The 67,933-nt window shown below is 55.8% G+C and overlaps 5 protein-coding genes across 11 annotated transcripts; 3 read left to right on the forward strand and 2 right to left on the reverse strand.

Annotated features, from left to right (window-relative positions):
• Nucleotides 1-1,068: 1,068 nt before the first annotated feature.
• PAOX (polyamine oxidase) lies at nt 1,069-11,119 on the forward strand. 5 transcript variants are annotated; one of them, XM_046027583.1, is made up of 9 exons: nt 1,069-1,427; nt 1,779-2,265; nt 2,959-3,158; nt 4,819-5,071; nt 7,913-8,028; nt 8,401-8,558; nt 8,839-9,019; nt 9,357-9,390; nt 10,698-11,119. In XM_046027583.1, the coding sequence occupies exons 1-9, from the start codon at nt 1,244-1,246 to the stop codon at nt 10,897-10,899; spliced, it is 1,815 nt and encodes a 604-aa protein (XP_045883539.1). In that variant the 5' UTR covers nt 1,069-1,243; the 3' UTR covers nt 10,900-11,119. The 5 variants fall into 5 exon arrangements, with proteins under 5 accessions (XP_045883539.1, XP_045883541.1, XP_045883540.1 ...); XM_046027585.1 differs by having other exon boundaries at nt 9,357-9,433; nt 9,701-10,828; XM_046027584.1 differs by having other exon boundaries at nt 1,070-1,427; nt 7,916-8,028.
• A 2,132-nt stretch (nt 11,120-13,251) lies between these two features.
• Nucleotides 13,252-27,551, forward strand: MTG1 (mitochondrial ribosome associated GTPase 1). Of its 3 annotated transcripts, none has more exons than XM_046026744.1 (11): nt 13,252-13,410; nt 14,735-14,799; nt 16,994-17,104; nt 19,270-19,350; nt 19,836-19,892; nt 20,225-20,315; nt 21,636-21,697; nt 22,176-22,272; nt 22,517-22,598; nt 26,400-26,512; nt 26,896-27,551. In XM_046026744.1, the coding sequence occupies exons 1-11, from the start codon at nt 13,299-13,301 to the stop codon at nt 27,027-27,029; spliced, it is 1,005 nt and encodes a 334-aa protein (XP_045882700.1). In that variant the 5' UTR covers nt 13,252-13,298; the 3' UTR covers nt 27,030-27,551. The 3 variants fall into 3 exon arrangements, 2 of the variants coding, with proteins under 2 accessions (XP_045882700.1, XP_045882702.1); XM_046026746.1 differs by having other exon boundaries at nt 16,994-17,098; XR_006821217.1 differs by lacking the exons at nt 26,400-26,512; nt 26,896-27,551 and having other exon boundaries at nt 20,225-20,614; nt 22,517-22,561.
• Nucleotides 27,552-27,700: 149 nt separating this feature from the next.
• SPRN (shadow of prion protein) lies at nt 27,701-31,537 on the reverse strand. Its single transcript, XM_046026747.1, has 2 exons — nt 31,400-31,537; nt 27,701-30,425 (listed from the first exon to the last, which is right to left on the reverse strand). Exon 2 carries the CDS (start codon nt 30,408-30,410, stop codon nt 29,967-29,969), a length of 444 nt encoding a protein of 147 aa, XP_045882703.1. The 5' UTR covers nt 30,411-30,425; nt 31,400-31,537; the 3' UTR covers nt 27,701-29,966.
• Nucleotides 31,538-34,494: 2,957 nt separating this feature from the next.
• Nucleotides 34,495-35,413, reverse strand: LOC123954999 (olfactory receptor 6-like). Its single transcript, XM_046026542.1, is given in 2 exon segments — nt 34,495-34,677; nt 34,679-35,413. Coding segments are annotated over 2 exon segments (918 nt in total).
• A 29,321-nt stretch (nt 35,414-64,734) lies between these two features.
• Nucleotides 64,735-65,670, forward strand: LOC123954984 (olfactory receptor 287-like). The gene has a single exon (XM_046026499.1). The coding sequence runs from the start codon at nt 64,735-64,737 to the stop codon at nt 65,668-65,670; it is 936 nt and encodes a 311-aa protein (XP_045882455.1).
• Nucleotides 65,671-67,933: the final 2,263 nt, after the last annotated feature.

The following is a 67,933-nucleotide window of genomic DNA, read 5'->3' on the forward strand; positions in this document are numbered from 1 at the left end:
AGCCTGAAGGAGAGGTGTCTAACCTAGAGTTCTATGCTTAGGCAAACTACAAATCAAGTGCGAGGGCGAAACCAAGACATTTTGAGGTTTGCAGTATCGTTAAAAAAGTGATCTCCCAGACACCTCTTCTCAGCTTCACCCAAACAGGTGAGTGAATTAAGAAACAAGAATAGATGGCCCAGGAGGGCCAGCACAGGGGGCCAGCAGGGAATGCTCTGGAACATGGAGAGGAGAAAACCCAGACAGAAAGACCATCTGCCCAGTCTGGAGCTGACTCGGGAGTGGTAGCTGAAGGCGGCAGAACCTCGCGTGGCGGCCGCCCTCACTGGCCGGAACCCGGGGCCACAGAAAGTCCGCGGAAGCCTCCCGGCCGGTGAGGACAGCAGGATCCAGCGCAGGACCAAGAAGGAATGACGCGCCCTAACACCGTGTTACAGGAAAGCCCGTGGGCAGAGGCAGAAGCTTTCTAACCCGCACAAGACGCAGAGAACAGAGCTTCCTGAGTTAGGGCAGTTCTCCAGGAAGGCCTGCGCGCTCCAGTATGCACTAAAGGTCTCCGGCAGTGGTGGCCGGGAAGGGGGACGTGCGAGGAAGTTCCTCACTTTCTCTCTCGAGCTTCGTCCCTCCCGTGTATGAACACCTGTGACCACACACTCAGAACAGCCCCACTTCGGACGCCCACCCCGACCCCACAGCCCCCCTCGGACTTTGAGCCAGAGGCTCCCGGGGTCCCAGGGCGAAGGCGCTCGAGGCGCTTTTCTGCGGCAGGAGAGAGGCGCCTCCTCCGTCTTCTGGTCGCCTTTCCCCCGTGTCCTTCGGAAGGAGAACCAGCCGCCCGGCCGGCCGGCGCCATCCTCCCCCCGTGCGGACACATCCGCAGGCCCGCGCCCCGCGCACAGACACACTCCACGAGCCGGCGCGGGGCCTGCGTCCCGGGGAAGCCCCAAACCAGCCCCTGGGGTCACGTGGTGCGGCTGCCGCCCGGGCCGGGCCCCACCCGCGCGCCTCGCTCCACCTTCGCGCCCCGCCCCGCGCCGTCGCCCCGCCCCGCCCGCTGCTGCCCCCGCTCGCCCCGCGCCCCCCGTCCCGTCGCCGGCCTCGGGGTGCCCGGACCCGGTCCCGCCCGTCCCCATCGCTGCGCCTCCAGCCCCGGCCGCGCCCCACCGCCCGCCCCTGCCGGGTACCCTCGGCGCTCTCCGCGCTTCGGGGCGGCGGGGGCGCACGGGGCTGCCGGGCCGGCGCGATGCAGTCGAGCGGAGGCGGCGCGGAGGGCTCGGGCCGCGGCCCGCGGGTGCTGGTGGTGGGCGGCGGCATCGCGGGGCTGGGCGCCGCGCAGAGGCTCTGCCGCCACCCGGCCTTCCCGCGGCTGCGGGTCCTGGAGGCCACTGCCCGCGCCGGCGGCCGCATCCGCTCGGAGCGCCGCTTCGGTAACGGCCTCTCCCGGAACCCCTTCCCCGAGCCCGTTTCCGGAGCCCAACGGGGGCGGCCCGGGCTCTGCCGCCCCCCGCCCTCTGCACCCGGCCTCCGGGTCCCCCCCAGGCACCCCTTCTGTCCCCGTGGCGGCTCTCTAAATGTCCTCTGAAGGCGGCCGCAGGCCAAATGTTCCCTTTCAACTAGGTCTGAGCAGGCCCTAGGACTGTAGTCTTCAGGGACCCTGTGTCCTCCGTCGGGCTTCAGAGCATGTTTGGGGAGGGCGGGGCTGGTGCGGTCCAGGAGAAGGGCTCAGGGTGGGCGTTTGTGGGGAGAGAACCTCCAAGTCTCATCTGTGCCCCTGCCAGGTGGTGTGGTAGAGCTGGGTGCCCACTGGATCCACGGGCCCTCACAGGGCAACCCGGTCTTTCAGCTGGCTGCCAAGTACCAGCTGCTGACGGAAAAGGCCTTGTCAGAGGAGAACCAGCTGATGGAAACGGGGGGTCATGTGGGCCTGCCCTCCGTGTCCTACGCCAGCTCTGGGGTAAGTGTGAGCCGTGAGCTGGTGGCGGAGATGGCGAGTCTGTTCTACAGTCTCATAGACCAGACTCGGGGGTTCCTACACGCGGCCGCCGCCCCCGTGCCCAGTGTTGGGGAGTACCTCAAGAAGGAGATCCGTCAGCGCGCAGCCGGCTGGACAGAGGACGAGGAGACCAGGAAGCTGAAGCTGGCCGTCCTCAACAGCTTCTTCAGCGTGGAGTGCTGTGTGAGCGGGACCCACAGCATGGACCTGGTGGCCCTCGTGCCCTTCGGGGAGTACACCGTGCTGCCAGGGCTGGACTGCACCTTTCCCGGGTACGTACGTGCCCTGCCCACGGAGTCAGCCCTCCGTGCGCCGCCTCCAGGCACCCCAGGTCCCCTCTGAGCCTGCCCCCTGTATGGACCCTGGTCCCTCTCCATGCACCCTGGGACCCTTTCCATTTAGCTCAGGTGGAGCTTTGGGAAGTAGGGAAGGGTGAGAGGCTCAGGAGGCCATTTGTCTTCCTTGTTTTAGAGAGATTGCCTGTTGGTTTCTCTAGTTTTGCTCACTTGGGAAAAATAATTATCTTCAAGAGAAGGGGATTAGAAGAAGGCCGTACCTCTCACCACGCTTTCTTCCTCCCGTGTTTATGAGGCCTCTCGTGTGCCAAGTGCTGCATAAGGCTCCAGCCTCTGTGAGGGACAGATGGCCCACCCCTGTGGCGGGGGGCTGTCCCCCACCGAGCGCTCAAGAGGCCGTCACAGGACTGTCCCGCTGGGTTCTCCGGCATCACCCCAACTCTCCCGGCAGGGGAGGGCATTTGTGATCAGAAGTAGGGTTCCAGGCGGGTGGGGATGGGCCTTGTCCTCCCAAAATTACCTCCATTCGCTCATGCTCACCAGACCCCTTGTTAGCCTGGGCAGTGGTGTCCGTGTTCCCGAGGAGACGCTGCCCTCCTCCCACTTCCCTACAGGGCCTCCTCCGATGGCAGCTCCCTCTGAATATGCCCACACCTCTGTGTCTCCTAGGGGCTACCAGGAGCTCACAAGCCGCATAATGTCCTCCTTGCCAGAGGACGCAATTGTTTTTAAGAAGCCTGTGAAGACCATTCACTGGAATGGGTCCTTCCAGGAAGCCCTGTCTCCTGGGGAGACGTTTCCAGTGTTGGCGGAGTGCGAGGACGGAGCCTGCTTCCCTGCGCATCACGTCATCGTCACTGTGCCCTTAGGTAAAGCCGTTTTCCCTGTCAGGGTTCCCTTTGGTGCCCCAGCCCCGGGGTCCCGGCAGCAGGCTCTGGAGGGCCGGGTCAGGTGGTAGCTCCCGTTTCCAGTCTAGTTTCCAACAGGGTTATTCTCTTGTGTTTGCCGCCGTTGCATGCTTGGCATTGAGTTTCCCAATGAGAGAGCATGTGTCTTGCTCCTCCCAAGACGTTCAGGGGAAGGCTGGGACGGCCTCCAGGTCACCCAGTTGGACTTTCCTGGAGACAGAAGTGGGTGTCCGCGCTCAGCTTCCGTCCTGGGTAATCAAGGAATGGCTCAAGCATATGGTTCTGCTTGATTCCAGATCTGACACCCGAGACGGAAGCTCTTTTGGCAACTTGACAAAAGGTGGAGGCTGCTGAGCCGAGCGGTACCCGCGCCGTCTCACGTACCCTGCAGGCAGCTGGGGACGTGCGTGTCCCTGTCCTCGGACAGAGGCGGACAGAATGACAACAGTTAGTTGTGCGGGTTCACAGAGCTGGCAGGGCCCGAGCTGAGGGAAGATGTGGGTTCCCGGGGTCCCTTCGGGACGGGATGCGGGCTGTGGCTAGCGCAGCGTCCAGCTCCTCTCTCCCACACCTGCACCCACACTGGACGGACTGCACCGTCCTCTGCTGCTCTGTGTGCCGCCCCCTGCTTTCTCGGTTCATACGACTCCTGTCCGTGCGCCCCGGTCGGCACGCAGAGCCCGTCTGTTCCCCCCGCCTCCCCGCGCCGGCGTCTGTTCACGCGCAGTCACAGTGCTGGCTGTGGAGCCCCTGCTCTCACAGTGGGGGCCCGCTGTGTCTGCTGGTGTCGCTCACTGGGAGCGGGGACACCGGTCACGCTGTTCTTTATAGGCGCATAGTATTTCCTTGTACGTGAGGGTCATTGCTGAATATTCCTTAGCTGGTGGAAATTCAGCCCATTTTCACTTTTTTTGTTTCACAAAGCATTTTCCATCTGCACAAAAACACTCGTGTGAATGTATCTGTGGCGTAAATCACGGTGGTGGGAGCTGCCGGGTTGAGGGTCTGGGAAAATGGGACTGTGGAGGGGGGCATGGGACCCCTCTGTGGGCCCTTGCAGCCTCTGGGGGTCTGTTTCCTCCTGGGCTGTTTGTCCTTTACTTACTGGCTTGCAAGTTATCTGTGTTGTAAGGAGACTGGCTTGTGCTGCAAGCAGTCCATCTTGTCTGACTCTGGCCCAGGATTAAGTGTTTTTGGCGTGCAGGTTATTTTTCCCGTGGGTTCTGCAGAGAGCCCGTGTGTCGTGGTGCTTCTCCACACTATCCTGGAGCAGCGGGGTCTGCAGACAGTGAGAGACAGATGGGTTTTGAAGTGAGACAGTGTCCTACAGAGCAGTTTGGGCGGGGCATGACAACTGTCCCTGCCTGAGCAGGTGGCCATGGGGCCTTCTCTGTCCCTCCACTGCTGTGTTGATCACTGAGGCCGAGTCCTAGTGGCCAGAGCCAGCCCGATTTCTGGGAGCCCAGCTGAGCTGGGGCTGGTGTGGGTCTCGAGCAGACATGGGCTCTGGATGCCTCCTTTCGTTGACTCCTCTGATGGGCGTCCGGGTGGGTTCCTGTGGCTCTCAGTTCCAGTTTGTGAGATTTGTGTGGTGTAAGATGAGTCCACTTGTGAATTCCAGGTTTTCTTAAAGAACATCTGGACACCTTCTTTGAACCACCACTGCCCACTGAGAAGGCAGAAGCGATCAGGAAAATGGGCTTTGGGACCAACAATAAAATCTTCCTGGAGTTCGAGGAGCCCTTCTGGGAGCCAGACTGCCAGTTCATCCAGGTGGTGTGGGAGGACACGTCACCCCTGGAGGACGTCGCGTCTGAGCTGCGGCACGTCTGGTTCAAGAAGCTCATTGGCTTTTTGGTCCTGCCTTCCTTTGAGTATGTATGCTGCTTGCGTTTCTCTGAGGACACGTCAGGGGTGAGCCATGAGGAGCGGGTTCGTCGGCCTTAGTTTGGTTGTTGAATCACTGGGAGGCATTTCCGGAGGATGTCTGGGTGGGATTCCAAGGGCACTGGGACAGACACTGGGGCTCCAACCACTGCAGGCTGGACGGAAGCCTCTTACAGGCAGCCTGTTGGCGTGTCTTAGGTGCTAGAATAGCTTGTGGCGGGGAGGGCGCGTTCAATCAGGAAGAAGGTGTTTACTGAAATTGCCAGAAAGCTGGGGTGTGTAGGTTACAGAAGGAATTTGAAACATGGAAGGGTCTGTAACCGGGAGACAGTATTTCAACCTGATGCAGTAATTGAGGAAACACGCTTGTGTTTCCTTGTAACTCAGGAATCAAAGACCCATCCGTGGCTAAGGTGGATGGCTATGACGCATGGATCAAGCAGTCTACGTGGGCTTGGTGCCGACTCAGAAAACAAGACCACGAATCATTTAGGGACAGAGGGACAATTTTTCCCACAAGAGCCAAAGACGTAGCCAGTGTGTGGTGTCGATTGGCAGATGTGAGTCCAAGTTTCCACACAGAGACGTGGCAGGATTGGGGACCATATTCTGGGCCTGGAGGACAAAACACAGGCATGCCTTCCAGCAAAGCTCATCCCAACAGCCAAAGGAGCTGGGTACATGGGGTCCTCCCACCTAGGAGGGGACCCACATGTGTCCTTTGCACTGAAGATAAAACGGACATCCAGGGGCTTGGAAAGGTACCCAGGGCTGCGGATACGTAGTAGAGCCGTGGCTGGTGTGCTGGGCCAGCTGCCCCGTGCCTGGCTCTGTGGCCTGTGCTCAGGCCACTGGTGGAGATGACGGTCCTCAGGACGCTCTGTGGTCCAGGATGGTGGCTCTCACACTTTGTGGTCTCTGGACCCCGTTTCATACTCTTTAAAAATATTGAGGGCTCCAAGGAGCGTCCGTTATGTGGGTTGTGTCTGTACATTTACCACACTAGAAATGAAAACTGTTAAATTTTTGAAATTTTTAAAAAATATTTTATTTATTTATTTATTTATTTGAGACACACACAGAGAGAGTGGACACACAGCAAAGGGAGGAGCAGACTCCCTGCTGAGCAGGGAGCCCCACTCCGGGCTGCATCCCAGGACCCAGGGTCGAAGGCAGATGCTTAACGACTGAGCCACCCAGGCACCCCAAATGTTTATTCTTTTTTTTTTTTTTAAAGATTTTATTTATTTATTTGACAGAGAGGGATCACAAGTAGACTGAGAGGCAGGCAGAGAGAGAGAGAGGGAAGCAGGCTCCCTGCTGAGCAGAGAGCCCGATGCGGGACTCGATCCCAGGACCCTGAGATCATGACCTGAGCCGAAGGCAGCGGCTTAACCCACTGAGCCACCCCGGCGCCCCTGAATGTTTATTCTTTAAACTGAGTAAATCTATACCATGTTAGCATAGATAGCATCTCTTTTGAGAGGGGGAGGGGCAGAGGATGAGAGAGAATCCCAAGCAGACTTCACGCTCCGTGCAGAGCCTGGCCTGGGGCCCGGTCTCAAGACCCTGAGATCACGACCGGAACTGAAATCCAGAGTTGGTCGCCTGACTGAGCCATCCAGGGCCCCATTATACGTTTAAATGAAATCACATTAACATTTATTAAAGAAAAATAACTGTATTTCTAAAACAAAGTTTAGCGAGGAGAGTAGCGATGCTTTGCCTTTTTTCCTCATCTCTTTACCATCCGGCGTGATCGCGGACAGCTTGGCTCTCAGTGCTGTCAGATGGCGGTGGGGCCGTGTCCACTGGAAGCGGATGAAACATCTCGACGCCGACACGCAGTCTGGAGAAGGGGTTGTGCTCAGTATTCAGATGGTTGCGGGTGTTCTGTGAAACGGCACCGAAACTGAAGACGCAGCCGCTCCTCCTGGGTTCGGCGCCGTGTGGAGTCTGGAAGCTCGTCGCGGACGTCTGTGCTCCGAACTCTGTTGCCCGGCCTGCACACTGAATGGGTCTTGCACCCTCCCTAGCTTGGGCATTCCAGACACGGATCTGTTTCATGTACGACCTCAGAGAATTACGTTTACTAATATCACCACGGATCTCAGGAAAGTCTCCCGGGATCGGGAACCTATCGAGCCTTTGGTGGCAGATACAGGTTTTCCAAAATTGTGATTTTTGCTTGAGCGCTGAAATTCTTCATTGCAGTAAATGCCTGCAGTTGTTTAACTCGTGATGGACACACTGCTCGTTTTCGGGAGCCTGCCTGCCACACACCCAAGCCTGAATACCGGCCGCGTTCTCTCAAGTAGAAACGGTGTTTGTGAAAGGAGCTACACAGTGGGCAACGCCAGCCACTGCCCAGGGCTGTCCTGCAGACGGTGCCACGCCAGCGTGCAGAAGTGCTTTGTGCCGGATCTCGTTTGGTCACGCAGAATGTGAGAGGCGTGCAGTCAGGACTCGAGGTTTAATACAGTTAATGGCGTGCGCTGCTTCATCTAGGACATTCTCAACTGAATTTGGTGTTTTCGTTCATTTATTTATTTTTCATGGGGTGTGTGTCGCGCAAGAACACCATGTGCTGGTCCCAATTCTGCGAAGGGACAGTCATTCACGCCCGTGGGCCTTGCACGCCAGTGTGGATGCTGACAGGGTAGAAACAGCAAACACTGTCTCAGCGTTGTGGAAAGGGTTGTGGCCTCACAGTCCCTGGGGGCTGGAACCCCGGAGGGTGGGCTGTGGGCCGCACCTGCTGTCGGGGTACCGCAGGGGCTGGGCACGGGCAAGCCGGCTGCAAGTCGTCTCAGCGTGTGTCTCCCCAGCAGGTCTGTCCACGTCCTCTGCGGCTTCATCGCTGGGCTGGAGTCTGAGTTCATGGAGACGCTGTCCGATGAGGACGTGCTTCTGTCTCTGACCCAAGTGCTTCGCCAGGTGACAGGTACGGAGCGTGTGGGGCGGGGCACTGCGGGGGCTCCTCGCTGGCCATCCCTGGACAGGAGCCCAGCTTTGCAAGAACCGAGCTTGGTGCTCTGACCCTCCAGGGACAGTCCTCCTGCTGTGAGTGGGGTCACTCGGTTCTTATGTCTGAGGAACTGAAACGGCTTTGCAAACACTTTCTACTGCCTTTTTTTGTTTCTGGGTGTCCTGAGTTAAGCAAAACGCTAAGACAGGGAGAGCTTCTGAGGAATACACTCGTGGGGAGGTTTTCTTCCTGGGTGGTTTCCTTCGGGTTAAACCACGGGGTCTTAAAGGGAAGCTGGACTGGGACCAGGGGCAGTGGGGCCACACTGACGGGCGTCTCTGGGCACAGGAAACGCCCAGCTCCCTGCGCCCAGAAGAGTGCTGCGCTCCCGCTGGCACAGCGCCCCGTACACCAGGGGCTCCTACAGCTATGTGGCCGTGGGCAGCACCGGGGACGACATCGACCTGCTGGCGCAGCCCCTGCCCACGGACAGCGCCGAGGCACAGGTGAGGCGGGCGTGTGCAGTGCTGGGACCCCTGCACGGGTCCCTGTGCTTCTGAAATCAGGAGCCGTGAAGCAGGCGTTATTTTATCAGAATTTTGCATGCACGTAGCCTAAAGCATCAGAAAGCCCTGCAGCGCCGGTACGAATAACAAACTTACAAACCAGGCAGCTGCCAAGGGCCCCCAGCATCCCCTTCCCAGGCCCTCGGAGCCAAGGCTCAGCTCCAAACAGGCCGCATCTCTAAGTCTCACACGGATCTGCCTCCTTTTACAAAACACTCAGTCGTGGAGAACTTCGGGCATGTGCGTGGCCGGCCAGACCCTTCGGGCCGCGCCTGCGGCTTCAACGCTCTGCAGTGGCCGCCGTGGCCCATCCCCCACACTTTGGGATGACGACATCGTTTTACTGCAGACACCCCGGACTGGGTCTAAAGACAAAGGACGCCCTCGGAAGATGTGTAACGGTAGCGAAGTTGTCCCAGTTAAAAACGATAATTCCTCTGCACGACCCAAAACTCAGGGCTCCGTTTCCCAAGTGCCTTATGATCTCTTCACATCGGCTTTTCCATAATGTTGCTCCTTGGATCTTCAGTTCTTGGTGTCCCTGACTGCCTCTTGCGATGGCAGACAGGGTTTCAGCTCTCTTGCCCTCGTCTGCCCACCCAGCACTGAGCTCTGCCCCGCCCCCCACATGGCGCCTGCTCTCGGGAAGACACTGTTGGGTGTTTCCGTCCCCTGCTTTGCTCCAGGCCCCACGCACCGCTGGCCTGAAGGACACTGTGGTTCTTTTCCTGCCTGCAGATGCGGGTGTGCGACCGTGCGAGACCTTGTGCGCGTGAGTCTCTGGGCGGGTGTGTGGAGGAGTGACTCACGTGCAAGTGAGTGTCACCAGGGAGGGCGTGTGCAGGGCTCGAGTTCTGTGCCCGTCTGTGCCCGACTCTGCGACTTCTTCCGTCCTCTCCCGCCTCCTCCCCGCACGCCCACGTCTGCTTCAGCTCCTGACGCACAGCCCTCGCCTGTCCCGCGCCCCGTGTCCCCCCCGCCCCGTGCGCTTACTTCCTGGAGCATTTGTTCAGGAGCTCCGGATGCGGGGGCGGGGGCGGCGGGTTTCTAGAGTTTGTGGAGATGTCCCTCTTCTCCTGTAGACTGCACGTTCCGGTCCTGCCGGCATGGAACAAACCACGCCAAAACCCAGTGGTGGGAACAGCCACTTCGTCACGCTGACAGGCTCTGTCGGTGGGCACATGGGACCATCGGTTTCTGTCCATGATGTCTGGGGACTCGGTGGGGAAGGCTTGACCTGTGCCGGGGTCACTCGGGGCTGGGGTGGGGGTCGTCTGAGGCTGCTCGTCTTGCACGGCTGCCTTGGGCTGGGACAGTGACGGGAGCCCCTGCCTGTGGCTTCTGAGTGGCTCGGCCTTCCTGACGGCGTGGCGGCTGTTGCCCACGTGGTGGCCCAGACGCTCCCGTGGAGGAGGCAGCTGCGTCGCCCCCCGTGGCCAGGCAGGATGTCAGGAAGTGCCACAGCCCCCTGCACAGTGGTCACCAGCCTGCCCAGATTCAAGGTCAGGACACACACCCTGCCTCTCTACGGGAGGCGTGTCCAGGAACTCGTAACCCCATTAGAGCCGCACGTGGGGCGTGAACCCTAGATGGAGGGGCACGTCCCTCAGCGTTCTGAACACGTTCTTCAGTGCTGCTCTCGGAGAGTCGGAAGCCACTCAGCGTCCTTCCTGTCTTACCTCTTATGAAGCCTGGAATCATCTCAGCTCCCTGTTCTTCTCTGCTGCTTCCGTCTTTGTGGGATTTTGTGGTTTGGATGGGGGACGGGTCCTCATTTTTTTTTTTTTAATCTTTTTCCCTCCTAACTTCCATCTCTCTGGGTTTTCACTCTGTGTTTTGGGTGAAGTCCTTAACATCGCACCCCAAACCGTCCGTTGGGTTTCCATTTTGCAATTTCTCTTGATGGCGGGAGTGGTTGCTGTCCGTGTTCCTGCCCATGCTTCCTGACCGGCTCAGAGCTCAGTGGGATCATGAACAATAAAGCCACACACTTGCCATCAGCTCTGCAGCCACAGTGAGAGGCGTGTGTCTGCGGCCTGATGCCCGGCACCCTGCGCTAACCCCGGCTTTTCTTTGCAGCTCCAGATACTGTTTGCAGGGGAAGCCACACATCGCACATTTTACTCCACTACGCACGGGGCTCTGCTGTCTGGCTGGAGGGAGGCCGACCGGCTCATCGCTCTGCGGGACCCACAGGCACAGCTGCCCGGGTCCTGGCTCTGAGTCCTGCTTCTCCCCTTCTGAGCCCAGCTCTGCCTGTCCAGTGGCAGGGGCAGGCTGACACCATCCCTTCCTCTGACAGACAGCGTCTGCCCTGGCTTGAGATTTGGGGATGTTCATGACAGCCTGCCTTTTTTGGTGACTGGAGGAAGCTCTCATCTTGCATGTCCCTGAGTCTGGCCAGGGTCTAGCTAGAGCTGAGTGTGAAGTCTTCTTGGAGAAATGAGACACGGGAGGACACCACTGCCGTTGGGCAGGCACATAAAGTCTGTTAACGCCTCCGCGTCGCCTCGTTCTTGCAGCTCAGGCCTGCGGCGCCCGTCACACCTGTCTTCACCAGGCCCCAGGCCTGGGCCATTGCGGGGCAAGGTGCCCCCTCCCTTGAGTTCCCTGGACATTGGGTGCCGTGGTTGCCTCTTGTCCCTGGCGCCTTCAGACATTCCCGAGCTCTCACTGCCGGTCCCAGGACCACGCTGACAGATACTTAGTGGACACCAGCTGTGCGGGGCTGGGGGAGGGCCAGAGAGTGTGGACACAGGAGTACACAGGGCACCCCATCCTGACCTGGGGCCAGAGGTTTTCCAGAGTGCAGAGGGGTGGGATGGTGGGGGAGTCGGGGCGAGTGGGGGGCATGTCAGTGCAGTGGGCAGTGTTGGGGTGAGTGGTAGGGATGCCCGGGTGCTCGGCTCAGCGGACCCCATCTTACCTTGCTGCATTCTCAGCGTGTCCCAGGAATGGGTCAACGCGCTGCCACTTCCCAGTTGAGGAGGGGACAGAATGTCTGGAGGTCAAGGTCAGCCTCAAGGCTGCCCCCGCAGAGCTTGCTCTTCCCAGGACAGGCCCAGGGCAGCCGGTGCTGTGGCCAGTGGCACTTGGGAGGAAGGTGCGGGAGCTGCCGGCGGTGGGGCTTCTGGCCTTGCACCCGCCTGAAGCCAGTGGCTCCTGCCTCCCTCCTGCCTCAGGCTGCAGCCTGTGATGGAGTCTGGCGGCCCGAAGGACCCCGGCTGCAGGACGAGCAAACGTGCATGTGTGTTTGGGGGAAGGGTCTTGGGGCCACGCCTGCCGGGGCTCTTCTCCAGCCCCAAGTTGGCCCCAGCATGCCCTGCACGGACCCATCTCGTTCTTCCCCTCCCCTCCAAGGGGTCTTCCCTGCTGCTGTCCCGGAGTTCTGCATGCGTGTCCACTGCTCGGTCACTTGAGGGTTTTGTGTGGGACACCTGCCAGTCAGCCGTGAGAAATCCGGAATTCGACAGGATTTTGTTTCAGGTTTGTGGTCCCAGGGCTCTGAGAGATGCCGCTTCCCTCAGCGATCTGTGTTGTTGATCTCCAAGGTTTCCTCAAGCTGCGTGCCTCGGGGAGACATTTCTTGTACCCCAAGTGACAACGGTGAGCAGGGCACCTGCTGTCCCCTTGGTAGGAGGGCTGCTCTGTGAGGCGGGGCCAGGGGCTGCGTCCTCATCCTCATTCTCATCTGGTGCCTGACGCCTCCCCTGAGTCCTCATCTCGGTCAGGGAGCCGCCTGGGAGGGCTTACCTCCCGCAGTCCCGGGAATGTTTAGCGCGGAGACGGTCACAGTAGTGACATTTTTGTGCTGAGAATTCAAGCTGTTTGGGATTTTAGCAGCTTGTTCCAGAAATTCCATGAGAGTAACACTCTGGTGCTCACCGTGTGCTGAGCAGTTGCTGGGACTCGGAGCTAAAGCTGGAACCTGTCGCTACCCAGAGTACGGGGACCGCAGGAACCGGGGCCCCGGGGGTGGACAAGGGAGCAGAACCATTGCCAGCGTCCCGAAGGCTCTGTTTAAAACGTGGCATGTTTGAAAATGAAAAGGGGGATATTACATATATGGGCTACATTTGAAGTATTTGAACATTTTAACCAATTTGTAAGAAGGGGCTGCTGAGTTGTGTTGCGTCGGGAACACACTCGAGGAGGAACTAGACATTTTAAAGTTAACGTTAATATATCAATTCCTTAAAAAGAAAAAAAATTCCATGGGGCTCCTGGGTGGCTCAGTGGGTTAAGCATCTGCCTTCGGCTCAGGTCATGGTCTCAGGGTCCTGGGATCGAGCCCCGCATGGGGCTCTCTGCTCAGTGGGGAGCCTGCTTCCTCCTCTCTCTGCCTGCCTCTCTGCCTACTTGTGATCTCTGTCTGTCAAATAAATAAATAAAATCTTAAAAAAAAAAGTTCCATGAACGCAGGACCCTTGGGAAATCACCCGCCTGCGCAAGGTCCCAGGTCGCTGGTAGCCCCGCCCTGGGCCCCACGAGGCTCCGCCCCCGGCCCACCGCGGCTCCGCCCCCGGGCTCCGCGCGCTGCCGATGGCCTCGTAGTGCGCACGCGCCAGCCGCCGGCGGCCCCTGAAGTGCCGGAACTGCCGGGCCGGGTCGTGGGCCGCGCGGAGAGGTCCGTCGCCGGAGCGGTCCCCCTGCGCCGCGCCGTGCTGGGGACGCGCCGCCATGCGGGTGGCGTTGCGCGCGCTCTGCGGGGCCGCCGGGGCCGCCTGGCGAGAGAGCTTCCCCCTGGGCGGCCGGGACGTGGCGCGCTGGTTCCCGGGGCACATGGCCAAGGGTGAGGCGGGCGCGGCGCGGGGTCGCGCTCGTCGGGTCCCGAGGGCGGCTCCGGCCCACGCGGTGCGAAGTGCTGCTCCAGGGCGCGCCCGGGCCGGCCCGCCCCTGCCCCGTGCGCGTGCTTCCCGGCCGGGGCGGTGGGGTCCCTGCAGCGGCGCCGCGGTGCGGCCCGGAGGCCCAGCGAGTCCGGAGACCGACGCCCGCGGAGAGGAGCCGCCGGGAGCCCTCGGGCGCGGCCGACGTGCTGCTGCCCTCAGCGAGCGCTGGTCCGCGGCGACTCGGGGCGCGTCCGGCAGATGCAGTCTTGTCTGGGGGTTGTGGTGGCGTGTCCCCGTGACCGCCGGGTGTCCCCCGTGACCGCCGGGTGTCCCCCGTGACCGCCGGGTGTCCCCCGTGACCGCCGCGTGTCCCCGTGACCGCCGGGTGTCCCCCGTGACCGCCGCGTGTCCCCGTGACCGCCGCGTGTCCCCCGTGACCGCCGCGTGTCCCCGTGACCGCCGCGTGTCCCCGTGACCGCCGCGTGTCCCCGTGACCGCCGGGTGTCCCCCGTGACCGCCGGGTGTCCCCCGTGACCGCCGCGTGTCCCCCGTGACCGCCGCGTGTCCCCGTGACCGCCGGGTGTCTCCCGTGACCGCCGGGTGTCCCCCGTGACCGCCGCGTGTCCCCGTGACCGCCGGGTGTCCCCGTGACCGCCGGGTGTCCCCGTGACCGCCGGGTGTCCCCGTGACCGCCGGGTGTCCCCCGTGACCGCCGCGTGTCCCCGTGACCGCCGCGTGTCCCCCGTGACCGCCGGGTGTCCCCGTGACCGCCGGGTGTCCCCCGTGACCGCCGCGTGTCCCCGTGACCGCCGGGTGTCCCCCGTGACCGCCGGGTGTCCCCGTGACCGCCGGGTGTCCCCGTGACCGCCGGGTGTCTCCCGTGACCGCCGCGTGTCCCCGTGACCGCCGCGTGTCCCCGTGACCGCCGGGTGTCTCCCGTGACCGCCGCGTGTCCCCCGTGACCGCCGGGTGTCCCCGTGACCGCCGGGTGTCCCCCGTGACCGCCGCGTGTCCCCGTGACCGCCGCGTGTCCCCCGTGACCGCCGGGTGTCCCCCGTGACCGCCGCGTGTCCCCCGTGACCGCCGGGTGTCCTCGTGACCGCCGGGTGTCCCCGTGACCGCTGTTTATGGCCGTTTTTAAAGATTTTGTTTGTTTGCAAGCGGGAGCGTGAGAGGGAGGAGGTCGGGGAGAAGCAGACGCCGTGGCGCCGGGGCCTCCATCCTGCGACCCCGCGATCGCGACCTGAGCCCAAGGCCGTGGCTGCAGCGCACCTGTTCTGTTTGCAGGGCTGCGGAGGATGCAGAGAAGCCTGAAGTCGGTGGACTGTGTCATCGAGGTCCATGACGCCCGCATATCCTTCGCGGCTGTGGTGCTGGGACGTGGGGAAAGGAACGTGTGTTGGGTCTTTGTCCCTGTTTCTGGCTCAGAGCGCTTAAAGCCCTGTGCGTCCCCGGTGATGCGACGGACAGAGGGGTCTGTCGCGGGGTGACTTCGGGAGACCCGCCAAGTCGGGATTGCAGGCCGACTCCGCACTGAGTGGTGAGCCCGATACGGGGCTTGGTCGCCACCTGAGCTGAAATCGAGAGTTGGGTGCGTGAGCGGCGGAGCCCCGCGGGCGGCCGTGTAGGAATGTGGCCATGTGCCTGTTCCCGCGCCACCAGCACGAGCCAGGAGTCTCGTAGTAGGGTTTTCGCTGAGTTGCGTGAGCCACTCTGCAAACTGACTGAGTCCAAGGAGGGGCCGTGGGTCCGAGCACAGGCGATGGCCTGGCCTGTGACAGGCACCTCGGGGCATGTGTGGGACCGAGCCCTTAGCCGGTGGGATCTGACGCTGTCTCCACGCAGACAGCGCGATTGAGTGGAAGTATCGGACGGGCAGCTGTGCCACAGAGCTGCCTTTGTTGTGAGCCCCCTTGCTCCCAGCTCTCCCGGAACCGGGTGCGGCACCCTGGGGGAAGAGGAGGCCCTTCGTCCTGGGTCGCGTGGTGCTCGGACGGCAGGAGGCATTCCTGGTGTTGCCCGGCCTGCGTCTGCCTCCTCTTCCGGTCTCTGCCCTGGTCTGCTGTACCGGGCTGGTGCCCTCGCCTCTCAGTTACTGGCACTGGAAGCTCTCGTTGCACGTTAGGGTTTCTCCAGCAGCCTTTGAAAGTCCTGGTCTGGACCCCTTTCCAGACCCGTCAACCAGCACCTCTGGCGCGCGGTCCAGGCCCGTGTCTTTTGACACTGCGTGGGTGCATAGGGCAGCATCTTTGCTCGCACCTCTGCCTGGCACCCCCAGACCGTCCCGTCCAGTCCCGCGGTGCGTTCTCTAGGGGAGTGTGCACACTTCCCGTGAGCGTGCCGGCCGGTGGGGTTTTCCTCTGGGCCCGAGCGTGCGCTGGAAGATGCGGTGACCTTGTTCAGTCACGAATGTACTTTTCAGACCTTGTTTTTCTCGTACTTGAGTGTGTTTGGGTTCTCTTTACGTGCTGAAGGTGTTGCTGCGAGAGTTGTTACCAGCTCAGGGATGTCAGATGAGGGACTGTTTTCACCGTTTCAGCTCTGGAACTTTTGTAATGAGATGTCAGGTGTATTTACTGTAGGCTAAACACGTCGGTTCACAGGCTGCCTGTGCTGGGCAGAAGCGCTGGCAGTCAGGTTTGATTAGCGAAACAACGAAGCTACAGTTGTTAGGTGCAGTGAGTGGACGTCTGTCCTTTTGGTTGCTAGACCACTGTCTTTCTCCCAGGACATGGCAAGGAGCCCTCGGCTGCGTTAGGGACCCTGGGATGGAGTCTGGGCTCTTGGTATTGCTTAACCCTTGAGCGAAGAGTGAGATTTGTGGAAAGTCCTTTTGTGTGGGTGAGGGCGCAGCCCTGAAGAGGTGTCCAGACCCAGGGTGTGCTGGGGGCCGTGGGGATCTCACACCTGGACTCAGGAGGAGACGGAGCAGCGGTAGCGGCTGAGTGTTCAGAGGGTAACTAGGGGCCGTCCTTCTGCCCGTGTTAGGGTCCCATGAGGTGGGACCTGTCCTGATTCCCTAAGGGTCCCTGGCTGAGGGCGGGAGGGCCTGACAGCTGGCGCGGAGGCAGAACCTTCAGGGGTGGTTTCCACGGGGGCCCCTCATCTCCTTGGCAGTCCCCAGAGGGAGGCAGCGGTGCAAGGTAGAGTGGCTGGGGCGTTACTGGCTGCACCGTAGGGCGGTCACGTCATTCATTTTGGACTTCTGCTCCCTGGCAGCTGAACAAAGCCAGTTAGGAAGCCTTCCACCGAGCTTCACCTCTGTTTGTGCCCCGTCATTCCTGTTCGGGAAGGCACGCGGGAGCCGCTGTCCCGCACGTCTGCGGAGGGAACGTGGCGGCGACGAGGGGTCCTTCTCCCCAGCTGGCGGGGAGTGTGAGGAGTGTGGGGCTGGGCTGGCTGGCACGGCTGAGGCCGGGCTTCCTGCCCTGTCAGTCCCTTCCACAGACTTCCTCCCGAAGATGGCGTCCGGCTGGGGAACGGGGTGGATGAGATAAATTAATGTGCTGGGAAAGCGCTGACGGGAATTTTCCTTAATTTTACCACATTCCACTTTCAGGCCGCAATCCTCTGTTTCAGGAAACTCTTGGGCTTAAGCCGCACGTGCTGGTCCTCAACAAAATGGACTTGGCGGATCTGAAGGAGCGGCAGGTGAAGGTGCCCGTCCGGACGCGGTCCGAGTCTGGGGTGGCAGACGCACGGGGTTGGTTCACCCAGACGGGCGTGCTTCGGCAAACAGCACTTTGTTTGCGGAGGTGTTCCCACGCGATTTCTCAGAACGACAAGCCTCCTCTGTGTTTATGGTCCAAAGGACCAAGGTGCACCTCTCCCATGGGATGTGGCCAGGCTGTGGGGCTCGAGTCCCGCCGCCCCCCCCCCCCCCCCGGGTGGCCTCTGGCCCGTCTGGCAGGGAGCACTTGACACGTGGCTCCTGTGGCAGCCGCGACGGTCACAGTTTCCATCATTTTGAGGAGCCACGTTTCGGTGGCTGTGTGAGGCCAGTGGCCACAGGCTCAGGCCACAGGTACTGACCTGGAGGTCTCCCGTGACGGCCGCACTTGGCCCCAGTGCCCACACCAGCCGGCCAGCCCCGCATAGCCACTGAGCTGGAAACTAGAAGGGTGGGGAGGCCCAGAGGAACTTCTTCAAAGCGGGCAGGATCGGGGACAGGAGGCACCAGGTGACCGAGGGCAGGGCTTTCCCATGGTTGCGGAAGTTCGAGAAACATGGAGGTCTGGGCATGTTGCTCTCACGCACTCTCCTCTGCTCTTCTTGCCCAAAGGGCTGGCGCCAAGCCCTGTGGGTCGCAGCCCAGCTGCTGTCAGGGTGTCCGTGGTGCAGCTCGCTCGTTGTTTCCAGAATGTTGTCTAGGTTCTTTTCTTGTTTTTAAAAAGCATTGTTTCTTTTTTCTTTCCTTTCGTTTACTTATTTGAGAGAGACAGAGATCACAAGCGGGGTTGGGGGTGGAGAAGCAGAGGGAGAAGCAGGTTTCCCATCGAGGAGGGAGCCGATGTGGGACGTGATCCCAGGACCCTGAGATCATGACCTGAGCCAAAACCAAGAGTCAGACGCTCAACAGACCGAGACCCCCAGGTGCCTCTTGGTTCAGGTTTCCTCGTTGACCGTGGCATGTTTGGATTACGTAAGCCCCAGCCACAAGCCTCTGTCTCAAGGTTTCCAGGGAGACATCCAACACGGAAGCCACCGGAGGTCTGTTCATTGAGAACCCAAGCAGCAGCGACCCCTCACCCAGGTGCGGGTACCTGGGGTCATGTCAAGCCCCCCGCTGCACAGATCGGGCAGCTCAGGCCCTCCAGGAGCCGGTGTCTGTGGCTCTCAGAGCACGTACACATGGAGCCGTTTAACCACAGGCTTTGCTTTTGTTGGTTGAGATTTGAGTCTTAATCAGGGATTGCTTCTGCCCGTAAATGCTCATTTTTGTAGAGTGCGGGGCACTGATGTGACCTGCCGTAGGACCACAGCGGGGTCTGCCTGGGCTGGGAGCTGTTCTTAGGTGCCGCTCTGGCAGAGGTCCTGGAGAGGAGGGTGGAGCCCCGAGCGGACGCCCCTCGTGTCTCCCTCGAGTGCTGGCTCAGCGCACTGTTGTGAATTTATGTGCTTCAAAGCGTGGCTTCAGATGTGTCTGCTGTGGCCTGTGTCTTAACCTGCGTCATCCAGCAAATAACTGAAATAGAACCCGAACTAGTGAGTGACCGTTTGTTCATTTGGACGCCAGCATGTGTCTAGGTCGGTAGCGGGTCCGACATCATCCTACTGGTTTGAAAACGGTTCCTACAGTGCTCTTGCTCAGTGCCGAGACCGGTAACTTCCCATTAGCCTTAGGTTACCTTTGGGCTTTTAGGACATCAGATATGTTCTGTGATTGGATTTGGGTCACGCCTCAGTTTACGGGGGGCTGGGCAGAACACTCAGGTGTAACAGGCTCACTAGTGGAGGCCAGACTGTTTACTGCTGGAAGGGGCCCCTTGCACACGAAGGTCCTGAGTCCCGAGAGGCAGGTGATGTCTGTGCTGAACTCTCGTCCCTGCCGGAGCCAGGAATACAAGGGCCCCTGACTGGGACACCTCCCTCCCGTCCTCCCAGGGGCTCCTAACCCTCCCCCTCCCAGGGGCTCCCGCGCCTGCACCGCCTGCCACCTCACCCCGTAGCCTGACTTTTCTCCAGATCCTGTCGCGGTGGCTCCAAGCCAGGGAACAGCCTGCCTGGGGCGGGGTGGGGGTCAGTCTCAGACCCTTGGATTTTAGCGTGGTGAACCACCCATGTTTGCACTTGGTATGTAAAATGGAAATACTCTCTTTCAGAAAATTGTACAGCACTTAGAAGGAGAAGGCCTAAAGCATGTTGTTTTCACCAACTGTGTAAAGGATGAGAATATCACGCAGGTGGGTGCCCCTCTGTTTCACACTCCGGTGCTTTCGCTTACATGCATCTGAGAAATCCCACAGGTTTTCTTGTGCTCTTATAAGAAGCAGTTTCAAGACAGTTCGGGGTTTGCTGGGGGCCCGGGGGCACACTCCTCTCTGGGCGAGAGCAGGTGGGCTCTGGGCAGCCCTTGGCGGTCTGAGGGGTATAGTGTGGCTGTTGTGTGCGCTTGGGGCCGTAGCTCCCACGGGCTTCTGGAGGGTCTGGGCCTCGTGTCTGCGGCCGCATTTGGAGGATCATGTCACTGGCTGACAGGCAGCTCGGCTGGAGTGGCTGCAGTCAGAGCCCTCTGGGGGCTGACGCCACCCCCCTCCCCCCGCCCGCCCCGGCCCCAGCACACGCTAAATCTTCATGTGGACGGCCCTGCTTCCCTGGTGCTGGACCTGGGCGGACGCCACCCCTGAAGTCCAGAAAAAGCCAATGTCTGGGTGTTTGTGCTTTGCAGATCATACCGCTGGTCAGAGGACTGGTTGAGGGCAGCTACCGCTACCATCGAGGAGAGGTTGGTTGTGGGGCCCGGGGCCGGCCGTGGCCTGGTGCCTCCTGCTGGGGCGTCAAGGCTCAGTGGCTGAGCAGTCCTTGTGCTGGGCCACGACCCCTTGGGGTTCTCTCTCTGCTGCTGCAGGTGCCTGGGGGGGGGCAGGGGCAGCTGCCCTGTGTGTCCTTTTTTTTGCAGCAGGAAGGGTGCGGTGGCCCTGCTGAGGCGGGTGGGGTCCACCCCGGTCTTCCTTCCCCTGAACACAAACCTGGGCTTGTGGGGCCCCCAGCATGGGCCACAGGAGGCCGTGGGCGGTCTGGGTGGACCCCTGACCCCCTGCTCTTGTGCCTCGGCAGAACCTGGACTACTGTGCCATGGTGATTGGGATCCCCAACGTGGGCAAGTCCTCACTCATCAACGCACTCCGGAGACAGCACCTCGGGAAAGGTCCTGCCTCTGCCGCCGCGGGCCCTTCATCCCCCCGGCGAGCAGTTGTCTCAGTCCCCACAGCACGCAGCAGAGCCGCATGGCCCTCAGTTGTCTCTGCCCTGAAAGGACCCAGTGAAGTGTCCGGTGGGAGGTTAAGTGGTGACACAGAGTCGTCCTGCCTCCCATTTTATACGGAACGTGTTTCCTTTCCTGAACGCGAAATGTTGGTGTTTGACGCGGGGATGACTTTTCTACACCGGTGGTCTCGTCCTCACCGAGGTCTCAGGCCGCCACTGCACACAGGCGGGAGACATTCGGTGAGGGCCCCCTCTCCGCTGGAAATCCGCCTCTTCCCGGCTCGGAAATGGCCTCCGGGAGCTCCCGGGCGCCTCCTGACTGTGCTTGCCGGTGTCAGGGCTGTGCAGACGCGCCCGTTGTGCTCGCCGCGCTTCCGTTGCGCTCAGGGTTTTCAGGGTTAGTGCCGGGACCACGCTGGCCTTGTTCTCCAGACCTGTGACGAGCCCGCTGCCTGTGCGCGGACCCCAGCCCAATGTAGCTGAACCGTTAGTTTGCAGGTGGTGTTTTCGGTGCTCCTTGCAGACTCGCCAAACCGTCTGTTCTTTTAAGTGTATTTTCTAAAATTATGGCTTTTAAAAAAACTGTGGCATTAAGTATATTCAGTGCTGTCCTCCATCCCCTATTCCAGACTTTTCCATTGTCTCCAGCTGGAAGTCTTTAAACAAACCCTGACCAGCACTGGGCCCCAGTAATGTGCTTTCTGTCTGGACCTCACATGTGTGCAGTCCGCGGTAGTGGTCAGCGTGACGTCCTCCATCCGGCCCTGCGGCTGCTGCAGGGCTCCCTTCTTTGCAAGGCTGAGTAATACTCTGTTGGGTTTCTGGACCACAGTTTGCTTTTGCACGCACGACGGGCAGACACATGGATCTCTCTACTCGAGCTGACTGGGCCCCTTGGACAGGAACTCAGCTCACGGGCCTGTCGCGGGCAGCGCTGTGGGGACGGACTTGCAGGGTGCAGGGTTGGCGTCGGGCATGGGGCAGGTCCTGGAGGCTGCAGCTGGCGTGCGGACACGAGAGCTCTGTTGGGACCTTCACGGTCAGGTGCTCGCCTGCTGCCCCTGGGCAGGTCTTGGAGCACCTTCTAGGTGTTGGAAAGAAGTTTCCGTGGAAGAGTCACCGCTGTGAGCTGGTCTGGAGTTGACTCGAGCCCAAGCCCCTGTGGGCCTTCATAGGGTTCCCTGTGTATCATTTCTGACCCTGTAGCCTGTGTGCCAGGCTGTGTGTGTGGCCACCTCTGATGCCCGTTTCCACCCTGCAGGAAAAGCTACCAGGGTTGGCGGCGAGCCCGGGATCACCAGAGCTGTGATGTCCAGAATTCAGGTAGGGCGCTCGGCTGCCGGGTCTCGAGGGCCGCGCACACGCCTGTTGCTTCCCGAGGGCCGTGGGGCGGCCTGCCCGTCTGCTGCACTCTGCTCCTGCCGAGCACGCGCCATGCACCACACACTGAGGGCCCTTCCCTCAAACCCGGGGGAGGGTGCGCTCTCACCCCTGTTTCATGGAGGAGGGAGCTGAGGCACCTTCCCAAGGTCACACCGTGGCCTGTTGTCCCAGGCTCAGCTCAACCTGTCCACACATGCCCTTCACGCCCTGGGAGGAGAACCTGGTGCCCGGATTTATCCTCCGAACTCAGTGGGAACCGATGGTGTGGGGAAGCCGAGAGCTTCCTGGAAAGGACGAACCCTTTGGGACGGGGCCCCAGAACCTCCTCAGAGCCTCAGAACCTAGCAGCCAGGCGCTGGGGCCACTCAGCAGAGCCCCTGGAGGGGGCGGCTGGCCCGACCGCCCTCTGTGTCTGCAGGTGTGTGACCGGCCACTGATGTTCGTGCTGGACACTCCCGGGGTGCTGTCCCCTCGGATTGAGAGTGTGGAGATGGGCCTGAAGCTGGCCCTGTGCGGTGAGTCAGGCCCCCTTAGGGCCCCCCCCCACCCCCGCCGCTGGGCCTGACGGGTTGTGCCTGCTCCAAGCGGGCCGGCTGACGGGGGCCAGCCCCTGCTCTCACCCCGCAGACCGTGGCCCGGAGAGCTTACTGCCAGGGCAGGGCTGCCAGGAGCCGCAGCGGCTCGGGCTGAGCGGGGAGGGGCACTTGCGTGCCGGTGCCGGGCGGGCCTGCGGGGCTCAGCCTGGCTTCCTGCTTCCAGGAACCGTGCTGGACCACCTGGTGGGGGAGGAGACGCTGGCCGACTACCTTCTTTACACCCTCAACAGGCACCGGCTCTTTGGGTGAGTGCAGGGTCGGGGGCTGGGCGGGCTGTCCTCGCGTCCTGGACAGACATCGTTACGGAGAAGAGCAGCGTCCGCGTGTTCTTAGACGGATCCGCGCGTTCTGTGCAGTGGGCAGTGTGACACGTTTGACTCTTACACGGTCAAGAAAACCCCCAGTTTCTCACGCTGTTTGGGGATGGCTCCTCCCTACGCTCCCTGCTCTGTTTTATAGCCGGTCTCCTGACCCCGCATGCTGGTGGCCATCTGCCTTCTGTCCTGTCCTCGAACGTGCTAGGAATGGAGTCCCACGGTGGTTCCCTGCGCTCGACAAGATCGCTCCCAGACTGCTCCGTGTCGCGCCGCACCGTGTTCCGTGGTGCAGACCGATGCACCCGTTTGTTCTCGCCAGGGAGCGTGCGGGGAGCTGGGAGTTCCCTGGACGTCTTGTGTCGCGTTGAGGACCTCAGTCCCCCGGACGCTCGTCAGTTTTACTGATTTCTACCAAGAGGTTTCGGTCACGTTGTCTTTCTGTCTTTTAGTTCATTCATTATGTTCGGTCGTTCCTATTTCCTTCCTTCTGCTTTGCTTCTGATCCGCCACCCGGGGCCGAGAGAAGGGACTGAAGTCTCTGCCTGCGGCTGGTTTGTCTGTCTGTCCTTGCGGTTCTGTGTGTCCGCTTCACGCACTCCCAAGCTGTGCTGGGGGTGCAGGGCACAGTCTGCAGGTCCTGGTGGCTCATCGCTCCAAAGGGCCGTCTTGGTCCCCGCAGTTCTCTCTGCTTGGACGTCTGCCTCGTCTGGCAGGGACCAGTTCTTCGTGTTAGCGCGGTAATAACCCTTTTCTCTTCTCCTTTCACTTTGTCTGAATTGTGTCTTTATGTTAAAAATGTGTTTCTCACAGGCTGCATACAGTGAGGTCTTGTTTCTTATCCAATCTGGCCATTTCTGTTTTTTATTTTAGGTCTTTGCACGATTTACATGTAATGTGATTATTGTTGTTAGGTTGAATTTGTCATCTCATGGGGCACCCGGGTGGCTCAGTTGTTAAGCATCTGGTTTGGGCTCAGGTCATGATCCCGGGGTCCTGGGATTGAGCCCTGCATGGGGCTCCCTGCTCGGCGGGAGGCCTGCTTCCTCCTCTCCCTCTGCTGCTGCTCCCCCTGCTTTGCTCTCTTTCACACTCTCTCAAATAAATAAAACCCCCCTTTTTTTTAAAGATTTTTTTTATTTATGACAGAGACAGCGAGAGAGGGAACACAAACAGGGGCAGAGGGAGGGGGGAAGCAGGCTCCCACCCAGCAGGGAGCCCGATACAGGGCTCGATCTCAGAATCCTGGGATCATGACCTGAGACGAAGGCAGACGCCTGATGACTGAGCCACCCAAGTGCCCCTCACATAAATAAAATCTTAAAAAAACCAAATTTGTTGTCTTGCTATTTGTTCCGTCTGTCCCTCGTTCCCTTTCCTCTTGCTCGGCATCCGTCTGCCTCTCTCCCTCCCTCTGTCCCTCTCTTTGGCCTTTCTTGGATGAACTGGATGTTACGATGTCCCTCTGTCCTCTCGGTCAGCCTGTTGTCTGTGACTCCTAGAGGGGTTGCCTGGGTGTTGGAGGAGCAGCTCTGAGTGATACCAGGGCGTGTCTCGCGTGCAGGCTCCGTACGCACGTCTCCGTTCCTGCTGGATCTGTGGGCGTTGGCTGCTCCGTGTCTTACTGGGATGCGTCTTGTAACCCTGAGCTGTGCTGTTTGGTTTTTGCAGAGACTTCAAGCGTAAGAAACAGACCTTAGCTGTTGATCCGTGGCTTGGTGTTTCGTGGGTGCCGCGCGCTCCCTGGCATAGGTCCGGGCTCCATGTGCCGTCCTCCGGCCTCCGGCCGAGGGTTTCCCGTCATGCCTCTTGCAGCGTGGGCTGCTGCTGAGCGGTCAGATTCTGGTTCTTCAGAGACGTCTTTCTTCCACATTCGTTTTGGAAAGACACTTGCACTGAGCGTGAAAGGCTCGATGGACAGCTGTTTCCAGGACCGGGACGAGGTCGGCCCACCCTGTTCTCACCCCTGTTTCTGAGGAGCAGTGGGTCACATCTGTCTCTGTTCCTCCAGCTGGTTTTATGACTGCGGCTGGCTTCTCCTTTCTTGAGCTGAGAGTTTGTTGTGTTCTCAGATCGGTGGCTTTGTAGCTTTTCTCGGATTTTCGACCACGATTTCTTCGTGTGTTTTCAGCGTCTGCCCTCTCCTGTCCTCGGGACGTGCTGCTGCGTGTTGGCCACGCGCCTGCGCCCCTGCTCGTGCCCAGTGTGCATCTCACAGTGTGTCTCACATCGTCTGTGTTTCTTGAGTTCGTAACCCGTGGACCGTGGTTACACAGACCGGTCTGCCACCTCTGCTAACCCTGACGTCCAGGGCAGTTTCGCGAATGGCTTTTCTCCTCGTGATGAGTCTGTTCCCACTGTCCGTGCCTCGTGGTGGATGCTTGGCTGCTGGGCCTCTTTGGGTGATGGGCGTCTTTCAGTTCCTGCACAAATCCTTGAGCTTCGCTTGGGACGATTGTCTGGAAACAGTTCCTTCCAGGCCTGTGGGTCTGGAGCCATTGCCCCGTGTGGGACGGGACCCTCCCCTGTGTACCTGCTCCTGGCTCTGTGTGAGTGTGGGCCAGTGTCCCTCTGCCCTGCCGGGGTCTCTCCCGGCCTCTGGCTTCGGAGGACTCCCTTTCTCACGTGTGCTGAGCCTCATCTGCTCAATATGGAGGCTGGCAGAATTCCGGCATTCTCTCTGTGGGCAGCTTGGCTCTCTCTGGTTCAGCTGGTGGCGTCTCCGCTCCAGCAGCCCTCTGGGCCCTGTGGGGTCCCGAGATGCCGAGCAGGACAGTGCTGGGTCCCTATTTATATTCTTCATAGCTTGATGCCTGGTGCCTTGAAAACCGTTTTGTGTGTCTTTGATTGTTTCAGGGGAACTTCAGTTCCTGCTGCTCTCTTTTGCATGGAGGTAGAATTTCAAATTAATTTTTTTGCCTCATTTGTGTGGGAGTCTGGGCATCTGCGGTCCTGCAGGGTTTCTAGAGAATTTCTGGAGTCGCTGCGGGCGGCCGCTCCCGTACGTGTTAGCTCTCTGCGGACAGCTCTCAAGACTGTCAGGACAGAAGGCCTTGGGGGCTGCTGCCCTCGGAGGCTGGACCTGGGACCTGCGTTCTCAGGGTTCAGACCCCTCCGAGACGGGCACTCTGATGCGCACGTGGGGGCTGGGTCCAGGTCTTACTTTGCTCGCGCCTGAGCCCCGCTCCCCGCTGCGGGCTGTGGGGCAGATTCAGTCTCCTCTGCCTGTGGGGCGGCCCAGGCTAGAGATTCCCGGACCCTGGGGTTCGGCAGGTGCTTGGCTGTGGGTGAGGTTTTTTCCTTCAGCCCTTCAGGGTAGGCTGTGCCGGCCCCGTGCTGGCCTCCCTCGTCGGGCCTGGAGCCGGAGTTGTGTGGGAGCTCACGGGGGCCACTGGGCGGTTCTCCGCAGTGGTGGGCGCTGTGTGCTGTGCACAGAGAACGCCAGGCACAGCTCCTCCTCCCCTGGAGAGAGAGCTGGTGGTCCTGGTGCTCCTGACCTCGTGCGGCTGCCTCCGGTGGCCGGCCGTGCTGACCACGGGCTCCAGGCCCCGGGCCTGCTCAGGAAAGGGGTGGACGTTGCTGCCACAGGCTCCTGCGGGGAAGCTGGCCTTAGGGCCCCTGGCCATGGCGGGCCAAGGTTGGGGACCACAGGAGGGGTCCTTGCTAGAGCTGGGCACGTCCCAGCACAGGTCAGCTCTGGCTGTCCCTTCCTGACCGTGGGGGTGTGTGTAGGTACGTTCAGCACTACGGCCTGGACGGGGCCTGTGACGACGTTGCCAGTGTGCTGAAGCGGGTGGCTGTGAGGCTGGGGAAGACGCAGAAGGTGAAGGTGCTCACAGGCACAGGTGAGACGCGGAGGCCTCAGCCCCGGGCTGGGCGTGGAGAACCAGCCTGTGGGGCTGCGGCTGCTGGGGAGGACGCGGTGGGCACACGTGGCTGTTTCGGGAACTGAGGTGCTGCAGAGGAGGGGGCTCAGGGTCCAGCCTGGAGAGGAGGGCAGGGTGGCCCTGCCTCGCACTGGGGACACCCTGTGTCCTACCCCTTGGGAGACTCCTGAGGTCCAGGTGCCACGGCCCAGACTCCGGTTTCTTTCTGAATATGCCCTGGGCCCAAGCTCCACCGGTTCCTGCCGCCAGGCCCAGAGGATGGGCAGGGAGGGGCGTGTCTGAGTCCCGGGCCGGCCCTGCACAGAGGGACCTTCCTCCCCAGACCATCTTGTTTCCCCCAGGGGACGTGAACGTCATCCAGCCCAACTACCCTGCGGCAGCCCGAGACTTCCTCCGGACCTTCCGCAGCGGGCTGCTCGGCCCCGTGATGCTGGACAGGGATGTCCTGCAGAGCCTCCCCTTGGCAGACCCCTGAGTGGGTCCAGCTGAAGGGGCCTCACCCCAGCCTGGTCCCTGACACCAGAGATTGGGATATCCCAGGTCCTCACGCCCAAGAAGTTGACGCTGGGACTCCCTTTCCCAGAATCTCTGTGCTGGTCCCCGTACAGTACTCAGGTCTTGTCTCTGGGAAGGAGCCTGTACCTGCCGCCACCCCACAGCCTGGCCAGCTGCTGGTCACAGGGCACGGTCCCCGGGGTCTGGACATTGGGACTGCTGACAGGATGGAGCTGTCCCTGTGCGGCTGACACCTGCTGAGTATCTCTTAGGGAGAAGCTGACGTTTTCTCTGGAGCTGAAAGTGCAGTCTGTAGTTGAAACATTTTAGAAGGCCTGTCTCTGCTGGCGGCTCACTTGTTGTGCACAGCAGCACCGTGGGCCCGCGCGTTAAGGCCTGTGTCCCAGCCAGAACAGTCAGGATGCGAGCCGTGATGTCGGGCTCTCGTGTTCGGTCCTCCTAACGCCCTGGGTCCTGCAATAAAGACGGATCTGTTTGCCAACAGAGTGTTTATTTCACGACACGACTAAAATGTGCACACAAGATGGGCAGAGGTTCCAGGAGCCGTGGCAGAACCCACGGACTGTCTGTCCCCAGCGCGCACGGGCCGCGATGGTCGCTGGTGTGGTCAGTGGAGACCGAGAGCTTTCCTGCTGCCTCCGAGCACCTTCTAGCTGACGGGTGGGTGGATCTCCCCGGGGAACTTGAACTGCCGGCCTGCGTTCCAGCGAAGGGCAGAGGAAGGAGGGGGTGGGGTGGACCTGGTGTCCTGTGGGGTTGTGGCCTTCCTGGAAACACCGGAGTCTCCTTGGGGCACCTCCCCTCCTGCAGGTGCCCACTCCCAGAGCGCACACACTGGCCTCTCCTGAGGGGACCGGCCCTGGGCACCGTCTGCTTCCCACTGGAACCCTGACCAGCGGAGCGGGAAGTACGCCAGCGTGCAGCGGTGCTGAATGCCGGACACACTCCCGGAGTCAGGCTGGCATGTGACGGAAGCTCTTGACTTGGGCGTCCCGTTTCTGCCACCTCTGCCACGTGGTGCCGGGCAGGCTGGGCCCCCGCTCCCAGCCCCTCAGAGCCGAGCCCCTGTGCAAGGCTGTCCTGCCCGCGGGTGTGGTGGCAGGCTGATCGCACAGCTCCGGAGACCCCAGACAGGGTCCCGCGGTGCTGGTCTTTGGTCGCATCGTGTGTGGTCTGGAATGGGTGGAGCGGCACCTGGGCCTGCTGGGCCCTGAGAAGGCTGGCGCTGGGGGTGCAGGCAGAGCTGTGTCCTGCAACTCTGTGTCCTGGTCTTGGAGAGCGATGCTTGGTGCAGGGTTCTGCTGGTAGCTTGGAGCCCCTCACCCTGACCAGGCCTGTGTGTCAGCTGTGGGAAAGCAGAGCGGGCAGGCCCTCCCGCCCTCTCCCCCATGGGAGGCGCTGGCATCGGTCAGCTGAGTCCGAAGGCCCCATGGTCCAGGGCCGGGTGTGAGGGCACATTCTGGGAGGCAGCCCAGTGGCAGGTGAGGCTTTCAGTGAGCACCGGAGGACGGGGCGACCAGAGGACCTAGACCTGGGACATTGTCCTGCTGTGGGATATGGGGTGGAGGAAGTGGTAACGAGCCAAGGCCCCCAGGGCTCGTGGACTATGACCCAGGCCTGAGGCTTGAGGGAAACGGGCCTCTGGGCGCCTGAGAAGCAAAGGGCTGGCTTTCTGCAGAGGGTCCTCGGGCGCCAGAGGCAAACCCTTGCAAGGCCCACCTGGCACTTTCTTAGAGGCCTCTCTGGGGGTCTGTCCTGTCTCCAGCACAGCCTCAGATGCTCAGACAGGTGTTGGCGGGGGTTTGGCTTCCGGGGGCCTTGCTTTGCTGGGCCCGAGCACCCTCGCGTCTGGCTGTGCCTGCCGGGTGCTGGGCCTGGCTGCCGTCCGCCTCCAGGGACCTGCTTTGTGGCCGCCCTGGTTGCTGGTTCCGATTTGAGATCGGGCCGGCCGCATCCACACCCCCCTTTCCTGGGGGGCTGCCTGCTGCAGATCTGCCCAAGACACGGCTGGCTGTCCCGGGAGGGCTCTTCAGCGGGAGTGGCCGTGCCGTCCCTGAGGACCAGCGAGCACTGATTGCAGAATGTGAACCTAAACCTTAAAGGAAAGGAAAAGCTCTTGAAAGTTAAACAATGTGGTTTTTTCCCCCCCAAAATAGGTCCCAAGAAGAGTTGACTGACTTGTTTCAAGTGGGAGCAAAGTGACCCCAAGGGGTCCATGGGCTTGAGAGTGTCCAGGGAGGGGGCATGCCTCTGGGTCCAAGGCTGGGCTGGCAAGGCTCTGGGGCAGCTGCTGTGGCAGGGGTGCCCTGGGCATTATCCAGAGACCCCTGATGAGCACGTGTGGGCCCCGGAATCTCCAGACTGCCTTTCGCGGACAGGTGGTCGGCAGACGAGAACCTGTGAGAAACCTCTTCTTCCCCAGAACCACTAGGCCTTTGGTCCTTACTGGCCACTGCTGTGGAGGAGGGCCAGAGTGTCTTCAGGGTCCACTTCTTGGCTTGGTGGTCGGTACTGCCCACACCCCTCCAGGGTCCAGGATGGCTTGAACATCCTGGTTTGGCACATCTCTCTGGGCAGCTGGGGAGATGCTGGACTGCTGGGCACAAGGGCAGTGCAGGCACCGCCTTTCTGGCTGGGGAGGACCCTGACTGGGTGGTAGGTGGGGCGTCCTGGAGCTTATGGGCCCTGGGCCTCTGGTAGGGTGAGAAATGGGGAGGCTGCGGAGGGACGTGGGCAGGAGCAGGAGGCCGCCTCTGGGTGAGAGGGGGAACTGGGCTCCCTGATTCAGAGGCGGTGGGAAGGGGGTGCTCATCGGCTGGACGTCTCTGGGGCAGGCTGGAGAGACCTGCCCGAGGGCACTGGCTGGGCGCGAGATCTTGCCCTCCCTGGGCAGGGCCTAGGGACGCAGCAGCCCCAGGGCACCAAGAGTGCCGCCCAGCAGCAGGCAGAGGTGGGGGCTGCTGGTGGGCCCCGCGCCCGAAGTCCACGCCCGGTAGCTATAGACGCCTTGGCCCGTCTGGTTGCCACTTGGTCCCGCGTCCTCGTCCTCCGGGTCGTGTTCCCCCGGGCCCGTGGCCCTTCTCCAGCTGGAGCCCGCTGCCAGGCCCGCGGCCGCCCCAGCTGCCCCGGCCGCCGCCCCTGCTGCCGCCACGCGCAGGGAGGAGCCTCCGTAGCGGGGCACCGGCCTCACGCGCACCCTTGGCGCCCCGCGCGCGCTTCCTCGCAGCCCTCCCCTGGCGCTGCCGCGAGCCCCTCCACGGCCACCCTTGGCCGCGCCGCTGTCACAGAGGAAGGTGGCGGCTAGCAGCAGAGCCCAGCACGTTGCGGCCGTCCAGTTCATCTTTGTGGAGCAAACCTGCGGTAGAACGGGGAAAGGACCTCAGCTTTTGCGAGGATCAGGGGACCAGGGCCTTGGGGCCAGGGGCTTAGGGACCAGGGGACTCAGGGCCTGGGGACAAGGGCTCAGGGGCTCGGGGACAGTGGGCTCAGGGCCTGGACACAGGGGCTAGGGGACCAGTGGGCTCAGGGCCTGGGGACAGGAGCCTCGGCATTTGGAAGTACAGGGGGCCCCCAGCATCTGGAGGACGACTGGCTCAGGGCTGGGGTGGACTGGGAGGGGTTAGGCTTTCAGGCCTAGACAGAGGGTGGGAACCAGGAAGGGTGACCCGGAGGGTGAGAGGGTTGAGCACCTCGGGGTTATTCTGTGCGGGGCCAGGAGTGGGTGCCAGGAACGGAGGGTGAGCTCCCTGCGGTGGGGCTCCGAGGCCTGGGGGAGGGGCCGTATCCTGGGCTGCCCTGGGACGACCGACCCAAGCCTCCACGGCCTGGGACAAGAGGCCACACTGGGGTGGGGGATGTACTTGAAGGACAGGCTCAGGGACCCAGGGTCCCCAAGGACCCAGGTCACCGTCTGGAGAAAGGACCAAGCGTGCGCCTCTGTCAGGCTCTTCCGGCCCTTCGGGGCAGCGCACAGCGCGCAGACCCAGAGCCGGGGTCGGCGTCACCGCCGGCGCGGGCCGGCACAGGGACTCCGGCGGTGACACAGTGCAGACCCCGCCCCCGCAGGCCGGGACCCGGGGCCCAGTTCCCTCCCGCCCCACCCCCGCACCACGCTCCACCCCTCCGCCCCCTCCCCGACCGCTCGGCTGAGCAGGGGGGCGGGGGGGGGGGCAGGGACGCGACACGGGGCCGAGTCCGGGCGCGGGGATCCGGGTAGCGGCTCGACCCTCCTCCCGGGGCCTCCGATCGTCACGCGGCGCCTCCATCCCCAGCCCCGCGGGTGCCCGCCCCAGCCTTCCGGAGCGCCCGGGTCCCGCTGCCCGGCCTTACCCGCCGCGGGCTTCTGTCGGAACCGCGGCCGGAGGCTGCTCCAGGGGCCGCGGCAGGGCGGGAGGGGGCGGGCTGCGCCGAGACCCTGCACCCGAGCGCCGAGTCTGGGTTCTGCGCGAGGCCTCCGCCCTAGGACTGGGGGCGGGCAGACGCGGAGGCTCGTCCCCCGGGAGACGGGAAGGGAGGAGAAAGAGGCAGGCTGAGAGCGCGCAGCCCCTCTCCCTCCCCAGCACCTCATCCTCGCCGCACCCGTCCTCACTCCTACCCCCGCCGCCGCCCTCCCCGTCTCCTGATTCCACTCGCGCGCACGCCACTCCGTGTCCATCACCCAGTGGGCACACGACCCCATCCCGTTTCTCCTGCACCCAGCACCCTCCCCCTCCATCTCACTCCGCCCCTCCCCCTCCTCACCCTCTCTGGTTCCCCATCTTCATCCCTGCCCCAGGCGATGTGTCCCAGACCCGGGCCACGGAATGGCTAGGGCAGCCCCAGAGCCCTAGATCCTGGTGTCCAGTGCTCTTCCCTGGGAGGCGCCTGGAGGAGAGGATTGTTATCCAGGGCCCTCGGGTGTCCAGAAAGGAGATAATGGGTGACCTTCTAACCACCCTGCGGTGCCACGGCTCAGATCCCTCCGGGAGCCCTCCCCGTGGCCACTGCACAGCAATGTGCCCCCGCCAGCCGGCCTTCCCAGTCCCTGCTGGGTGTGACCCTGGGGCTCCTCGACCTGGCGCCATCTTGCTCTCCACCTTTGTGGACCCCCCACCCAGCCACTCCGCCTGGGGACACCCAGCTCTCCCGATGGCTCTAGGGGGACATTGCAGGACCTCCTCAACCGTGACCTGACGGCACCGGTTTGTTGGTGTGACATGACCTCTCTTAGTTTCCATCAGACCCTCTCGGTTCCCAGAGGCTCCGAACTGCTGCTCCACGCACAGTCCTGTCCCCCCAGTCCCTGTATTGAAGGCCTGACCCCTAGGACCTCAGAATGTAACTGTATTTGGACACGGGGTCTTTACAGAGGTAATTGAGTGAGATTAGGAGTGCAGGCCCTGATCTGACTGCTGTTCTTACAAGAAGAGGACATCAGGAGACAGACAAGGCACGTGAGGACACAGGGAGGAGGCAGCCATCTGCGAGCCAAGGTGAGAGGCCTCAGAAGGAACCAGCCCTGCGCACACGCTGTCCCAGACTTCCAGCCTCCAGAACCATGAGAAAATGAGGTTCTTGTGTGAAGCCATCCCAGCTATGGCACTCGGTTATGGTGGCCTGAGGAAAGTCACAGAGAGCCTGAGGGTTTCTAAAGTCCATATGGAAAAGTGAAAGAAGTCCTCATGTAAGTCATTTTGGAAAACAAGATCAAAGAAGGACACCCTGTCAGATATTCAGACGCTATAAAAGGTCACGGCGATAAGACTACTAGTCTGGGCAAGAAACAGCCGCGCAGGCAAGCCAGGATCACTAACAGACTCACGGAGGAACGCACACGTGCCTACAGGAATAGGACAACACGGAGAAGGTGACAGAGAGTGGGAAACGGAAAGAACCAAATGGAAATTCTAGAACTGAAAAGATACACTGAAAAGCGCAGGTTAGATTTGGCCGGGGAGGGTTAGTGACTGCAAGATGAGGAGACAGCCAGAAGAAAGCCTGGAGAGAAAGCAAGACAGCCCGCTGCTGGCGCACAGGGGAGGCTGCCGCAGGCCTGCCCCACGCGGACCCCATGGGGACCCCATGTGGACGTGGGGAACCCAAGGAGAGCAGCGGAGGGCTGGGGCAGAGGCAGTGTTTGGGGGCGCATGCCGAACATTTTCAAAAACGGATGAGGCAAGACACAATTCTGCAAACATCACACACGCCAGACGCGATAAATCCAAAGAAAAGCACGCCCTGGGGACCGGGCACCACACTGCTTGTCAGAAGACCTTGGACGCTTCCAGAAGTGCGGGAAACCCAATCACCTAGAAGGAGTAAAAGCAAGCTGACTTCTCCACAGATGTAGGGAGCAGCTGGCAACCCGGAAGTGTGGCTTACAGAGCTGAGGACGGTCGTGGTCAGAAGCCAAGCGGCGCAGAAGGTGCCACGCGAGCGGCCACGAACGGACGGGAGGCCGCTGCCATCAGACCAGCGGCCCTGAAGCTCGACGGGGGAAGGTGGAAGTGTTGCTGGAGACAAAGAGTAACGCTTCTTAATGACCAACGGTTACATTTAGGAAGATGACAACGAAGTTCTCAATTTCACGTACTTAATGACATAACCTCAACGTCAGAAAGCAACACAGTAAGAGAGTTTCCAACCAAACCATTCCCACGAATTTAAAACTCTCGATGCCAAGCAACCCGGCCCGTCTGCAGATGCGCGCATCCTGTCCCAGGGCGCACCCCAAACACGTCGCACCCGGAGCCATGGCAGGGGAGGGCTTGGAGTGTGGGAAGCAAAGGGATCGAGCCAGAACCACTCGCCCTGACCAGGGACAGCAGCCCAGCAAGAAGGAAGGTGCTGGATCAACCCAATTTCTGCCACTAAGTGCCAGAGAACAAAGAAAAGGCAGAAAAGCCAAGTATGGGCATGGCATCTACTCCCTAGACCCATCAAGTTTTCGGTCAAATGACGTTCCTGTTTCTGAGGGAAGGTGGCAGGTGTGTGACCTATGGCACCTCTGGCCTTGCCCAGACACTTCACTCACTGTCCGGCCAGCCGAGGTTGGTTGCTTAGGCAATGGAGGCCTTCCAGGTGGGCTCAGGAACAGGGCAGGTAGGACCCAGGAAGGCCGGGAAGCGGGGCTGGCCACCATGGAAACTGGCCCTGTCCCAGGTGGTGAAGGCAGTGATGATGAAGCGGGGCCGTCCTATGAGCCGGGGTCTGAGGGCCTGCTGGGGAGCCGTTCCCCCTCGGGTGCTGACGGGAGAGGCGGCAGGAAGCTTCGGCTTTACCCCACTTGTCCAGAAGCTCTCATGGGCACCTGGGTTCCTGGCAGCTCTGGCTAAGAGTGAGAGCACGGTGGGCTGCCTGGTGGTGGGCCGGAGGCTGTGAGCACATGAGAGGAGAGGCATTGGGAGCCCTGCTCCTGCAGATGGTGCTCGGGAGGCACCAGGGGCTCAGAGGAGTTTGGTCAGAGCCTCCCTGATGTCTCGATTCCGCAGGCAGTAGATGATGGGGTTGAGCAGCGGCGTCACAACTGAGTAGATCACGGACACCAGCTTGTTGATGTTGAAGGAGCTGGTGGCGTGAGGCCGTGCGCACATGAAAATGGTGGTGGTGTAGAAGGGGGCCACCCCCCCCCAGGTGGGAGGCACAGGTGGAGAAGGCTTTCCGGCGGCCGGCCCACCGCGGGATCCTCAGCACCGTGACCAGGATGTGTGCACAGGAGACCACGGTCACCAGCAGGGAGGTTGCGAGCACAGCCAGGGCTGCCACGAAGTCCAGAACTTCGACGGTAGTGGTGTCCGAGCAGGAGAGCTGCAGCAGGGGTGAGCTGTCGCAGAAGAAGTGGTTGAGGACGGGGGGGCCACAGAACCTGAGGCGGGAGATGAGAGCCGTGGACACGAAAGAGGCCAGGAAGCCTCCCAGCCAGGCCCTGAGGGCCAGGCACAGACAGCGCTGCCAGTTCATGGTGGCTGGGTAGCGCAGCGGGCGACAGATGGCCAGGTACCGGTCACAGGCCATGGTGGCCAGGAGGAAGCACTCGGAGGAGCCGAGCGAGAGGAAGAGAAACAGCTGGGTGAGGCATCCTGAGAAGGAGATGGTCCTCACCCGTGCCAGGAGGCCAGCCAGCAGCTTGGGGACGGTGACCGAGGTGTAGAGGGTCTCCAGCATGGACAGGTTGGCCAGGAAGAAGTACATGGGTGTGTGCAGTTGCTGGCTGGCTCGGATGGTCACCACGATGACCAGGTTCTCCAGGATGGTCACCAGGTAGATCGTGAGGAACAGCCCGGAAAGCAGCCCCCGAAGGTAGCACAGCTCTGGGAAGCCCAGCAAGATGAATTCTGTTACCAGCGTCTCAGTGGAGTCGTTCATTGCCCTCCCTGCTGGGGAGGTCTCTTCTGAGCACCCTGGAACAGCAGAGACACGCGGGTGTGCTGTGTCCGCTCTCCAAGGTGCTGCCCTGCTGACCTGCCCCCCGACGCCCAGTCCGACATGCAGTTTCCCAGAGCCAGCGCCCGGCAGGGGACCTCGGGTGCAGATACTCTGACTCCCGATTTCGGCAGAAATAGAAGCCCGCAGGCGTAGGCTCTTCCTGCCCCCACCCCCCCGGCACAGGGCCAGGTGTGTGTGCACGCACATGCACAAATGCCCGTCCTTCCAGGTGCACTCACGCCCCCCAGGTGTGCACTTCTTACACACTCCCAGGTGTGCACCCCGCTCCACATCTCCTCTGCAGATGCGTACATACTTCCACACACACACACACCCTAGGTGTGCACAACACACACAGCAAGAGACAAGACCCATTCTGCCCACTGTGTCTTCTCGGGCTGTGCCCCTGGGCACTTTCCTGCCCTCATCCAGGTCTCCTTCCAGAAGAATGCTCCTTCCTGTTGCTCCTGTCTGGGGAAGGTCACCGCTTCCGTCTGACCGCCAGTGAGCTCTCTAGGGCTGAGCCAAGCTGCCAGGGGAGTTGCAGAAGGGAGGGAGGCTCATGCCCAGCTCTGATGTCCTCAAGTAGACCATGCCTGAGCCAGCCTGAGGCATTTAACCTGTTTTCTGAGCAGCAAAATGGCTGTTTGGGGGACGGGCAGAGCAGTCCACTCAGAGCCGCTAAGGGGCTGCGGTGTTTGGGACTTCGGTAGGACACCCCTGAAGTTAGGTGTCTGAATGATGGGCATATCTCAGGGAGAGGGTGGGCATCCCCACCGGCGGCCCAGGGGCTCCTCCAGGCTTTCCCGCCCCTCTGGGGGGAGAGGAAGGGGGGAGTCGGCCGCTGCCGCTCACCCTGGGAGGGGACCGCGCTCACCCTGGGAGGGGACCGCGCTGGTGGAGCCCTTGCCCCCGCAACCCCCTCAACCCTGCGGGGTCCCACCTGCGGAGGGTGGGCTGCGCAGGCCGCTCTGAGCTGGTGGGGGCACAGGCCGGGGTGCGAGAGATGAGGACCGCCCCCCAAACTCTTGGCGGTGGGACCCTCTTGGACCCGCGGGCTGAGGCCGCCGGGGGCTGGGGTCCAGGAGCTCCTGCCCCGCGCTCTGTGCCGCCCCGGCTGACGCAGGCTGTTGGAGACCCTCGGGAACTGGCCGCCTCGCCTTCCCCAGACCCCTGCCTCGAGAAAAACCTTGCCCCGAACAAGATGCGCGGCCTCCGCGGGTCTCCGCAGGTCTGTGGGAAAACTCGCCGCATCTCCCTCGGCCCTGGGGCCTCTGGACCCAGGTGGCTTTTATCAGGCTCGCTCGCGGCCTTGCCTCCCTCCCAGGTCTTCGGCTTCCGGTCGGGAGGACTCTACCTGCAAATTCCCACCTGCGCGGGACTCTCGGACTCTCGAGCAATTTGCGAAGGGGCGCGGCAGGGTCCCTGGAGGGATGGGTCCCACCTGCCCCCTTTCTCCTCAGCAACAAATAGGTCTTTGCAGGTCGCCTGCCCTCCAGGCGGCGGGGGCGAGGGAGGCCGGCCCGCAGACCCGCCCCCAGTCTCAGGGCGCTTCCCCGGACATTCGGTTTCTTCTCTCCCAGGCCCGCCCTTTACTCGTCTGGTTACAAAGTAGCGCAGCTAACCAACCACCTGGAAACCTCAGCTCCTTTCCTCTCCCAGGGCCCACTCTCTGGGGTTCCCTGTGCTTCAGGTGTTCTAATTAGGACAAGATCTTTTAGTGTCGCCCGTGTTCAGACTGTGCGGGAGGCTGTCCTGCTCTGTTGTCCTTCAGGTCTTGCCTTTTCCTGCCACTGAGATCCTTGCTCTTCTTGGCAGCTGCATTTGCTTGAGGTCCGCCCGTCTGGGCAGCTGGGGGCTCTGGCTCCTTCTGCCTGGTCCCCCTCCCTGTCTGCGGGCTTGAAAACCTTGCAGTGAGCCAGGAAAGCTGAAACCGTCTCTTTGCTTCCCTTCTCTCAGGGTCACTATCTTTCATTGCCTCAAGTTCAGGGTCTTCAAAAACACTTTTTTTTTTTTTCTTTCACAAGTTTGTCTGTTTCCTTCCAGGCGGGACGGTAAATCCAGTTTCTGTATTCCATCTTGGCTAGAAGTGGGAGTCCAAGTCCAGTCATCCCTTGCACTCACACCTGCCTCAGTGTCCCCGAGCTCCGGTGTGCGTCTCCTCCCTTTGGCTCCCGAACCATGCATGACACCCAGAACTCCTGTCCCTTTACCTGCCCTCTAGGGACACAGTCCTGCACTGCCTCTTGTCCAACATCTGGAAACAGCTGTTAAACACCGCAGTATGACTGTGGAAGGAGCTGCTGACCTGTTGTCCAGAGTGGCTATGCTGCTTTGCCCTTGGTATAGAGTTTGGAAAACCGTCACTCTAAAAAGTTTGTAAGGGTATTTCCTTGTGGTGTTGGGTTTTTAAAAAAGATTTTAAAAAATCTTTTAAAAGATTTTTTTAAAACAGTATGGGGCTTGAACTCACAACCCAGAAATCAAGGATTGCGTGCTCTATGGACTGAGCCAGCCGGTGCCCCTCCTAACGGTTTTTACCAGCGTTTCCCACCGACTGCTGACGTCGACTGTGTGCTCACTACCCAGTCTTCGGTGAAATGCCCATTCAAGTGTTACACCATTCGCTTATTCAGTTGGTAGTTTCTTTACCTTTCAAGTTTGAGAATTTTAAATTCTGAGCACAGATAGTCCATAGGGATTTGATTTGTAAATGCCCCCCCCCCAATCATGGCTTGTATTTCGACTCGACCAATAGTCTTTCAACGATCAGAAGTTCTGCAGTTGATGAAATCTGGTTTGTACTTTTTTCTTCTATGGATTGTGTTTTTAATGTTGTATTGAAGAAGTTTTTGCTGCATGAACATTTTCTTCATATGTCTAAGGTTTCATACTTAGGTCATTGGTCCATTTTGAGTGTGGATTACAGAGCAAAGTTCATTTTTTGCATATGGATAGCTGATTTTTTCTGGTACTGTTTGTTGAAATTGAATTACCTTTCATCTTTGTGTGGGTCTCATTTCTGGATTCTCTAGCCCATTCCACTTCTACATGTTTATCTTTCCCCAGTACCACACTGATTCCTACAGCTTAATGGGCCTCACAACCGGGGTGAGGTACTGTGGCTTCTCTGACTCTGTTTTTTATTTCCAAGTAGCTTTGGCTCTTTTAGCTCTTTTTCTCTTCCATGAATTTTAGACTCAGCTTGTTTTTTTTCTATAAAAATTCTGCCAGAATTTTTTTGAATCTGTAGGTTAGGTTGGGAGCATTAGTGTCTTTACAATATTCTTCAATCCATGAACATGGTACATTTCTCTATGTAATTATGGTATCTTTGATTCCTTTCATGAGTGGTTTGTAAGTTTTAGGATCTTTTGCAAGTAACTTTCTTCAGGCTATAGGAACTCTTTTTTAGTTCCTTTAGGATGTGTTTTGACGAACAGTTTTCAAAATTACTTTAGGACGGTTTTAGACCTATGAAAAAGTTGCAGAGGCATCACAGACAGTTCCCATACGTGCAATAACCAGTTTCCTCTAGTGCTAGTAACTTACATTAATTAGCATGGTACATTTCTTGAATTAATGAACTGATATTGATATGTTCTTATCAATTAAAATTTATACTCTATTTGGATTTCCTTTTTTGGTTAGGTATAAATTTCCATTTCCCATTTTTATTTTAATTTTTAAAATTTTAATTTAAGCTCTAGTTACTTGACATGCAGTGCCATGTTGGTTTCAGGAGTAGGGTTCAGTGATTCCTCACTCACATGCGACACCCGGGGCTCATCACAGATGCCTCCTTTTGTTCGGGTTTCCTTAGTTTCTATCCAATGTCCTTTTTTTGGTCCCAGGATCCAATAGAGGATCCCACATTACATTCAGTTGTCATATCTCCTTAGGCTCCTCTTGGCTGTGGGTTTCTCAAACTTCCCTTATTTTTATTTTTATTTTTTATGAACTTGACAATTTTGAGGCATTCTGGTCATCTGTTTTGTACAATGTCCCTCAGCTGGAATGTGTCTCATGTTTTTCACATGACTAGACAGGGATTTTGGATCTTCAGAGGAAGACCATAGACGAGAAGTGCCATTCCCAGCACACCACATCAAGGGCACATGTTATTTGCACGGGTGGCCATGGCTGGTCCCTGGCTGAGGCCATGTGTTGGGTTTCTTCACTGTAAGGTTACCCACACCCCCTCCATACTGCCCTCTTTGGAAGGAGGTCGCTGTGCACAGCCCATGTTGAAGGGGTGGGAAGTCGTGTTCTCCCTCCTGGAGAGAGGAACATGAACACAGATTATTGGAATTCTTCCTCCTGGGACGTTTGTCTGTTCTTTCCGTTGATATTGGTTTATATCATTAGAGACTCATGGACATCTGTCTCTGCCTTGGGTTCGTCCCAGTACACTGTGCTTCTTTTGCTGTTGGCCTAGCTTTAGCTGGCGAGAGCACTCAGCTGTGTCCCGGGCCCCTTTGACGTACCCCACGGCTGTGTTTTTGTCTTTCCGAACACTTACTACATTTCTGGCCCGAGGCGATGTGCCAGGCTCATCCTGTGCTCTTCCTTCCCCAGCTGTAGACTCAGCTGTTTCCCCAAGGATATTGGTGCTTTGTATTAGACATGGACACCTGGGCCCCCACTAGGTAAGCTTGTTGCTCCTGAGTGTTGTGTCTTCCAGGCCCTCCCAGCAGACAGAGAAGAGAGGGTTATGTGTGAATATTAGTCCAGTCACTGCACACATATACAGCCACTTCTGTACGGAGCCATCTGTACCCATGTTACGTTGAGCACAAGATCTTACCGACATCTCCTCTAATCCACCCCTGTGTGGTCATTCCAGCCTCCTGCTTTACTGGTCTATACATCCAACATCTGCCTACTTGACTCTTCAATTCCAGTGTACATGCCTGGTGGCAGCAGGACGGTGGACTTGTCAGCTGGGGAGCAATGCTCACATAGTTTCTCTTGCTGTTGGTCTTACAGACTCCACTCATTTCCAAGGCTCTTCAGATCAGATCAGCACCCCACCCCTATACAGATTGTTTGCCACTTTCTGCATTCCGTCCCAGATCCCCAAATGTCCTGAGCCACTTTTTAAAAATTTGCACACATTGGAATTCACTTCTTGTGTGGTAAAGTTCACTGGGTTTCAACAAGTATCATGTATCCATCATTACACGATCATACAGAATAGTTTCCCTGCCCTAAAAGTCCTCTGAGATTTACCTTCTAAACACTCTCCTTTCCTCTGAACTGATCATTTTACTATCTCCGTAGTTTTGACTTTCCCAGAATGTCATATAATTGGAATCATACTGTATGCAGGCTTCTCAGACTTTATCCATTCACCATTAAAGGACATACTGGTTGCTTCTAGTTTTGAGTGACTTTGGGTAAAGCTGCTAACAACATTCCTGTGCACTTTTCTTGTGTGGTCGTAAGTGTTCAGATCAGTTGGGTAAATACCTAAGAGTGTGATTGTTGGATCATGTGGCAAGAGTATGTTTAGCTGTATGAGAAGCTGCCAAGCTATCCTCCAGAGTGAAGTTATCGTTTCACTTTCTGACTAGCAATGTTGCTCTACACATGAACCACCATTTTGCATTGTCGGGTTTTCGAGATTTAGCCATTCTTATAGGCAAGTAGTAGTATCTCGTGTTAATTTGCAATTTTCTAGTAACATATTTTGTTGACAACTTTTCATTTCATATGCTTATTTTCCATCTGTATATCTTCTTTGGTCAGATGTTAGAGGTGTTTTTTTTGGCAGGGTAGACAGAAGAGAGTGAGAGCATGGAGAGGAGGGGCAGAGGGAGAGGGAGAGGGAGAGAATCTTAAGCAGACTCTATGCCCGGCACAGAACCTGACACTGGGCTTGATCTCAAGACCCTGAGATCATGACTTGAGCCAACATCAAGAGTCAGACACTTAGCCAAGTGAGCCACTCAGGTGCCCGTTAAAGGTCTTAATTTTAACAAATTTTCAGAAATTTAAAAATTTTCTTTTATGATTCACATTTTCTAAAGGAAATTCTTGGCTACTCTGAGGTCAGAATAATATGTGTCTATATATTCATGGAAATGTTTTAAGATTTCCTTCTTTTAGGCATTTTTCATTTTCCTTTTTTTTTTTTCTGAAGTGAAATTCGCACAACATAACATGAACTAGTGAGAGCGTGCTTTTACGCGGGATTTAGTGATGTTGTGCCCTTGTGGTCTTGATCTGGGTTCGGCATGTTCTCATCAGCCCAGGAGGAAGCTCTGTGCCCCATTCTCTATTCCTCCCTCTCCAGCACTGGCAGTCACTGGTTTGCTTTTTTTTTTTTTTTTAAAGATTTTATTTATTTATTTGACAGGCAGAGATTACAAGTAGGCAGAGAGGCAGGCAGAGAGAGAGAGGAGGAAGCAGGCTCCCTGCTGAGCAGAGAGCCCGACACGGGGCTCGATCCCAGGACCCTGAGATCATGACCTGAGCCGAAGGCAGAGGCTTTAACCGACTGAGCCACCCAGGTGCCCCACTCACTGGTTTGCTTTTTGTCCATGAAATACCTATTGTAGATTTTTCGTATAAGTGGGATCATACAGTATGGAGTGTTTTGTGTCTAGCTTCTTTCCATTAACCATGTTTTCAACGTTCATCCCTGTTGCAGCATGGCCAGGACGTCATTCCTTTTTATGATAAATTCCATTGCCAGGGTTTACCACGTTTTACCTCTCCACTCATCTGTGGACGGACGTTAGGGTTGTTTCTACTTTGGGTTACTGTGAGTGGTGCTGCTCTGAACATTCATGTACAAGTATTTGTTTGCATATTGGTTTTCAGTTCTCTTGGATATGTACCCAGGAGTGGAATTTCTGGGTCATATAATAATTCTATGTTTAACTTTTTGAGGAATTACTGCAGTTTTTCACAGAGGCTGCACCATTTTACATTCCCACCAGCAGTGTACAAGGATTTCAATTTCTATACATTCTCACCAACATTTGTGCTTTCCCATTAAAGAAATTATAGGCATTATGGTGGGTGTGAAGTGGTGTCTCATGGTTTTGATTTGCATTTCCCTGATGACTAATGGCACTGAGCATCTTTTCATGTTCTTGTTGGCCATTTGTATGTCTTCTTTGGAGAAATATTTATTCGAGTCCTTTGCCCATTTTAAAGTTAGATTGTTTGTCTTTTAGTTGTTGAGATGTGTTTTTAAAAAAATATGTTCTGGATACTAGACCCTTATTAACATAAGATTTGCAAATATTTTACCCCACTTTGTGAGTTATCATTTTAATTTCTCAGTACTATTCTCTGATGCACAAAAGTTTTAAATTTGTATGAATGCTGATTCATCTCTTCTTTATTTTGTTGCTCTTGGTGTCATATCCAAGGATCCTTTCCCAAATCCAAGGTCATAAAGATTTGCTCTTATATTTTCCTTAATGAGTTTTATAGTTTTAACTAATATATTTTCACTGTTGATCCATTTTGAGTTAATTTTGGCATATGGCACGAGGCAGAGCCCAGCCTCATTCTTCTGCAGATGGATGTCCAGTCGTGCCCATTGTTGGAGAGACTGTTCTTTCCCTACGGAATGGTCTTGGTGCTTTGGTCAAAAAGTAGTTCATCCTAGATATGGGCTAATTTCTTGACTCGAATCTATTCCTGGTCTGTAGGTCTGTCCTTATGCCAGTACCACACTCTTTTGATTACTATAGCTTTGTAGTAAGTTTTGAAATCAAGAGGTGTGAGTCCTACAATTTTGCTCTTTTTCAAGATTTTGGTTATTCTGGGTTCATTGCTAATCCATATTGACTTGAGAATCATTTTTCTCAATTTTGCAAGAAAAGGAAAAATGTCATTGTTATTCTTTTATTTATTTATTTTTTAAAAATTTATTTTATTTTTTGAGTTTCCAAGAGTCATTGTTTATGCAACACAGCCAGTGTCCATGCAATACGTGCCCTCCTGAACACCCACCACCAGGCTCCCCATCCCCTCCCCCCAAAACCTTCAGTTTGTTTCTCAGAGCTATAAAGAGCTCCTCAAACTCAACACCCAAAAAAACCAGATAATTGTGTCAAAAAATGGATAGAAGACATGAACAGAGACTTTTCCAAAGAAGACATATAAATGGCTAACAGACACATTGTTATTCTTTTAAAAAATTCTTTATTTAAATTCAGTTTAGTTCACACATACTGTATTATTAGTTTCAGGGGTAGAATTTAGTGATTCATCGGTTGCATAGAACACCCAGTGCTCATTCCATCAAATGCCCTCCTTAATGCCCATCACCCAGTTACCCTGTCCCTCTGCCCCTCCCGTCCAGCAACCCTCGGTTTGTTTCCTAGAGTTAAGAGTCTCTTGTGGTTTGTCTTCATCTTTATTTTCATGCTATTTTATTTTTCCTTCCTTTCCACTATATTCATCTGTTTTGTTTCTTAAATTCCACATGAGTAAAATCGTATAGCATTTGTCTTTCTCTGACTTATTTTGCTTAGATAACACCCTCTAGTTCTACCCACCTCATTGCAAATGGCAAGATTTCATTCTTTTTGATGCCTTAGTAATATTCCATTATATATATATGTATATACATTACACACACACACACACCATGTCTTCTTCTTCTTTTTAAAAGATTTTATTGATTTATTTGACAGAGACAGAGAGAGATCACACATAGGCAGAGAAGCAGGCAGAGAGAGAGGAAGGGAAGCAGGCTCCCCACTGAGCAGACAGCCCAATGCAGGGCTAGATCTCAGGACCCTGAGACCATGACCTGAGCCGAAGGCAGAGGCTTAACCCACTGAGCCACTCAGGAGCCCCACACCACGTCTTCTTTATCCATTCATCAGTTGATGGGCATCTAGGCTCTTTCCATAGTTCGGCTGTTGTTGATAATGCTGCTATAAACACTGGGGTGAATATGACCCTTTGAATCATTATGTCTGTATCCTTTGGATAAATACTTAGTAGTGCAAGTGCTGGGTTGTAGGGTAGCTCTGCTTTTAACTTTTGGAGGAAACTTCATACTGTTTTTCAGAGGGGCTGCACCAGCTTGCCTTCCCACCAACAGTGTAAGAGGGCTCCCCTTCCTCCACATCCTCATCTGTTTTCTTGTGTTGTTAATTTTAACCATTCTTTTTTTTTTTAAGATTTTATTTATCTATTTGAGAGAGAGCAAAGGGGATCACAGAGGAAGAGGGAGAGGGATCACAGAGGCAGAAGGAGAAGCAGACTCAGCACTGAGCAGAGAGCCTGATGTGGGGCTCGATCCCAGGACCCTGAGATCATGACCTGGGCTGAAGGCAAATGCTTTAACTGGTTGAGCTACCTAGGCACCCAATTTTAGCCATTCTGAATAGTGTGAGGTGGGATCTCATTGTGGTTTTGGTTTGTATTTCCCTGATGCTAAGTGATGTAGAGCATTTTTTGCATGTCTTTTTTGGAGAAATATCTGTTCATGTCTTCTGCCCATTTCTTGACTGGATTTTTAAAAGATTATATTTATTTATTTGACAGATCATAAGTAGGCAGAGAGGCAGGCAGAGAGAGAGAGTGGAGGAAGCAGGCTCCCTGCTGAGCAGAGAGCCGGATGTGGGGCTGGATCCCAGGACCCAGGACCAGGACCCAAGACCCAGGACCAGGACCCTGGGATCAAACTCAACACACACAAAACAGATAATCATATCAAAAAATGGGCAGAAGATATGAACAGACACTTCTCCAATGAAGACATACAAATGGCTAACAGACACATGAAAAAATGTTCATCATCACTAGCCATCAGGGAGATTCAAATTAAAACCACATTGAGATACCACCTGACACCAGTTAGAATAGCCAAAATCAGCAAGACAGGAAACAACGTGTGTTGGAGAGGATGTGGAGAAAGGGGAAACATCCTACACTTGTTGGTGGGAATGCAAGTTAGTGCAGCCACTTTGGAGAATAGTGTGGAGTGTTGGGGTCCATTATCAGAGGAATGAGACTGAGATGAAGTGAAAGTTATGCAAAGCCTTATTTTATACCAAGCATTAGAAGTCAGACTGACCAGCCAGGGGAATGGACTGAGACAAAGTGAAAGTTATGTGAAGCTTTATTCTATGCCAAGCATTAGAAGTCAGACTGACTGGCCAGGGCCGCCTCTGAAGAGAGCAACTCCCTCCCGATCTCACAGGCTGGTTTTATAGGGCATAACCGCAGACCCAAGGTACGTGACTTCTATTGTTAAGGCGTTTACTCCTGGAATCGATACCTGGAACCATACCAGGAACTACTGGGGCATTTATTCCCGGAATGAAGTCGTGGATGTAAACGACAATATGGCTACCCAGGCAATATGGAGTCGCTCTGGCTAAGCAGGCCCTAGTAGTTAAACAGGTTTTAACATTAAATTGGCCCTGACATTCCCCCATTTCTTTGGAGATTAGTCAATTCTTTGACTTTTCAGCCAGTTCTTGAGGGTGAAAACAGGCTGACCTGAGGTGTCGTTAACCTTGAGTGTTGTTCCATCCGCTGTCTTTCTGATTTTCTGTTGGACTGTTTTAGGCTGATGAGGTGTCCTCTGGCTGCTGCTGAGTAGGAACAGGGTTAAAAATGACCAAGTTATGAAACCCTTTTGAGTCTTAGTTTTAGTCCACAGTTAGTGGGGTCCTCTGGCAGTGACTCCCATTTCTGGGGGTGTCCTTGCTTTCAGCTCATTTGACATGACCCGCGTGAATCCAGGCCCTGATGCTTTCTACTTTCATTGTCGTGGGAGTGGTCAGGATGACAGTGAGTGGTCCCTTTCAGTGAGGCTCCAAGTTTTCCATTCAGTGGCGATGTATCCAAACCAAGTCTCCGGGTTGGTAAGTATGTGGTTTTATTTCCATCTCCGTCTCAGTGTAGGCATCTCAGATCCCTGTGTGGGCTCTTTTTAAGACAGACTGTAGTGACTGGAGTACAGACTGATTAGTCATTTTTGTTAGGACAACCTCTTGTAGCCATGCGCAGAGTGCAGGGGGTCTCCTGAACATTATTTTAAATGGGGTAACCCTTGTTTAAGTAGAGCGTACATTGCACCCTAAGGAGGGTGAAGGGAAGAAGGTCCACCCCTCCATTGCCAGTCTCCAGAATTAACTTTGTCAGTCTCTTTAAGAGTCCTTTCATTTTTTTTATTTGTCCAGGGGCCAAATTTTTATTGTCTGGGGCCGGTAGGCACAGTGTAGTTTCCAGTTAGTGCCCACGGCCTTGATCAGTGCCTGTGAGACTGAGTTCACAAATGCAGGGCCATTGTTTGACCCAATTATGAGATGCAGCCCAAACCTAGGAATTATTATTTTTTTTCTAGTAGTTTTTTGGCTACCACTCCTGCCATCTCATGTTTGGCGGAAAAAGCCTCTACCCAGCCTGAAAATGTATCTACAAAAACTAACATATACTGTGTCCATATTTTCCTGGTTTCATCTCTGTAAAATCTATTTCCCAATAAATTCCTGGTTCCTTACCTCTTTCTCTTTTCCTTCTTTCCATTCTAGTTCCTCCAGCATTTACTGCCTGGCATTGAGCACATCTATCAACCACATCCTGAGTCATATGCCCTAATTTAGAAACCTGGAACTGCTTGCCCATAAGCTCCTTGAGTTTGCGTATCCCCAAACGAGTGCCCTGAGGTATTTGGCTTACTAATTTTTTCCCTAGTCTTCAAGGAAGAATTAAATTTCCTGTTCTAGTCTTAGCCCAACCCCCTTCATAGTCTAATTTAGTCCATTTCTGTAAATGTACTTGCATCCTTCACTAGGAGGGCCATGGCAGCAATTATGCAGAGGCAAGGGGGAACCCAGCTGCTACTGTATCTAGTTTCTTGCTAAGATAGGCTACTGGCCTTTGCCAAGGCCCCAGAGTCTGAGTTAAAACTCCTTTGGCCACCCCTGCGTTTTCATCCACATACAAGTGGAAGGGCTTGGTAACGTCTGGGATGGCCAATGCTGGGGCACTCAGTAAGGCTGTTTGTAATTCCTAAAATGCTCCTTCTGTCTCAGCTGTCCACTCTATCATAGTGAGTCCTCGCTTAGTTCATAGAGAGGTCAGGCACTCTCTGCAAACCGCGTTATCCACAGCCTACAGTAGCCCACCATCTCAAGAAACTCCCTCACTTGTTGGGGCATGGTGGAGCTGGGGTATCAGGTGATCACCTGTTTTCTGGACTCAGACAGTGAACGCACTCCTTCATGGAGATCAAAGCCTAAATAAGTGGTGTAGCTCTGACAAAGCTGTGCTTTCGTTGCTGACACCTGATACTCTTTCTCCTGCGGAGTCTGTAAGAGAGCTCTCGTCCCCCGCAAGCATGACCCATAGTCTTCAGTGGCTATGTCTGCTATTCCCACTGACTCAGTCAGATTCTTCCTTCAAATCCTTCAATTTTCTGAAGTTCCCTCCTTATATCTGGGGCTGACTGACTGGAAAAGGCAAGATTGTCTAAATGAGCTGTTGTGCAATTTCTCTGAAGTTTACTTCAAGTTGTCTAGTTTAGGTAAACAAACATTTAAAGACAACGAAATCTAGAACTTAATATCCACAAAGCCGTGTTACTGAAACATAATTTTTCTCTCTAGAATAACCCTCATTTCCAGAGATAGCCAAATCAGGACTAATTTATCTGAAAAACAAGTCCAGATTTAACAAACTTGGCCCAATTATTTACATAAGCTCATCAAGAACAGTAAGTGATCATATAGATCTTTTAAAATCTGCTTTGCTGGAACTTCTTATAAGGAATCTCTTGGTTGAACTTTTAATAGTCTCTCCAGGCCAGAAGTCAAGGCAAGTACTTGCCATCAGACATGCCTGCAATACCGGTCAGTTTGGGTGAATTCCTCTTCCTGAGGTCCCCAAAGTATCCTGAGGTTTATGCACCTGCCAGGAAGTGACATTCTTTACTCGCCTGGTGAGGCTGCTGGGAACTCTGTAAGCAAGGCATCAGGCCAACAGTTCCAAGGGGCTTTATGGCTCCAGGTTTTATAAAGTCAACCTTAGTTCCTTTAAGCTGTCTGGTCATATCTGAGTCTTTTTAAAATATGACATTCCAGTCTAAGCCTTGGTAAAATAACCAGTGTTTCCAATGGTGTCCTGTTATAAGAAGAACAGATTCTTTTTTTTTATTTCTTATTTTTTATAAACATATAATGTATTTTTATCCCCAGGAGTACAGGTCTGTGAATCGCCAGGTTTACTCACTTCACAGCACTCACCATAGCACATACCATCCCCAATGTCCATAACCCCCTCCCCCTCTCCCAACCCACCTCCCCCCAGCAACCCCCAGTTTGTTTTGTGAGATTAAGAGTCACTTATGGTTTGTCTCCCTCCCAATCCCATCTTGTTTCATTTACTCTTCTCCTATCCCCCTAACCCCCCATGTTGCATCTCCATATCCTCATATCAGGGAGATCATATGATAGTTGTCTTTCTCCGATTGACTTATTTCACTAAGCATGATACCCTCTAGTTCCATCCACGTCGTCTCAAATGGCAAGATTTCATTTCTTTTGATGGCTGCATAGTATTCCATTGTGTATATGTACCACATCTTCTTTATCCATTCATCTGTTGATGGACATCTAGGTTCTTTCCATAGTTTGGCTATTGTAGACATTGCTGCTATAAACATTCGGGTGCACATGCCCCTTCAGATCACTACGTTTGTATCTTTAGGGTGAATACCCAGTAGTGCGATTGCTGGGTCATAGGGTAGTTCTATTTTCAACATTTTGAGGAACCTCCATACTGTTTTCCAGAGTGGTTGCACCAGCTTGCATTCCCACCAACAGTGTAGGAGGGTTCCCCTTTCTCCGCATCCTCGCCAGCATCTCTCATTTCCTGACTTGTTAATTTTAGCCATTCTGACTGGTGTGAGGTGGTATCTCACTGTGGTTTTGATTTGTATTTCCCTGATGCCGAGTGACGTGGAGCACTTTTTCATGTGTCTGTTGGCCATCTGGATGTCTTCTTTGCAGAAATGTCTGTTCATGTCCTCTGCCCATTTCTTGACTGGATTGTTTGTTCTTTGGGTGTTGAGTTTACTAAGTTCCTTATAGATTTTGGATACTAGCCCTTTATCTGATATGTCGTTTGCAAATATCTTCTCCCATTCTGTCAGTTGTCTTTTGGTTTTGTTAACTGTTTCCTTTGCTGTGCAAAAGCTTTTGATCTTGATGAAATCCCAATAGTTCATTTTTGCCCTTGCTTCCCTTGCCTTTGCTGATGTTCCTAGGAAGATGTTGCTGCGGCTGAGGTCGAAGAGGTTGCTGCCTGTGTTCTCCTCAAGGATTTTGATGGATTCCTTTCTCACATTGAGGTCCTTCATCCATTTTGAGTCTATTGCCGTGTGTGGTGTAAGGAAGTGGTCCAATTTCATTTTTCTGCATGTGGCTGTCCAATTTTCCCAGCACCATTTATTGAAGAGGCTGTCTTTTTTCCATTGGACATTCTTTCCTGCTTTGTCGAAGATTAGTTGACCATAGAGTTGAGGGTCTATTTCTGGGCTCTCTATTCTGTTCCACTGATCTATGTGTCTGTTTTTGTGCCAGTACCATGCTGTCTTGATGATGACAGCTTTGTAATAGAGCTTGAAGTCCGGAATTGTGATGCCACCAACTTTGGCTTTCTTTTTCAATATTCCTTTGGCTATTCATGGTCTTTTCTGGTTCCATATAAATTTTAGGATTATTTGTTCCACTTCTTTGAAAAAAATGGATGGTATTTTGATAGGGATTGCACTAAATGTGTAGATTGCTTTAGGTAGCATGGACATTTTCACAATATTTATTCTTCCAATCCAGGAGCATGGAACATTTTTCCATTTCTTTGTGTCTTCCTCAATTTCTTTCATGAGTACTTTATAGTTTTCTGCATATAGATTCTTAGCCTCTTTGGTTAGGTTTATTCCTAGGTATCTTATAGTTTTGAGTGCAATTGTAAATGGGATTGACTCCTTAATTTCTCTTTCTTCTGTCTTGTTGTTGGTGTACAGAAATGCAACTGATTTATGTGCATTGATTTTATATCCTGACACTTTACTGAATTCCTGTACAAGTTCTAGTAGTTTTGGAGTGAAGAAGAACAGATTCTTATTGAACTTATGCAAATGACTGATTGCCAAGGAAGAATATTTGCTGGGACCTTTTGAGTTTCAGAGGGTTCAGATAGAGAGAAAAGTTGAATGCTTTGAGTTGTCTATAAATAAATACTTTTATATTTCTGTAAGTCACAGACATCTTAAGAAAAGAGTTTTCTTAGTCTGGAAGAGCAAACATTAGAGAACCAGGAATGTTTAAAATAAGACAAAACATTAAGAGACACAACATTATAATCTTTCAGTTCATCTAGTCCCATGTTACTAATTCTGGTTCAGTTCAAATGCAGCTCTTGCTTCTGGAAATTTTCAGTTCCAGGATTTCAACATATCAAAGACCTGTATCTGTTCTGAAAGTCCTCTATACAAATCTCCTTTAAGGTGGAATTCATTTTACAAGAGAATTAGAATGCTTACAAATAACAAAAACTCAGAATAGATATGGTTTTACAATTTAACTGGCAAGAAAATCAGGTTACTTCTGTGACATATAACATTTTAATAATTAAAATATCAAGTGATGACCTTATCAAAAGGTTAAAACTTTAGGAAATGCAAAGAATCTCTGTAATAGTTATAGTATTTACCCAAATGTAACCCAAGGTTTATCATTGGTTTAGCAATACTTTCTGAGTAACTTAGCATACCAAGGAAAAGCCTTATGAGTCAAAGAGATCTCATTTACAATTTAAATCTTGTTGACAATTGCTAAAACCTAAGCTTTTTTTTTTGTTTATTTGTTTATTTACAGCATAACAGTGTTCATTGTTTTGGCATCACACCCAGTGCTCCATGCAGTACGTGCCCTCCCTATTACCCACCACCTGGTTCCTCAACCTCCCATCCCCCCGCCCCTTCAAAACCCTCTGGTTGTTTTTCAGAGTCCATAGTATCTCATGTAAAAACCAAGTTTTAAAACACATGCTTAAATAGGATTATGGATGTTTTTAAGATCTGATAAAACAAAACATAGAAACTGGTTTCTCTGGGCAGGCAAAGAGAAAACCATTTACATTCTCTTTTTAACAGCAGAAGAATTAATACATAATAGTTAACATTTACTTGAGTGGCTCACCAATATAGATTTGCCATGACACAGGGCTTTAGTCTTCCTTCCTTAAATACTATGTCTCATTTGAACAGAAACATTTTACAGGAAAAGATTTATTAGTCTTTTTTTCCTTCTTGTGAATAAACCCATCAAAACTGATCTAATAGGGGTGCCTGGGTGGCTCAGTGGGTTAAAGCCTCTGCCTTTTGTTCAGGTCATGATCCCAGGGTCCTGGGATCGAGCCCCGCGTCGGGCTCTCTGCTTGGCAGGAAGCCTGCTTCCTCCTCTCTCTCTCTCTCTGCCTGCCTCTCTCCCTACTTATGATCTCTATCTGTCAAATAAATAAAATCTTTAAAAAAAAAACTGATCTAATATGGTCAAATTTTTAACATATTTCATTGTTTCCTTTCAAACCTATAAGGCAAGGCAAATAAAAGTCACTTTCCCCAAGACTCCTATGACTTACTATATACCCTGAAGTTTAGTTTTTATTATCTTCTTTCATGTTCTGGTGCAATCAGACATTTTTACTCTAAGACAAAACTACTTACTCTCTTAGGCCCACTTTTTGTGTCTGTACAGTTTTTTTTTTTTTTTAACTTACTATCAGTCAACTGCATTTCCTCTGTTTTTTTCAGACAACATTAAAACTTTTAATAAAAACCTTACGGCGTTTTTCTTTTGGTAGTCCGCCCTGACCATACCTAAAAAAAAATTGTTTTTCCTGAAGATTTCCCTTCACAAACCTTCTACAGCTTTCTTTTGCATCCAGGTTTTGTCCCAAGCCATTTCCTTTCAAACAACCATCTCATTTAGGACAAAATTACCTTTTTCTTTAACAAAATGTATTCCCATTCCTTATCTTTCTAATGTATCTCCTACTTTTTTACATATAGGGTTATTTCCCTTACTTCCATCAGTCTTAGTTACAGTTAGCAGAATTTTATATTCTTAGAAACACTTCAGTCTCTAGTGATGGTTAAGTGTTAACCAATTGTGAACTCTTACAACAGAATTCTGTAGATGGCAAATTTATGAATCAGTTAAGCACAAAACATGTTTACCAACAGATTTAAGTATTCTTAGCTTCTTTGCAGTAAGAAGTCAAAAGCACAAACCTACATCAAGTACTCAATGCTTTAGCATTTTATCCCATTTGGTTAAGACCTAGATGTCCATAATTTAATTCCACTTGTCATCCAACCAAAACTTTAAAGTTTTAGGTTACTGAAGACTTTGAAAGTTACTTTAACAATTACCCATTAAAACTTTGAGACAGACAATTAACCATCAGTTCAGTTATTTCTTTGCTAACAGATTTTAACAAATAGCATGCGCTTATGTGACCTTCGGTAAACTTTGATTGAGGTTTCACATTTAGTGCTGTAACTTTAAAGACATGTTTATTTTAATTAAACCAACAAAATTAACTTAGTTCAAATACTGATTTACATTTCTCCTGGACCCACTCCACTTTTAGTGTTTACCTGAGACATGGGTGGGATGATCTGGAGTCAGGGGTGTTAGGTCCATGGGCTGCTCTTCTTGCTCCTTGACAGTGAAGAGGGAAGAAGCCATGGTGCAGGAAGCACCGAGAATGGTCCAGAGGTCAGTTATGCAGGCCACACCCTAGTCGGTGAAGAAACAGAATGGGGAGTGCTGCCAGAAGGCAGAGAAAGGATTCCCAGTTTTAGAGAGTTTTCCTGGGTAAAACTTGTCACCCAACTGGGTGGTTTTACCTTGAAAATCCTTGAAATGCTGGAGAACAAGACTTAGGGGTGTCATAGGTCCCTTACTCTTCACTTGCCCCATTTCTTCAAACACAACAAACAACACAACAGACAAAAAAAGACAAGACAAAGACAACCGCAGACCAGACCCAGCATCCCTTCCTCAACCAGATATCAAGTCTAAGGGTGTGCAAGATATAATCCCAACTCAAAAATACAACCTGCCGCTGGTGGGGATTTTCTTGGTCCCCTGACTTCCTAGGGGGACTCGAACCCCCTGGCAGGTACCCTGACCACCTAGGGGGATTTGACCACCCTGGCAATCTCCCAGTGGAGGGATGGGGCATCCCTGCATCCACTCCAGCCCTGGGGAGCAATGCTGCATCCAACTTCTCCCTGGTGGGCTATACCCTGGAGCTCCACAACCAGACAGACAGACCAGATCCTGAAGAATAAAATCTTGAGATCTTACCTCCGGAGGCTTTTCCCAGAAATTGTGATGTTGACTCAGTTCTCATCATTTGATCACGGATGAGCCCCCAGAATGTTGGGGTCCGTTATCAAAGGAACGAGACTGAGATGAAGTGAAAGTTATGCAAAGCCTTATTTTATACCAAGCATTAGAAGTCAGACTGACCAGCCAGGGGAATGAGACTGAGACAAAGTGAAAGTTATGTAGAGCTTTATTCTATGCCAAGCATTAGAAGTCAGACTGACTGGCCAGGGCCGCCTCCAAAGAGAGCGACCCCCTCCCGATCTCACAGGCTGGTTTTATAGGGCATAACCGCAGACCCAAGGTACATGACTTCTATTGTTAAGGCGTTTACTCCTGGAATCGATACCTGGAACCATACCAGGAACTACTGGGGCATTTATTCCCGGAATGAAGTCGTGGATGTAAACAACAATATGGCTACCGAGGCAATATGGAGTCGCTCTGGCTAAGCAGGCCCTAGTAGTTAAACAGGTTTTAACATTAAATTGGCCGTAGCATGGAGATTCCCTAAGGAATTAAGAATAGAGCTTGCCTATGACCCTGCAATTGCACTACTGGGTATTTACCCCAAAGATACAGATGTAGTGAAAACAAGGGCCATCTGTACCCCAATGTTTATTGCAGCAATGGCTACGGTCGCCAAACTGTGGAAAGAACCAAGATGCCCTTCAAAGGACGAATGGATAAGGAAGATGTGGTCCATATACACGATGGAGTATTATGCCTCCATCAGAAAGGATGAATACCCAACTTTTGTAGCAACATGGACGGGACTGGAAGAGATTATGCTGAGTGAAATAAGTCAAGCAGAGAGAGTCAAGTATCATATGGTTTCACTTCTTTGTGGAGCATAACAAATAACATGGAGGACATGGGGAGATGGAGAGGAGAAGGGAGTTGAGGGAATTGGGGGAGATGAATCATGAGAGACTATGGACTCTGAAAAACAACCTGAGGGTTTTGAAGGGGGTGGGTTGGGAGGTTGGGGGAGCCAGGTGGTGGGTATTATGGAGGGCGCATATTGCATGGAGCACTGGATGTGGTGCAAAAACAATGAATTCTGTTACACTGAAAAGAAATAAAAAAAAGACTTTATTTATTTATTTGACAGACAGATCACAAGTAGGCAGAGAGGCAGGCAGAGAGAGAGAGGAGGAAGCAGGCTTCCCGCTGAGCAGAGAGCTGGATGCGGGGCTGGATCCCAGGACCCTGAGATCATGACCTGAGTTGAAGGCAGAGGCTTAACCCACTGAGCCACCCAGGCACCCCTTGACTGGATGCTACTTAGTTTTGTTGAATGTTTCCTTTCCTTTGCAAAAGCTGTTTATCATGATGAAGCTCCAAAACTAAAGACTCCACTAAAAAGGACTATTATAGACCAATATCCCTGATGAACACGGGCACCAAAATACTCAACAAGATATTAGCCAATAGGATCCAACAGTTCATTAGAAGGATTATTCACCACGACCAAGTGGGATTTATTCCTGGGCTTCAAGTTGGTTCAACAACCACAAATCAATCAGTGTGATACGATACATTGATAACAGAAAGGACAAGAACCATAGGATCCTTTCAACGGATGCAGGAAGAGCATTTGACAAAGTACAGCATCCTTTCTTGCTAAAACTCTCTGCAGTGTAAGGAGAGAGGGAGCATACCTCAATATCATAAAAGTCATATACAAAAATCCCATAGCAATATCATCCTAAATGGGGAAACACTGAGAGCTTTCCCTCTGAGATCAAGAACATGACAGGGATGTCCACTCTCACCACCATTGTTCAACATAGCACTGGTAGTCCTGGCCTCAGCAATCAGACAACAAGTGACCCTTGGGCTACTATTTTACATCTTCCCTAGAGGAGAGCACAGGCAGCAACCTTTTGATCGAGGCTGCAGAAATTTCTTGCCAGACATGTCTCCAAAGGCAAGGGAAACAAAAGTGAAGATGTTATTTTGAGGGGATTGCACGGAGTCAGTAGGTCCTTGGGTGGCATCACGCAGTTGACAATCTCAACTCATCTGATCCAGGATTATGGGTTGTCTTTCCATGTATTTAGGTCTTTTAAAAAAAATTTTCTTTTCAGTGTACCAGAATTCATTGTTTATGTACCACACCCAGTATTCCATGCAATTTTTAAAGATGTATTTATTTATTTTAGAGATAGAGAGTGTCTGCAGGGGAAGGAGCAGAGGGAGAGGCTGAGAGAAGCCCCAGCAGACCCCATGCCGAGCGTGGAGCCCTGTGAGGGGCTTGACCCCACGACCCTGAGAGCACAACTTGACCCGAAGCCAAAACTCCGATGCTTCACCAGGCACCCCTGTATTAGGCCTTTATTAATTTTTTGCCGCAGTATTTTGTGGTTCTTAGTGTAGTCTTTTCCCTCACTGGTTAGATTTATCCCTATATATTTTATTCTCTCATGGTACTTTTGTCAATGGAATTGTTTTCTTAACTTACATTTTGAATTGTTCATTGCTAGCACATTTCAGAAACACAACTGATCCCGCGTGTTGACCTTGTACTCTGGAACTTTGCTGAATGCACTTATTAATTCTAGTTATTTTTTGGGTATAGATCCTTCGGGATTTTCTGTATAAACAATCATGCCATCTGGAAATAGAGATAATTTTACTTTGCCCTTTCCATCTGGATGCCTTCATTATTTTTTTCTTGCCTGATTGCTCTGGCTAGAACTTCCAGTGTGAGGTTGAATACTGAAAGCTGCTATTTCATCTTGTTCCTGTTCCCAGCAGGGAAGCTGTCAGTCTCTCACCGTGGAGAACGATGGCAACTGCCAGTTTTCATAATTGCCTTTAATCATGTTGACGGAGTTCTTTTCTGTATCTAGTTTCAATACTTCCTCTTTTCCACTGGCTTTGAGTTGAGTTTGCTCTTATTTTCCAAGTTCCTAAAGATGTTTTTACTTTATTGGCTTGAGATTTTTCTTTTACAGACGTAGGTATGATCACTTACGTTTCCCTCTGTGCACACCGCTCTTTCTGTGTCTGCTGGGACCCCCTGTCATACACCGTAGAGTTTGCTGTTTCCGGGAGTTGTGTTTTAGAGATGGGGCTTGTGAGGAATGGACTCTCATTACTCCCAGGCACACTTTTAGTCACAAATTGTAGTCAGGTTTTGTCTTTAGCTTTTTACTTCTTTGTAAAACTTGTGGTTTTCCCAGGTTGAGGCTTCTCCGTGATACGGTTCCGCATCTTCTCCATCTGTCAGACCCCTGCCCGATCCCAGACTTTGTCTTTACTATATGGTGGTTCGCAAAGATGGGGACGTCCTGTTCTGGCAGCGGGCACTCCTGTCCTTCTCTGCTGGGTGCTGGGGAGGGAGGCCCAGGACCATCCAGCCTGGAAGGAACCAGGTCTCCCAGCATCGCTCTGTCAACCACACGCTTCTCGGGGGGACATCTTGGTGCAGGCAGTGGGTGACCCAGGGTGAGGTTCTCAGGCAGGAGGTTCACAGAGAAGGTACGCTGGGCCAGAAGGGGGTTCTGTCAGGACCAGGCTCAGAAGCTGAGAAGGGAGCTAGGTTTGGGGCACCCTTGATCCTGGTCCCTGGTGTGAGCCAGGCCATAGGAGCCCAGTCCTCAGGGTCTTGGGGGTGGGTCTTGAAGGTGGGGCTCCGCGGAGTCTGGTCAGCAGAGCCACCAGCACCCTGGACAGTGTTGCCCCGCACTGTGGCTACGGCTTCTCCTGACAGGGCGCTGGGCTGCCAGGGCTGGCAAGAATGATTCTTTAAGATGGGCACCCTGCTCTCTCTGTCACTCACCAACACGTGTGGGTCTGATGCCGAGACCTGTGAGAGCAGATACGGAAACACAGACACACAGAGCCATCTACAGGACCACGACGGGCTGGACCAAGGCACACTTACGGAGACAACCTCACCAACCCCGACAGCCCCGCATTCGCACACATCCCTTCACTTAAAATGAATTTCCTTCTGGGGCACCTGAGTGGCTCAGGGGCTTAAGTGTCCCACTTTTCAGCTCAGGTCATGATCTCAAGGTCATGAAATCCAGCCCTGCGTCAGGCTCTGTGCTCAGCGTGGGGTCTGCCTCTCCCTCTGCTCCTCCCCTACTTGCACACTCTCTCCCTTAAAAAAAAAAAAGAAAAAGAAAAGAATTTTCCTATAACAAACTAAGGCTGAAATACATACATACACAAACAAACTCACCTAAATTATATTTGTCCAAACAAGATTAATACTGGATACTCTTGCAATCAGCGTACCCCACGAGTGATAACCTAGGAACGATACTGTCACAAGTCACACATCATTTCAGTGCAGATGGACTTTTAGCAAGTGTCTTAAGTGTTCTCCCCTGTTTTGCCTGCTTTGGGGAATCTTAAGGGTTAATCTACTTACGTTTGCCTGAAGGGTGTGTGTCTTGTGGGTCAGTGGTGCCCGCGAGCTGGGGATGGCCGGCGTCTTGCTGGTAGCTATTCCCGATCTGCCCGCTCTCCGGTACTTCGAGGACTTGGTGCTCTCTGCCGACCTCTCACCGGCGGCTGCAGTATTTGCAGACACACAGCCCCTCGCCTCGCTCCCTGTTCTGCTGCGTCTGACTTTGCCTTTCGGAGGCACACCTGGGCCTGCTCCCTGCACCCCATACTTAGTCCTTCTGGAAAGATTGTGGATTTGACCGTGAGAACAAAAGGGTGTGGTCTTCACTGCTCTACCTCATCAAGAGGTCAAAATTGGAAGGAAATACGTGTCGCAGAGTTTTCAAAGGGTAACAGGTGGTGTCATTACTCTGACGCCCAAATTCCACATCATGTGTGGCTTCCTGAGGGGGCAGAACGCATCCTTAGAGCAACGCTGTCTGCAGGCAGACAGGTCGGAGGCAGCCCACACCGCCGCCGTGGGATCCAGGCGGTCTTGGTGCAGCAGGTGTGGGTCGAGGCAGTCCAGGTGCAGGGCCCGGACACGTGCTCCTGATTACGGGAGAGGAATATTTTTTGCATGACTGCTTAAAAATAGAGACTGTTTTCATCACAACTGCCTGCCATAGTTGAAACACGGCTCCGTTTTGTCTCTAACTCTTCCTTTAAAATGTGTTTGGCCAGGAAGCTTCTTTCCAAGTTGTTGACACTTCTGACAAGTCTCAGAGGACCGCGCCACAGAACACAGACCGTCTTGGGAATCCGCATGTTGGGAGAAGACCCCCACCAGGTGGGCCCTCCTCCCCATGGGGCATGGTGCGGGGGCTTTCCGCCTGCTTCCCGTCTGTAGTATGCAAAAAAGGACACCCCCTCCCCAGAATATATCCAGGACATAATGCTCGGGACCCGTAAAAGTGCCGTGTTCCGTGGCAAGGAGGATTCACATCGCCGGTGGCTGCCAAGGTCCGGGGACTAGCTAGGCTGCCCAGGCGGGTCCCGTGTTGTCACAGGGTCCTCGGAGGTGGGAGAGGAAGGCAGGAGGGTCTTTCAAAGGAGATGTGACCCCAGAGCAGTGTCCTGGAGATGCTGCATGGCTGGCTTCGGAGATGGAGGAAGGGCCCATGGGCCATGGACGGCAGGTGCCTCTAGAGACTAGGACAGGCAAGAAAACAGCGTCTCCTGGAGCCTCCGGGAGGAGCCAGCCCTGCCCGCACGTCGCCTTCAGTTCAGAGAGGCCTGTCCCCGGCTTCTAACCTACATGGAAGAGAATGCATTTGTGCCATTCTAAGTCACCCACTCTATGTGTGGAGATCGGTTCCAGCAGCCGCGCGGACTCCCACACTGCCCGACGTCCTCTGGCTCCACTCAGGACCTGCTGTGGCCCCTCGAGGTCCTCGGGGCGTCCAGGAAGGCTGGGGCAGCGGAGGCGCCCCGTGCACTACGGTCCTTGTGCTCCCGCAGCTGCCTCTGCCCGGTGGGGCTGCCGCCTCCCCTCCTGGTGAACCGGGGCCGGCAGACCCCTGGACAGCCACCCTCCCCTTCCTGACCTGGAGGCTGCTCAGGGGCTCCAGGAGGAGGCACAGCCCTCCAAGCCCCCCCTCCCGACACCCATGGCAGCTCTTAAAGGAAGCAACTGGAGGCTGACCCCTCCGTCTCCAAAGAAATGTCTGTACGAATTCTGCCCTGGAGGCTCTTTCTTCCCCCTTTACTGACCCTGCAGCTGGGCAGGAGGCCCGTTAGCAAACTGGGTTCCGCGCGCCAGCTGGAAATCTGCATTCATTCTGGGGCTTCAGCCTGGTATCTGATTTCTGTCCCTGCAGCGTCTCAGTCGGAATGGAGTCAGGACAAGCCCCGTTTTAATGCCATGTTCAGGTTTTCAGTCTGTGAGGGCATCCATGTCTGTCCCTGAGGAACCCAGAATCGACCCCTTCTCATGAGCCCGTGGGTCCCGTTATCCCATTTGTTCCCGGCAGAGGAAGCTGGAGGAGACCATCGCCCCTTCATGGAGAAAGGGGTCTGAGACGGGGTCCCCAGCTCGCGGTCTGGTTCTGCCTTTCTGGGCACAAGCCCCTGGGCCTTGTCACCTCTGCGGTGGTCTTGTCCATCGGGAGTAACAGATTTGAACCTCCCTTCCTCTACTGTGAGGAAACTGTCAGAAATCTGAAAAAAGCGTTGGGTCAGCGTCGGTCCGGGAGAGAAGCGGGAGGGCTGCTTCTCCTGCGTACTCCCGTGCGAGACTGTGCGTGGTGCCAGCCAGGGGGTCTCCTGTGGGCGGGCGGCTTGCAGAGGTGACCGTGGCATTTCTGGTGACGTCAGGGCCGCACGCACGTCTTCAGACCCGTGAAGGTGTGTGCTGTGTGCGTGTTCTATGTCGGCCACACCTTGATGACGAAAACAGAACCAGGAGCTCACGAGGGGCCCCGCAGAGAGTGGAAGGCACAGGTCCCCACACGGATCTGTGCTCTGACAGTCTTTCTTCTGTCTCTCCCAGACTCCTACCTTTGGACGTTATATTTGAAAAACAGTGTTTATGGAATCAAACAGATGCCGTGTCTCCCTGACTGGGGAGTTAGTTGACGAGACAACACCCCTGCCTCAGGGGAGACCCTCCACCAACTTTTAACGAGCTCCCAATTAGGGGCGGCCCAGCCCAGACACCCGAGTGGCAGTGGCCCCACGGTGGTGCTGGAGCCCCAGGGCAGGGCCGCGCGCGAGGCTGGAGCAGGCCGGCAGGGGGCCGCACGCCGTGTGCCTGCCACGGCGCCCCTTGTCCCTGGGGCCTTGGCAGGATTCGCTCTGGCCAATGCCGATGAGGGAAACAGGCTGAGACTTGTGGGGAGCACACTCCCTCCCCCTCCCGGGATGCCAGCCCCGGGCAGCTGAGTCCCCGTCACGGAGGCCCAGGCCCCGAGTGACCACCGGCATGCAGCCTGGCCCGTGGCCAGGAGCCCAATTCCACAAACCCCGGATGCACCCCACAGGTCTCGAGGTCCCCGCGGTTGATGCTGGCAGAGTCCGGAGGTTGGGTTCTGCTCAAAGCCGCCTTGCCGAGAGCTGCTCTTCTCCGCGTGGCAAGTCTTCTTCCTGTCCACACCGGCCGGAGGCCCCAGCTAGGAAAGCAGCCTGGCAGCAAACGGCCCCAGTGGAGCTCTCGCAAAGACGCTACTTCCAGAAAGCTTGGTGGGGGCGGGGAGTGGGGCAGCCTGCACTTTGCCTATCGACCTGTAGCAAACCCCCTGCTTACAGAGGGGGAAACTGAGGCACAGGGCGCCTGCCAAGAATACCCAGTGTGCAGCCAGAACCCACGCTGGGGTGCAGGGGCCGCCGCTGCCCCAGGTGCTCTCGCGGGGCGGGCACTCTGTGTCAGGCATGGCCCCAGGAGACAGGCCTGGCGGGGGGCTGGGCCCTGGAGAAGATGCCCGTGAGCCGTGGGGGAGAAACAGCTGCCAGGCACAGCCCAAGGGCAAGAGGACCCGCTTAGGGTGCTGGTCGATGACCAAAATTACCCTGGGGGCCCTCACCAGCCCCTAGAGCCAGTCTCATGCCAGCTGCATAATTAACAGGAGGGTCCTTGCAGGCCTGAGCCTGAGGGAGACTGCGTGAGGGCAGAAGGAACCTGCGTGTCAGAGGGCTGCCTGCGGGGCCGAGGGCTCACCGTCTGCTCTCCTCCCTGGTGGGTGGGCAGGTGGGGGAGGGGGAGCTATCCAGGGTGCCGGACCCCCCTCGCTGCCCTGTACCAGGGGCTCCTGCTGCCTGGGTTGTGAGCTGGAGTGCCGGGGCTGCGCACTAGCTGACGGCCAGCAGGCCTTGGTGGAGCACCGTCCTGGGAGAGACGAGGTAGAGGGCACTGCCTGGCCACAGTCGGAGGCGAGGGCGGCAGCCAGAGGCGCAGGACAACGGCAGAGGTGCCGCTGAGCTCCTTCCCACGGCAGTGGGGCCGGGGCGGCGTCCGTGCCTGTGCCCGGGGGTCTGTGCTGGACTGGCCAGTGCTGACCACTCTGAACGACCAGAGTCGGGGTCACCCGGGCAGAGAAGTCTTGCACACTTGGGGCTGGGGGATTGCATTCGGGTCTAGTGCTGGTGGATGACCAAGCCATCTCCCTGGGCCAGCCAAAACCTGCCTCCTGGCCAGTGCCATGGGCGTGCCGGAGCCACGAGTGCTCTAGCAGGTTCCCCGCTGCTCCTGACCCCCAGTCCTGCTGTTGCTACGTCTCCAGGAGCGAGGCAGTGGGAAGCAAGCGGTTCGGCCCATAGGAGTCCCTCACTGGTGAGTCAGAGGGTCAGGTGGCCACAGGGAGTGCCCCCTCCCAGCGACACAGCCCTGCCTGGAGGGTCCTTGGGCTCATCCCACGTTCACCCTCCTGGTTTTCTGGCTGCTTTAGGGGGGCATCCTGGAACCTGCTCATGCCCCTTCGGTGAGTGACCCCAACCGTGCTATGTCTCCCCAAGCTGACCTGGGCAAGTGGGTTCTCCCGAGACAGGTCAATTCCCGCACCCCTGTTGTCCCTCACGAGGAGTCGGACCACCTTGGGGGGGGGGGCTCAACATGGCCTCATTATGGGACCCCTTGCAAGGTGTGCAGGATTCCGTAGGATCTGGGCGGTCCTCACCTTGCATGGCTGGGGCCAGCCATCCTCTCTCCAGGCACGTGGGAGGAAGGGGAAAGTCAGGACCACAGAACTCTGAGAAAGCTGGACAGGGCAGGGCTTGCAGAGGCCTCTTTTTAGTCTCTGTAACAGTCATCTTCAACAGTGAAAATGGTTTTCTAAATGAGGCTTGTCCTGGAGTCAAGGCTAAGAAAAAGAGTCCCAGTTCAGGACCCAACACGCCAGGCAGAGTGCGAGGCTGGCATGGGCTGGTGCTCCTGGGCGGTGCTGTGGACTCAGGTCCCAGTGCAGCCCGGGCAGCGGTCCATGGTGAATCCGAGGCTGCTGCTGAAGGGCATTCTGCCCCCTGGAAGCGGAGTCATGGGGACCCTGCTCAAAAGCCTGCTTCCTCCAGGCCAGCCACGGCTCACAGTGGCCCCACTCCTGGGACCTGGGACAGGCCGGGGACTGGTCTGTCTCCCCTGCTGGGGCTTTGCTTTCTGCCTGGATGCCTACTGCATGCACGTGGCCACACAAGGCGGGGCTCAGAGCAGGGGTGGCTGGAGCGTGGCTTATTTTGTTACCGGCCGGCAATGTTAAGGGCAGCTTTGCGGACTGCCCTGTGGGAAGGGACACAGCCAAGGGACCCCCAGCCCATCAGGAACCAGGATGATTCCAGGGGCTCGTTCAGGTAGTGAGTGTGCACACATAGGTGAGCCCAGGCCCATGAGTGTACACACTGTGCCCGTGTATGTATGTGGTGTGTGCGCCAGCGTGTGACTCCGTGTGTGTGGTGTGTGACCGGCGTGTGACTGTGTGTGGTGTGTGCACCGGTGTGTGACTCCGTGTGACTGTGTGTCACCGGCGTGTGACTCTGTGTGACTGGTGTATGACTCCGTGTGACTGTGTGTGGTGTGTGCGCCGGTGCTTGGCAGGGGGAGGATGGGCTTAGGCAGAAAAGCACACAGGGTTCCGCGGCTCCTGAGGGCAACCCTCCTGGAGTGGGTTCGGCGTCTCGACACTGTCTGGGAGAAGCCGTCACCGGTTGGGCCCCTCCCGCCTTGCTGCCCCTCGGACTCTCCTCGGGTGCCTGTTGATCCAGAGCAGCCAGCAGGCAGGGTCCAGCCCTGGTTGGGAGGGCTTAGGGTCTAGGGAGCCGAGCTCAGCTCCCACTAACCCCCATCCTCACCGGTGCCACAGCCCCTCCCCTCCCTTGTGGACGGCCACCCTCCAGCACCCCCTCCCGTCCAGCAGGGCCCCCCCGCAGCTTCCAGCCCGGAGGGGGCACGGCTCACGTGACCGTTGGCAATTTCACACTCCAGGGCCCGTGGGCTGCCTGGTTTCCAGAGAACCATCCAGGGGGACAGCCCCGGGCAAGGGAGCAGGGCCTCCCGGGGGCTTCCTGCGACAGCCGTGTTGGGTGTGTGGTGAGGGGCGGGGAGGTTAGCACGCTTCACCAGGAATCAGTCTGGTTTGTCGGAAGAAAATGCTAACAATTGGGCCATACATAATTTCATGTGTGCAAACGTGACAATTCCTGTCTTTTCCCAGTCTTCCTGAGTCTAGAGTAAGGACCCCCCACCCCGGGTGACAAGGAATCTAGAATGAGGAGATGTCCCCCCCCCCCAGGTGGCCAGCAACTGATAACCTGGGTCCAGCGTCCTTCTGAGCCACTTCCCCCAAGAGGGCGAGGTCCCCAGTCCACTCGCTGGCACCCACCGGGACCCTAGGCCTGGCTGGAGTCCTGGGACATAGACAAGGTGAGGAGACCCGGAGAGGGGGGACAGGGCGGCCCCTCGGTTCCTGCGCCTCTGGTGGGGTCCTGGGCTGGGCGGTCCCTCTCACTGGCCGGCGGCGGCCTGTGTCCCAACAGCGGCTCATGGCCTGGGGCGGCGGCCGGAACCTCTCCGCGCAGGGGCCATTCATCCTGCTGGGCTTCCCGGGGCCGCAGGGCCTGCGCGCGGGGCTCTTCGCGCTCTTCCTGGTCGCCTACGCGCTCACGGTGGCCGGGAACGTGGCCATCATCGCGCTGGTCGGCGCGCACCGGCGCCTGCAGACGCCCATGTACTTCTTCCTATGCAACCTCTCCTTCCTGGAGATCTGGTTCACCACGGCCTGCGCGCCCAAGACCCTGGCCACGCTGGCCCGGCGCGGCGGAGCCATCTCCTTCGGCGGCTGCGCGGCGCAGATGTACTTCGTCTTCGCGCTGGGCTGCACCGAGTACTTCCTGCTGGCCGCGATGGCCTACGACCGCGCGCTGGCCATCTGCCGGCCGCTGCGCTACGGCAGCCTCATGACGCCCGGCCGCTGCGCGCGCCTGGCCCTGGGCTCCTGGCTGGGCGGCTTCTCGGCCATCAGCGTGCCGGCCGCCCTCATCGCGCGCCTCTCCTTCTGCGGCTCCCGCGTCCTCAACCACTTCTTCTGCGACATCGCGCCCTGGATCGTGCTGGCCTGCGGCGACACGCGCGTCGTGGAGCTGGCGTCCTTCGGCATCGCCTTCTGCGTCATCCTGGGCTCCTGCTTCATCACGCTGGTCTCCTACGCCTGCATCATCGTCACCATCGTCGGGATCCCCTCTGCGGCAGGGCGGAGCCGGGCCTTCTCCACCTGCTCCTCCCACCTGGCCGTGGTCCTGCTCTGGTACGGCTCCACCATCTTCCTGCACGTGAGGACCTCGGTGGAGAGCTCGCTGGACCTGACCAAGGCGGTCACCGTGCTCAACACTGTGGTCACCCCAGTGCTGAACCCCTTCATTTACACCCTGAGGAACAAGGACGTCAAGGAAGCGCTCTGGAGGTGGGTGCAGGGGAAGTGAGCCCCCGGGGGACCCAGCAGGACGGGGCTGTCTGGCCGTCCCCCGCGTGGGAGCCAGTTCTCGGCATCATTCTCTCTGTCCGGACTGCGAACAGCACCCTGATGTCGCAGGGTGGTCAGGGGCTTGCGTGGCAGGGGGCTTTGGGCTGGGTGCTTGGCAGTGTGGAGGGCTCCCCACGCCATCCTGGCCTCGGGGGCTCCCACCCCTCTCACAGGCCTTGCCTGCCGGTGCTCAGCCCCTGGAGTTCCAAACCCAGATTCTGGAAGAGCAGTGGGGACGCACGGCCCAGAAGAAGCCCCGGATGAAGTTGCCGGAAGTCACTGCCCAGCACACACTGGGCACCAGATCACCCTGCGGGCCCCCAGGCTGGTTTGGGTCTTGGGGGCGGGCAGCTGTCCTGCTAGTGAGGGGTGGAGTTTGCCCCCACTGCCGGCACCTGTGGTGTCCTGAGTGTTTCCTCCTTGGTGGCGGGGGAGGTTGGACCATGGAGAGAATTCAGAGAAATGCTGAGGAAACCTGGCAGCCTTTGAGGGCCACCTGGAGCGTGTGGGTTTGTCTCTGAGCACACCCACTGGGGCTCCTGCCGAGGGCTGCACTGTGGGGGGCACGGGTGTCACAGGGAGGGAGGGGGCCCTGGTTCGGCCTCTGGGTGTGTAGTCACGTGACGTCCTCCGGGTCCAGAACCTCTGTGAGAGGCCTGGTCTGGCCCCACAGCCCATCAGTACTTGGGCTCCAAGCCTCCGCCAGCACAGCTCGGGCAAGTCACGGAATGACTGACGCTGGGTCTTCATCTGCGGACGGAGACTGTGACTGTGTCGTGTCCTGAGCCGTGAGGCTGCCTGAATCAGTGCGGCCAAAGTGCTCAGCACAGGGTCTGCTGAGCGCGCGCTCAGGAGGTGCCGCTGTCGCCGCCGTCCCCACACGCAGCAGACACGACCATCGCCCCCTTTCCACCGCACACACGCACCAGGCAGCACGGACAGACGCCGTGCCCAGGGATTCTGGCGAGCGCTCGCTCTCCGTGGTAGCCCAGCGCCCAGAGCGGGGCTGCGCCCACAGGTGCCGGCCAGCAGCTGCCCAGTGGGACCCCCTTGGCCCGTGTTCTCTGCCGGACGTGTACGCTCTGTCCTCCGTAGCTAGCGGCGCTTCTGAAGACTGTGCTTTCGTGAAGTTCTTTCTAGACAGTGACCAATCCACGGGACATCTGCTCCTGGCTTTGCTGGAGGGGTGAGGACATGAGAAATACTTCACGTCCTTACGGCGAGTCACACTGGAGCTCATAGCGACATCGACGCCGGCCACCCCTGCAGGGGGAGACGGCCTGGGGCAGGGCAGGCAGGGAGGCGAAGACCCTGTAACTTTATATTCTGTGGCACCAGGGCCCAGAGACCCTGCATGACCCCTCCAGGCCACGTGGATGGGGATCAGCACGGCCAGAAACCACGGCGGGCCGCCAGCCCCTGGCCCGGAAGTGACCTTGCCGTCTCCTCCACCCTTCAGTGCAGATCCCTCTCCTTGGAGACTGAGGCCATGGGGGGTCCCAGGAGGGGCGACCCTGCGGGGTGCCAGTGGGGGGGTCCGCCGGACTCTTCTGCTTCCTGCCCCTCCGTGGACCCTGCCGCCACCCACGCCCTGGAGCCGTGTCCTCAGCTAATCGTTCTCCAGGGGCCCCTCTGCGCAGGGGGGGAGAGTGTGGGCCTTCCCGGTCCCCACGTTGGCCCAGGTGAGGGCCCCGGGGCAGCGGCTCAAGATGAGGAATTAGGTAGCTTCTGAAGGCCAAAGGGGAATGCTTCTTTTTTTTCTAATTAAAGGAGAATTTCAGACAAACATCCCTGATGGATATGGATGCCAATATTCGTAACAAGACCTAGCGGATAGGATCCAACAGGACATTAAAAAGATTATCCACGGGGCGCCTGGGTGGCTTGGTGGGTTGGGGCCTCTGCCTTCAGCTCAGGTCATGGTCTCAGGGTCCTGGGATCGAGCCCCGTGTCAGGCTCTCTGCTCCGCGGGGAGCCTGCTTCCTCCTCTCTCTCTGCCTGCCTCTCTGCCTGCTTGTGATCTCTCTTTCTGTCAAATAAATAAATAAAATCTTAAAAGAAAAAAGATTATCCACCATGACCAGGTGGGATTTATCCCTGGGATGCAAGTGTGGTTCAACATACGCAAATTAATCACTGTGACATAGAAAATTTTAAATTAAAAAATTTTTATTTTATTTAAACTCAATTACCGTGGTGGACTATTGGTTTCAGGGGTAGAG

Source organism: Meles meles, chromosome 13 (genome assembly GCF_922984935.1).
Source record: "Meles meles chromosome 13, mMelMel3.1 paternal haplotype, whole genome shotgun sequence".
Classification (NCBI taxonomy): domain Eukaryota; kingdom Metazoa; phylum Chordata; class Mammalia; order Carnivora; family Mustelidae; genus Meles; species Meles meles.

What these genes read in the sequence shown, in the direction of transcription:
- LOC123954984 (XM_046026499.1), top strand. Translation starts at nt 64,735, where the DNA reads ATGGCCTGGGGCGGCGGCCGGAACCTCTCCGCGCAGGGGCCATTCATC.
- PAOX (XM_046027583.1), top strand. Translation starts at nt 1,244, where the DNA reads ATGCAGTCGAGCGGAGGCGGCGCGGAGGGCTCGGGCCGCGGCCCGCGG. An exon ending in CTGGACTGCACCTTTCCCGG is followed by an intron (nt 2,266 to 2,958) that starts GTACGTACGTGC and finishes TGTGTCTCCTAG; the next exon opens with GGGCTACCAGGAGCTCACAA. An exon ending in CATCGTCACTGTGCCCTTAG is followed by an intron (nt 3,159 to 4,818) that starts GTAAAGCCGTTT and finishes TGTGAATTCCAG; the next exon opens with GTTTTCTTAAAGAACATCTG.
- MTG1 (XM_046026744.1), top strand. Translation starts at nt 13,299, where the DNA reads ATGCGGGTGGCGTTGCGCGCGCTCTGCGGGGCCGCCGGGGCCGCCTGG. An exon ending in AGGATGAGAATATCACGCAG is followed by an intron (nt 19,351 to 19,835) that starts GTGGGTGCCCCT and finishes TGTGCTTTGCAG; the next exon opens with ATCATACCGCTGGTCAGAGG. An exon ending in CTGTGATGTCCAGAATTCAG is followed by an intron (nt 21,698 to 22,175) that starts GTAGGGCGCTCG and finishes CTGTGTCTGCAG; the next exon opens with GTGTGTGACCGGCCACTGAT.
- SPRN (XM_046026747.1), bottom strand. Translation starts at nt 30,410, where the DNA reads ATGAACTGGACGGCCGCAACGTGCTGGGCTCTGCTGCTAGCCGCCACC.